General features: G+C 42.5%; 1 protein-coding gene across 1 annotated transcript; it reads right to left on the minus strand.

The window, feature by feature from the left end:
* Positions 1-3,634: 3,634 nt before the first annotated feature.
* On the minus strand, positions 3,635-58,745 carry ajap1 (adherens junctions associated protein 1; the record flags this gene model as incomplete). The annotated part of the gene is made up of 5 exons (XM_080764222.1): positions 3,635-3,707; positions 4,272-4,514; positions 4,956-5,043; positions 23,293-24,062; positions 58,717-58,745. The coding sequence occupies 5 exons, from the start codon at positions 58,743-58,745 to the stop codon at positions 3,635-3,637; spliced, it is 1,203 nt and encodes a 400-aa protein (XP_080620348.1).
* Between the last annotated feature and the right edge of the window lie 13,344 nt (positions 58,746-72,089).

Here is a 72,089-nt window from a genome sequence, read left to right on the forward strand (position 1 = left end):
TATAAACCTTTTGACTGTAGTGTCTGAACATAGGCCACAGATCTGATCTGAAAGTTTGTAAATGGTTGCAATATGGGCTATAATGCACACAGAATAACTCTTCCTACTTCCGGGCCGTTTCCCTACTTCCTTCACAGGTGTTACCGATGATACTAATTAAGGCTCTGTTCCGTGCAGTGGTTCTCAAACTTTTTTTTATTTCAAGGACCCCCATAACTACCCCAATAACAGCCTTCATTAGTATCATCGGTAACACCTGTGAAGGAAGTAGGGAAGTGGCCCAAGTTCTTTCCAAAATGGCGCGTGTGCATACAGCCTATTGCAGCCTGTATCATTCAGGTAATTCAGCTTTGGACCTGAGCGACACCTTTTAGACTCTTCCATCACAGGTTCATTACCATTTATTAATTGAGAGGGTGTCTAGTTCCTAGTCTGTGACTAATTGCCTCACATTCTTCCAGTCTGTTAAATATACTTTCTTTTATAACTATTAGAGTTAGAAGGATTCGAAAACTAATTTTCCGGGAGTACAGCGATGTATGAGCCAGGGTGGAGATAGACATTTTCAGTCTGCGAGTTGGGCGGAGAAATTAATTTCTTAAACCTCTTACCCATTTATGCAAAGCATGAATAATTTCAATCCAAACTTCTAATTTGAATCTATTATACCCTTAGCGATGCCGCTGCATCAGAATCATAACTAATCACTGGAACGTATAACAAAGTGTTGGTGAGACTTGGACCAAAAAATATTAAGTGAGAGTTCTAGATCGACCAGAACTATACTGGTGCCTTCCTTGCACAACAAAGAGAGGAAGTTACTGCCAACATGGCGAGCCTAATAGTGTACTGGCATCTTTGAGACTAACATTGTATTTTTCTCTACTGAGGCAAATCAATCACACACCTCAGATCTCCTTGGAATCGGTTCGATGCAAACTGTTTCCAAGTAGTTTTCATTAAGTCAAACACTGCAAAAATGTTGCCGTTTTGATTGGCTTAGACAGGATAAATTAATTGACAGTTCTGAAAGGCAGCTGCTCGGAATCCCCACTGTTTGAGCCGTGATCAACTTTGAAACATATCTTCTGTATAAAAAAATAGACATGTAATACTCTGCTCTTTTAAAACGGATGTGGGGGTAAGAGGAAAAACATTTCTTCAAATGAACGTGTTCCAATAAAGCATAATACCGTTCCTTAACTCCCTTCTCCCCTTTAATAGTGCTCCGTATAGAATAAATATATTTTGGGATTTTTTTCTTTCTTTTTTTTTCTCTTTCTTTTTTGCAACACAATTCTTAAAACTATGTTAAAACATTGTCAAATACTTTTGTAGCAGTTTTTTTTCTTTTTTTTCCTTATTTGTTCACTTTTCATTTTAAAAACACAATGGAGTTGATGCAGGGTTAATATAGCACTGTCCTTTGTCCATCGGCTGTTTCTCAAAAGTTCCTTCTGTACAGGTTGTGGCACATAGCGGCATTATTGGCACATTGTTCTGGAAATACAGTTCCTCCCCGACAGACAGTAGCTCCTCGGATCTCTTCCATCTTAATGTCAAATGTCCCACTCCCAATCGTGTTTCCTCTTGAGGACATCGGTGGCACCCACAGTCTTGTCCCAACGCACCCCGTAAATATAAGTATATAGTACACTCTATATCTAAATGACTGCATGTCCCTGGAAACATTGAGTGGCAACGCTGTGGCTGCTCTGCTTTGTGAACATTTCTACAAAAATAAATATCTTCGCCGATGTCCAAAGAGTGATCCCGCTATTTTACAAAATTGGCTGTTTTTTTTTTTTGTGGTTTCTTGCTATCTGACGGGATCCTGTGGAGAACAGAAATCACCATTACTCATTATTATGATGGGCTGATTGCAATAAACCAATTGATCACTGTTGCAAAGGATGCATGAGTCTGGCCCACATAATTTAACCAGCTCTAGTCCTAGTGAAACAGACCTGGGTTGTAACTTGTACTGTTCCGTCTACATCAAAACTCTTAAAGTATGATTTAACAGCGGGTGACAGCCTGGTGTATTTTCCGGAAGTGCCTTATTTTTCTATGGGCCCCGGCAACTATACTGGCGATAGCAGGTGAAGAGTCGCTAGTCGAAAAGTGTTGTCATTGTTTAAACTCCACACATACATTAATGACAGCAGGAATGCCCACTATACGTGATTTTTATCGCCCAGAGCGGTTCGCCCGCTGTCAAAACTTAGGGTCAGCCCATCTACACACTCCACAATGTATCACGTTGCAACTCATTGTGAGCTTTGAATTGAAATTGAATTGTGTGAGGCAATCGGATTAGAAAATTGTTCAAGATTTTAAAACTCCTGTAGTGTGAGTCCAGCTTTAGGGACATTTATTGGGGGGGGGGGGGGGGGGGGAGAAACATTTACATGTACATTTATTGAACAGAAATTGTGTTCTGATAAATTAAACCACACCGTGGGATATGTGGACAGGGGTTTTAAATTACACCTATAATAACATGCCCAATATAGGGATGCCATGGTTAACGTGGTTAAATGGAATTCTAGCTAACGAGAACAAAGTGTATTAGACAGCAAAATCCTGAGGGTTCACTCAACTCAGAGAGTAAGAATAGACCCACAAGGATACATTTTCACAATCAGAGTTAAGACTTACCCAGAGCCATCTAAAAGAAGAGTTGCGATATTGAGGGGGCAGAAAACAGCCCGGTCACGTGGTTCATGTACTTGCGCGAGCCCATAGACGCCAATGCATTCCGTAAACTTCCGGTTGTCCCCATTCGTTGTCCCCATTCAATAGAAGTCTATGTAGAAGAGCCGCCATTGGACTGGCCCCATGAAGTGAACAGAGTTTGCCTAACTCTGTCTTACTCTATGGCTCTGGAGTAACCGTCAGGGTTTTACAGTGCAGGTATGCCATTCATAATAATTGTGTGTCTTTGTCTTTTAAGAGCATGAACAGACTGTGGAGTGCTGGGCTGACTGAGACTAATATGTGTGAGTCCAGACGATGGTTTGGCACTGTCCTCTCAGTATGCTACCTCGCAGCCATTCTTCTCCTTTAAAAATCTGGGTCAATAGCAGACTTTGTGCTTCCCTCTGGGCTTCCAGCCACGCTGTGGGGCCGGAGCATGTGTTTAACTTTCACGCTTTGAATTTCAAATGGGGCCCGCTCTAGCATATATCAACCGTGCATAAAAATATAGTGAAAGTCAAGTGAAAGTGCCCCTTTACCTATCGAAATGCTCAAAGCGATATTCCATTGCTGCTGGAATGAGGGTGGCAATTTAAGTATCCATGATAGTATTTCCTATAAACTTGCACCAGTAGACATCTTACAAACACAGGAATGCAGAATTACCTTGCAAGGAATTGGGCCTAAATGCTCCTCTCAATCATATTGCAACAGCACGGAAGATGCAATAATGCATAATCATGGCAGAAACAACAAACATATGCCAAGCTCCCTTCTATTCCCAAACTGGGGCAGCGTCACTGCAGGGATTTAGGTGGCTGCATGTGGCTCACACGATGATTTGCGGAGGGAGAAAGTGGCACACTACCCACCAGAGCATGAATTCGGGAAGTATTTTTCCGCCCACAGCATGGTGAGCGAAGCCTTCAGCCGGTCAGCAGGAGATCTCGAACCATTTCTCTGACACAAAGGCCACAGGGATGAGTTGCCTTTCAGTGGGAGAAGGTCTGTGGAAGTCAAGAGCAGTGTGTAAGACATGCCAAAAAAGCCTAGATCATAATAGAGGATATCGACACTGTCAGGCTAAACATCTTGTATCGCCATACTATTTCTTCTTTTTAATCCATTTAGGAATGAGACCAGATTCTATTAAAGTTTTCTGAAAAACCTATGTTTCTATATCAGTAGTGCTCAAACTATTTCATGTCAAGGACGCCAAAATTCATATGAAATCGTCCGCCGGCACCTATCTGAAAATATCTTGTTCCAGGAACAAGTGCATCTACAAGCTCACCAATCGTTGCATTGCTCGTAGATATGCTATTTTCACTTTTATTTTAATTTTATGATGACCATTGTGTCTGTAATGACATGCTACCCCACCTGTCTGCGGTTATTCAACCAATGAAACGTATTACAATAAGAACACTTGCTTGCAACATTTTATCCTTGGAACAGAGGTTATTTTCTCTATTCGTGAATAGTGCAATTTGTAGATCTGACTTTTTGTCCCAAAATAGGGACGATCATAGGGTTCATGTGCATGAAGTCTTGGGCCTCGTACAGTTTACCTATTTCCGTTATAAGCTGTTTTGTAGACGGGTGTCTGCTGGATCATCTCATCCGTGTAGATGGGGACGGCGGTCCGCACGCACTCGTGCGAGCACTGGAGGCTGTCATTGTAGGCAGTGAAGATGTCCACCTTGCTGGGAACCCGGGCAGGCGTGAAGTCTGTCAGGTTCTGGCAGCTCTCCTCCTGCTGGTGAATCTTACGCTGATGGCTATTGTGACGGCCATTCGCCGACTGTGCACAGCTACAAAAACACGTACCAAAGACAAGAAACAAACATAAAATCGTACCGTGCACCTCAAGGCCTGTCGCCCTGGCACCGTGTAAGGCAGTACAAGGTTTAAAGGGGCTCTAAAACCCTTTGTGAGTTTACTGTCATTAAAACATTCAAATAATTGATTGGCCATATCAATTAATTTGATTTATATAGTGCCAAGTCATCACCATCTTCGTCAAACAAGTTACCTCAAGACACTTTGTAGAGCAGGTCGAGGTTGACGAAATGGCATGCTGGCATTTGACACAATCACGTCGGCACACACATCTTATCACACTGATACTTATTGTTATTTTGTTTTTGTAGTGTTTAGTTTTTTGCTTCCTGCAATATCGCACAAAACTTGCCTATAGGGTTTTGTTCCCTTTTAATTACAAAATTGATGGTAAGGTAAGGAATCTTTCCTACCAGTTTTTAAGGACTAGAGTTGTGATCAAGGCTGCGATAACCATGATGAGAGACACAGTGATTGTGATTATCTGGTGAATTGCCAAACCTGCAGAAAGAGAGAGAGAGAGAGACAGAGAGACAGAGAGACAGAGAGAGAGAGTAAATTAAGGAACATCATGCCATACATCCATGCAAGGATCACAGGGTTGAACAAACAGTGCCCACATTGTGGAAGACAAGCTGATTTTTCTTTCTTTCTTTTTTTCATGAACATTCATGGAGATCACACCCACGGCTATTCATAATTTAAACGCAACATGAATTATTCTATTAAAGCATAGCCAAGCGTCGGCATAATGGATTTCCATGGTCCAAGTTTCCCCTTAACTACTTTAGCTCCATCTAAAACTTGAGGTGAAATAAACGGATTTGAATTCATAGTTGCACAGATTATGACCATACTGTGCTGTGTACGAGGTCTATATCTTGCAGTAATTTGCGGAATTTGTTGATTTTATTAGTAGGAAACAAGGAAAGGATATTGTAGAAAGACCGGAGAGCTGAAGCACAGAGGAGCTATGGATCGTGATTATGTTATAAATGCTCTGGCTGGGTCATCCTGTGCACCTCAATGTACTGTAGGATCCCATTCTTTTAAGCTTTTATGCAGTTCGAATAGAGATCGACACCAGCAAAGCTATTCGACTGTGAAAGTGAAACGAGGTCATTCACAGGATTTGAAAGCCTGTTTTATCTGTCCTGGCATTCTGAAATGAAAGGTATCTGAATTAGATGAATCTTTCAACCGTGCCACATTTTTGTCACAAGGGGGTCTGTCATGTCTGTCTGTCTGTCTGTCTGTCTGTCTGTCTATCTTTCACCACCCTATTTTAGACATGGCATTGTGCATGCATGCGTGTGTGTGTGTGTGTGTGTGTGTGTATACTACGTATATACTAGGGGTGTAACGATACAATTTAACAGCGATACGATACATATCGCGATGCATGGTTGACGATACGATACATGGATGATATTGGTTAATATAATTATGGCGATACGATACGATTCAATGAAAAGAAATTAAATCTGTGTGAAACATGTGGATTGTTCTGTTTTTTAAGTTAAAATGGATATAAATAAGTAAACACAGTGATTCTCTGGAAAATACATAGGCATTATATTTGAACACAGCTCGACAAACCCGTACCTTAACATGAACACAGAGAATAAGAATACACACATTTATTGATAGACCAAGTGTAGCGATATTGAATGAAAAAGTAAATATTTTCTTCTTAAAATTGCTAAATAGTATAGCACAACCTATACTTAGTATTGATGCAATTGATGATTTGCATTGCAAAATGATACGTTACGATACAAAGTCAAACAATTCGATACGTTGTTTACATTTCGATATACATAAAATCTATTTGTCGATGCAGTTACTATATCGTTACACCAATAATATATACTGAATATACCTGGCTGGTTGAAAGCAAAGTAGTGGAGTAATGCTATACACACAAGCTCTGGAGTGACAGGATTGTGAGCAGCCAGTCGCCACTTAAAGATGGGGTGCCATGATGTTTGTATTTTTTCCAGTTTTTCATGTGTTTATGAGGTGACAGTACTTCATTAGACCCCTTGCAGTGGTTGCAATGATGTCTGCCCTTTATATTTAGAGTTTCTTCCTGGAGGTTGAAACCTTGACAGTCAAACATGCCAATGAAAAACAGTGATCATAATATCAACCCATCTCCCTTTATCAGCTGTGGGTGCGGCTTCAGTTAAGGTGGATCACCACCCATCACCACCCACCAGGCAAACCAGGCATAGGCTACTTGATGAACTGGTTGGCCACAAAAACAACATGTTAACAAAAACTGTACACTTTTTTTGACAAAATTCTTCCTCTTATCTAATAATAACAACTGACGATCATGTTTTAGGGTGGAAAATAATCACGGCACTCCATCTTTCAGTGCTGTCACTAGTCTCTACCTGGAGACTTTTCTACTGCCACGCACTACTTCCCCTTTGTTCTGTGGACACAGCCAGCGACAGCATGGCCTTATGCTATTAGCCAGTTCAAAAGCCTGCTCAATGGTACCTTGTGGGGGAGAAGAGTGTCACATAGTTCGTTTTTCCCAGCCAGGATATTCTCCATGTAATGTTTTGAATAGAAAGTCAACCCCCCGTCATTGGCCCTCTCTCTCTCTCTCTCTCTCGCTCACTCGCTCGCTGCCTTTCTCCTTCCCACGATGTTAAAGGTGTAGACCACATCCGTCCCATCGCCTGAAGGGATGCAACGCTCTGATTGGTTCAGAAACTTCAGAGCCAGCATTTCAAGCTGAAACTTCAAAATAAAATGCCCACCGTTAACGTTTCACTACACTTTTAAGTTACACATATTTTCTGGTAATAATCTGGGTAAAATGTGCTGCATTGCATGGGTAAAGGGGGAGACAATTACAATTTAGCAGACGCTCTTAATCCAGAGCGATTTACATTAAAGGTGTAGGGAAACGGAAATGGTGGATATTTTATTTCGCATCCCTCCAGGCTATGGGGTCTCAAAATCTGTGACTTACTGCTCGTGAATTTCGTTTGTAAACAAAGTGACACTGATTATTTCTAACATACACAACCTATATACATATTTTAGCGTGATGATTACATTTAAAACAAGTAATACACTGTCTGTATGTCATCTTGAATGATCAACACCAGCTGTGGAGGAGGATGACAACGTATGGGAATCAAACTGGTTAAAGGTGTAGTGAAATGAAAAATACGTTTTTCACACTTTTAGACCACATCGGCTGTTATCGATGTGTATCTCTACACGTCAACACGCAGCACGTTTTCAGGAAGTAATTAAAAAAATATTAGTATGGAATTTTGATATAAAAACACACAGAAATGAGAATTTGTCCATTTTTTGGGCATCCATTGTTAGGTAAGCCCATATGATGACCACGGGTATGGTCTAAAAGTGTGAAAAACGTATTTCACTACGCCTTTTAGCAAGAACAAAAAAGAACAAAAATGCACTTTATTGTGAAGGGACGACAGGATGAGGAGAGGTGGTGTTGCTGCGTAATTGTGGAGAGTAATGGCTGTGCGCGATATTGTCAAAACTATTTGTATCATCAATACACCTGTATCAACAGAATAATTATGTAATTGTATATACTGAATATGGGGGGGCCTCATATTTGGTCTCCAGATCTTCAGATTCCTAAAGGCTCAATCATAGTCTGGATTTTCGGTGGTGGGGTGACCACCGAAAAATAAATGAGTCTTTTACTTATACTGGATCTCTTGTCCACTAGTCCCTTCCTAACATTTAAGTCGTTTTTATTTGTTGACTAAATTGTCAACATATTTAGTCTTAGTTTTAGTCATCACGGCTTAGTTTTCATCTAGTTTTTATTCAGTTTTCCTCAGTGTAAAACGATAGTCGACGAACTTGTTTCGCCATAGTTTTAGTCGACAAAATGGACACTACTGGAATTCACGCTAATTGGTTGAAAACCACAGTCCTAGACGAAGGAAAAATATAATGTATATTCATAGCAACAGAACAAGCCAATACCCAAAGGTTATAGTGATTTTACAGTCAAAGCAAAGCCAAGTTTCTAGATTTTATGGGAGTAGTTGATGGTCCCAAATAGCAGTTACACTTAAGCCTTAATGAATGCTAATATAAATTCTTCAAGTGAGCTTCCACTTGAGGGATCTTGCTGTTGCAACAGCAGATGTTGGACTAGCAGATGTCTATGCACTTGCTTGCATTATTCCGCCGCACTAATCTGCAGTGCAAAACGCGGCATTGTTTTTTTGTTTAAACCCCCGTGAGAGCTGATCCCTCACTTTTTTGCCGGAGGGGTGTGTAATCCTCAAACAGCCGTTCGGTACAGCGCGCGTCTGTCGCGCAGGATTACTTGGGCATTGTAACGGTGTACGGTACGTGTGTGGGTGAGAGAAGTGATACATGCGCTTGGGGGGGATGACAGTACGCATTGCAGCAGCAGGTGACATGTGGCGGGAAGGAGAAAAAAAAAATGGCACGATGAAAGGGCTCTCGCGGGCCCCATACATCTCACTTCTCTATCAGCCCAGCTGCCACAGTCGCTGATACGGGCCAATTTATCTTTGGGATGACACAAAATGAGCTGTGAACTCCAGTCAGGCAGGGGTTTCAACACCAGAGGTGAGCCAGTTCAGCATTGGATTAATGATATCTATGGTGGGCTCGCCGAAGGCCGCGCCTCTTTCTCACAATTCTAGTCCCTTGTCGCCGCGAAAAAGCAAATTAACTTATCAGGAGAGTCAATTGACATCCCCACCCTTCCTCTCTAGCTCGCATAAAGGCTGCAAGTTGAAAGCGTGGGTTTATAAAATTAACTTCTCTCCCAGTTCAGGGATGATACAGCCCGCCCTTGACCTTGATCAATAGCTGACGTCTCCTCTGAGAATACGTTTCATTTCATGTCTATGTCAGTGTGAAAGGCGGGCAGTTCTCGGGGCAAGGATTTAACATTTTCTTTGGGGCTGGGGTGGGTTTGGGCTGTGGAATAAATGAAGCTCACAAAGAGAGGTGTAATCGTGCAAGACCTCCCAACTTTTAGTCCATTATAACCTCATTTCTTGGGGCAGTGCATTAGAGTGGTGGGAGTTAATGACCTGGGCTGACAAATCTGCGAGAGGAGGCAGCTAGGCCAGTTTCCCAGTTACGACTGCCAGGTGGATGGAGCAACATTTGGCCCGGTCGCCTCAGACTCATTGCGTTCTGGCAGCCGGGCTGAACGATCACCTCTGGAGTCACCTTGCTTTAGAGGATCTAGGGTAGGATTTGCATCATCATACCACAGGAGGGACAGCAAATATAGTAAAGCTTCACTTTGTTGTGAAACCTCGTCGCTTTGTTAAAATTACATAATAAAAATTGTTTCTTTTCGTCAAGTGTAAATTAGGCATAAGGATGACATGTGAGAGTGCGAGGTGGAAAAGAGACAAGAGAGGGGAGGAGAGGTATAGAGAGCTTTAGGCCGCTGTGCCAGCATGATTTTAGCCCTAGCAAAACTCCCAGAGAGAAATAAATGAGTTTTCCACCTCCATGGTTATGACACTGATGAATATGTGACAGGAAAGCATGCATGACGGAATAATGAAATCTCTTGCGCGGTCTACTTTTAATAAGACCTCCATATAGAGATGCGGCAGATGCCCTGCATTTTGGCACAACATGTCACAAGGTGTCAATAAACTAGTTTGCATGAAAATGGTCATTTGACCCGATCACACCATAGTGACCAAATGTTAATGCTGGTAGATTTCTGAACTAAGCCAGGTCAAATATGAAGCCAGGGCACATGCACTGAAGCTCGATGCTATACCAACCGAAGCCATAAATAATGTATCCTGGAGCTGTATGAAAATTAGCCTGCATGAGTAAATGTCCTTTCATATCACAGCTCTTGTTGCTTCGCTTCTCAATTGCCTTCCACCATTATTAATACCATTGGAGCTTGCACTGCATAAGTTGTTTTAGCTTTGTAACAGAAGCCAGTTCAAGGCAGTGGTGAACAAAATGAGTAATGTGTACAAAAGAGAATTAGGTGCAGCTGATCTGTGGGGAATATAGCCGATCTATAAGCACACAAGAGCTCACAGGGTCAAATGATTCAAACCTGTCCATTTAATTTGTAATGCATTACACTACACATCTGGGAAGTGTGCAGAGGACTGCCTGCCAAGCAGTGAGACCATCCCTGACACACTCAAACACACACACACACACACACACACACACACGCACAGTGACAGACAGACAGACAGACAGACAGACAGACAGACAGACAGACAGACAGACAGACAGACAGACAGACAGACAGACAGACAGACAGACAGACGGAGAGGAGCACTGCTGTCAAAGGTGGCCCGCTGATGGCTAGTGATTGCCAATTAACGGTAGTGTCAAAGTGTCAATCTAGGCTGATTTCCACTGAGTCTCTGGGCAATCTGAACACTTCCTGAAGAAGTGGGCGCTGAGAGTGTTTGTGAGAGAGAGAGAGAGAGAGAGAGAGAGAGAGAGAGAGAGAGAGAGAGAGAGAGAGAGAGAGCAAAAGAGAGCTGAGAGACCAAGGGAGTGAAAGGCAATGTAAGAGGGATAGATCACAGACAAATATTCAATATTACTTTTTAACTGAGCTCTATTGGTGCAGGCCAAGACTCCCAGGCAAAAAAAGGAAGAACATTTTGGAAATGAGCAAGTAAATTCAAATCATGTTGATGACGGTGGCTATTTTTATATACAATACGTACTGTCACAAATTTGCACTATTGAGGATTTGAGACAGGCCCACAATGTATTCTCCAAGTCATTGGAGAATTTGCTCTTTCATTCTCTACCGGCAAATTCTGTCACTCATCACTGCTAATTAAACATTAAAAAAGGCTCCCGAAAAAGCCTCAAATGTCACTTTAAAAAAAGTGATGAAAGCAAAACCGTGCGCTACAGTACGTATTCCTTTGATGGACAAATAATAGATATTCTTCTCAGCCAACAACTGCACATAGCTTTTCCCTCCAGGAGGATGTGTCAAGGCATGACGAAAGAGAGCTGAGAGCAGGGAATAAAGTGAGGCAGCATCTGCTCTCCTCTGCCAAGGCCCCTCTGTCTCTCCTTGGCTGAGTTTCCTGTAAATCAGGCAAACTGATTGACTTGACTCTGCATGGCTGTCACCAGGCATCAGCATTTAAGTCCAGATTTAACGGTGGAGGAAAGGAGATTCATTTATTTATTTATTTTACCCGCTTTATTGAGAGTCAATATAGAGCAGGAACGGCGAGATTATTAGATTGCCATGGTAACCGCTGGGGAAAAGTGGTTCTCTCTGTGTCTCTTTTATCTCTCTCTCTCTCTCTCTCTCTCTCTCTCTCTCTCTCTATCTCTCCCTCTCTCCACAGAGAAGTACATCTCCCACGTACAGCAGGGTCACAGTGTGAATGTATATGGCGTTTGGGTGTTCGCTGGAATTCTATTCACTTGCTTGTTTAAAAATAGATCCCATCATGCCTCACTTGAGCACTTAGCATACATTTTTACATGTGCTCATCATTTAGCTCTGGAGTGGTTGTGTCATGTGTGTGTCGGTCTTACTTATTTACTCAGCTGTTCGTTTATAACCCCTCGTGAAGCTTCCTTTGCCCCCCGATCGCATCTTGCCAATTATCACTGCCTCCATAAATCTATATGATGCGTGCTATTTGGGCAGAGATTATCACCTTTCACTCCTCCCCCCTTCCGGTTATCAATTAAATTATCACCTTTCACTCCTCCCCCCCTCCGGTTATCACTTTACCCCTCAACCCCTCCACTTGGAGGAGGACATATGATGCGTTTTTCAAGTCTGCATTATGTATTCACTGGTCGGCATGCGGCCTCTGGGGCTTTCTTTCTGCTTATTACTCCACGCCACGGCTGGTGTTTAACCCTGTGAATTCCAGGTCGTCTAACCCAGGGGTTCTCAACCCGTGGCTTTTTGCAACTGAATGGCTGGAAAATGGAAATGAAGAGTTTACACATAGTACATGCATGCACCTTCCCTAATGATTATATCTGGTTTCAGTATTTATTTATGGTGTATTGTCTATTATTAAGGTTATTGTTTGAAGCCAATTCATATTGGGGGTTGGGAGGGGCGGGGCGGGGGTCCCCGAGACATTGCCAAAGCATTTCTGTGGTTCCCCGGCCAAAAACGTTGAGAACCCCTGGTTCCCAACCACTGGTACTAACACTGGTGGTACTTGAGTCCCCCCTCTGGTGGTACAGAGGGGGGGTAAAAATATTGAAATATTACTACAGGTAGTTCTTCTGACCAAGCAATTGGTTGAAATAGATTTTCTCATTTCCGTGCTGAAATGAGCATGACAGCACACCTAGCCGTTAATTTGAATTAGAAATATCATCAGTTGTGCTGATTAGAGGTTAGACAGAGTTTTGTCAGAGCAGCAGCATTATATTGGCTTAGGAATGGAACAAAAGTGGCAAGTATGCACTCCTGTATTTTAACATCAGTCATTATAGATGATAGATAACTTTATTGTCATTCAGCAGATACATAAAATGCATAAGAGAAAATGTCGTTTCACTGGACTAAAATACTACTAAAATCTAAAATCCACTTTTAAAAACAAATAAATGAAAAAGCACCATTAGCTCATAGAGAGACGGATATTGCACAACAGGAGTCCTTATAGCAGCATATGGGGGGAAAGGTTAGGGGATATTGCACTTGCCAGAAGGCAGTGATCCGCTGTCCTCACTATGGTGGATTGTTTTTTTTGGTATTGGTATTTTCTGAGGTGGTTAGTGGTACTTCAGTATAAAAAGGTTGGGAACCAATGCCCACTGGTTCTCAACATGTGGGTTGGGACCCGCAGGGGGGCTCCCCACATGATTTTAGGGTGGGTCCCCAGATGACAGTGAAGTGGCCATTTAAATACATTTAACTCATAGACCCCTAGATGGCAGTAGTGATAGTTCACCGTTCTATTTGGTCGTAGAAGAAGACCGCCAGGTGGTCAGGCATTCATATTTTAGGCATTCATATTTTAGACGCACGGCCACTGGGAGTTGCTATTGAGCCACTAAACACGGTCGCTTTGTTCATCCAGTGCGATCTGAACTGTAATTCTCATGAAAAGGACTCCAACCCTCACCTTTCTGTTTATCCATGCATTGCGGCTGAAGGGAAAGCCAATTGAACACGGAGCTGCCGATCGACCGAGAGCTTTGATATGCGGTAGACCAACGTTATACAGTATGTTTATCATGCTATGTTCACAATATTTATCAAACTAAATGTAATACCTCAACTGCTACACTTCCAGGTGCTTCTCAGGGTGGGGGGTCGATACCATGCTCAAATGTGATTATTTTGGGGGCGTCCCGGCCTGCAAGGGTTGAGAACCACTGGTCTAATTAGTACTGAGTTATGATGAGCGGCAGCTCTCCTCATCATGGCTTTAGTCACATCATAATATCCATAATGGCGCTGACAGCCCCATCTGCCCTGGTGGTGAAGAGACAGGTGGAGCGCTGGCTATACTCGCACCACAATCACCAGGAACCAATGGAAGCATCTGGAGGACGTGCTTGCCCGCGCCACGCACGCACGCACGTACCCACGCACGCACGGATGGTGAAAGGAACACTTTCAACAGGCAATGCCTCAGCAGGAGCTATAATCACAAATGAGTCCCACTTAATGGTGAAAGGAGCAAGATACAGTTCAACAGCAGGAGCTATGATGTACCATCACAAACAACCAACACTGCCTTGTATGAACGTCAATACCTCATAAAGGTACTGTAATGGGCTGTGTGCACTCGCACGCACAATCGCACATACACGCACGCACATACTGTACACACACACACACACACACGCATGCACACACACACGCACGCATGCACGCACACACATTATAATGATGTACAATCATTCATGGCAGCTTGCTGCAGCGTGCATGGTGAAATGTGAATCACAGTGAGTTACAGCTATGAGGTGTGTTTGGTGCGGTCCTGAATGTACACACCTGAGCCCCGTGGACTCTTAACGAGACAACAAATAGAGCTGTACTGGAGATGCATGGTCACAACATCCATGGGAGGTATTATTATTATTTTTAAATTAATGTTTTTTTGCGGCTTTCGCCTTTATTTTATTTATAGAGGGACAGACAGTAGGCTGACAGGAAATGGGGAGAGAGATGGGAGAGTGACATGCAGTAAAGGGATCGGGAGTCGAACCCGTGGCACACTGCCAGACTGGAATACCAGCCAAGGTGCCTGGACCGCTGAGCCACCGCCCAGGCCATGGGAGGTATTATTAACCCAGTGGTGGAAATATATAATTATACCACAGGTCGTTTCGAGGAAGCAATCTGATTGGTTGAAACAGCCTTCTAGCCATGGATAAACCAGCACCATTCACCACCTAATCAAAACAAAGATTTCAGCTTCTCTGTTTTCCCAGAGCGCTAGCAAACTCGGTGGCTAGTCTAGCTAGTTTCTTGGGACATTTGTGGTCGTAGTGACCACATCTGTCATTAAAATAAAATAAAATCAGCGATTTTCTTAGTTTTAAGGGTAAAAACTGTAACTGTATAATTGCAATATTGCACTCTAGGGTTCAGTGATGCTTGCGGAACTGGACTACGTCTCGTTCCTGACCGCATCATTATTATTACAAAACATACACTAACCACTTCACAACTTGAAATGGGATATTCTGCATAATGAGTACTTTTACTTTTGGTACATTTTGATACCAATACGTTTGTACTTTCACTCAAGTAAATTTAGAATTCCTTACTTTTTTATTATTACTACAGTACATTTAGATTGCAGTATTGATACTTTTACTTAAGTAAAACATTTTAGTTCTTTGTCCACCACTGTATTCACATTCACAGCAGTATCTCAACGGGCCTGAAAATTAAGGCCCGGTCCTAACTGATCAGGCCCGGCCCGGTCTGCTCTATATCAATCAGACTACTAGAATATGGTGTGGGTGCAGGGTTGTTTTCTTTTGTCTCTGATTAATGTGCTGTCAAACTGATAACTATGCTGAGTATCTCAAATGCTGTGCTGTGAGAAGGATGGGCACTTATAAGCTTTTAGCTTCAGCCCATGCCTTTTGATCAAAACAGGACAGTTTTTTTTTCTTTGCTGAAAATTTGTACTTGATTCTGTGAAGATGTTCAAATAAACAAAACTAAACATAAACATGGTATTAACATAAAAATTAAAATATAACCAAACAAAAATCACCTACCCTACCTTTATTAAAAGACTGTGTAAGGGTTGAGGGAGGTGTTGAATTGGGTCATCAGCTGTCTGGGGTCAGGTCCTGTGTGGCTCACACAGCAGTACAACTTGACGTGATATAGACATGTCATTTCCATAATGGCTGCCTTTTAGATTACAGCTGGCTGCTGCATGTGTCTGGGGATGTTCAGGGTGGCTGGGCTCCTTCCTTCCCAGGGGGATATGTACACTGACCCCGCATGTGCCTCATGTTGCAGGGGGGGGTGATTACAGAAAGAGGGCGACACACACACACACACACACACACACACACACACACACACACACACACAGAGAGAGAGCAATGAGGCAGACTGAGAGAGAAAGTAAGACAAAGGGAAGGACGGAGCAGAGCGCACCACACAGCATCATCTCCCCCGGCAGAGATTTTATTTCATTAAGAATAGTCTTTCAGTATGGTAATTATAGTCTACCTAGGGGCTAATGTGAAAGGGACATGGGTTAATGTGTTGCGAAGGCAAAAGCAAAGTTCACCGCCTGAACGGAGGTCTACACACACTATCGCATAGCGCCAGCGTACGATAGTGTTGTGTTGCACAGGGAACATTGCAGATCTACAAGCTCACAATGGCTCGTTGATGGTGGCGGTATTAAATTCATCTCTGTCAGTATGCTCGTACAGTACGACAACACACACACAGTCTAAGAGTCATATTCCATTTCTTGACAGCATTAGACATGCCCATCTAAATCATACAAGGTCCTATAGAGCACCGAAGTCTGACGTCAATATCGGTAGATATTGTTGTAATATTATTATTGTTACTGCTGCTGAATTAGTCACATTTTCGCTAGAAACAGACTGTATCACTAGTGACTGACTGTCGCAAACGATACAGAGACACCTCCCTGACAATAACGCAGAGACAGCTTGTTTATTTTTGGACCACAATGCTTAAATGAAACGATTTTAAGATGAACCCACGTTATTCTCCATAGAGAAATGACTTCCGTGAACCAGGCAGAACCACGAGATGAGCGAGTGACCTCAGGACTTCGGCGCTCTATACCTATACTATGCAGCCATTCCACAACCAGCTACTATATACAGTCTGTTTGTATGTGGTGTCAGACCAGAGCTCACTCAGCTAGAGACAGAGAGAGAGAGCCTATTCCACCCACGCAAAACCCGGCCAAATGCTGGGTACCAAAACATGAACATGCATTGTCAGCGCAATTATGCTTGTAGTTTATATTTTCTTCTTGTCTCACAGAACATAAGACGGTTCACATGATTCTAGACACTGGCTTCAAGACAGATTGGTGAGACAATTCCCACCAGGTATATCTTATTTTGATTAATAATAGTATGTTATATTGAATCTGATATTATGATACATGAAATGTTACAGACCTGTAAGGGTCCATTTGGAACCCCCTCAAGGAACCCTGAGAGTCCCTGGACTGCACTATGAGAAGTTAACGCATTGAGCAATGTACCAGGAACAGGTTTGTTGTTGGAGAGAACTGAATAGTGGAAACACCAGAGCTGATGGTCTGTATTCCGATATTCTGATAAATCAGTGTCTTGAGATGTTGGGCACAGCACTGTAAAGTTTTGGTCCTCAAAGTAAGTAACCTCTGGGCCTCTGTGCTCGATGGCAAAAGTGTGAAATTGATGGAAATGCCCCCAGTGGGAGTGGGTCAATTAGCATAGTGCTGGCTCGTATGTCGTTAAACATGGCCATAGTTTTATGGCCACCTACATGGTCCATTAAGAAGCATTGACTCATTGACTTAATGAAATGCTAAATCACACGTGACTGTTTGGTAGCCATGTGTGCCTATCCATTTGTGTCCATAAAAATGACACATGCGGCATGCTGTAACAATGTATTTCACAGGACAGGCCACTCGAGGAGATAACACTAGGCATACGGTCAAGGTCACAAGTGCTGCTTAAATCAAAGTATTAAGTTCAAAACCGTCTGGCGGTGGCAATATGCACTCTGTTACCCAGTTGAGCTATACACGTTGTTAAAATGTGAAATGTAGCTGCACTCAACCTATTGACACAAACACGTACAATTACCAAACTGGACATAAATGCCTTTATTTTACTGCACAGGCAAGCCATTATGTTCATGGAAGTCTAACTATAAATGCACCAAGTCTATGTGTGTACGTCTGTCTGTACGTCTGTAATCCACGTTACCCGAGAACCGTTAGATCCACCGTCAAATTCAACACACACGTTCCACACCACCACAGGAAGTTTGTTTTGTGTTTTATACCTGCATGTCTTAAATTGTTTTATATAATGAATGTAATCTCGTCAGCATTGAAAATGAGGGAGAACCTCAATTGCTCTTTCGAGAATAAATAAAGGTTTCAATCAATCAAGTGCAGTGCCCGGTGTCGGTCGGACGCACGGTTGTCCAGAACCGCCCCAAAAGGCTCTGGACAGGGCCCATGCCCAGGGTCCATATATGGAGCTGGCCTGTTCTGACCTCACAACACTCCATATTTGGGCATGCGTGACACAGAACTCCGTAAGCTGGCCTGTTCTGACATCCCAACACTCCATATTTGTGCGGCTCTGCTCTAGTAATATGTAATACACACAAAAGACTTGTGACTGGAGCTGTAAATGAAAGTGCTGTTGAACTTTGGCAGAACCTTGGGGTGTGTGTGTGTGTGTGTGTGTGTGTGTGTGTGTGTGTGTGTGTGTGTGTGCGAGTGCGAGTGTGTGCGTGCGTATCAATAGCTGACAGGAAACACACTTGGACCCAAGCTGTTCCCTAGCAACGCAAATCCACTGAAGTGAAATCATGAGAAGGAATTCTATTGTGATTGTTGAATAATATGGATGTCAAAGTTGTTTTAAGTCTTCCTGTGACCCACTGTGCTGAAATGAATGTTCTAGATTCTAAAAATATCCCACCGGTGTGGATCATGTGCATAAAGTATGTCAACCTCCTGGGTGGATATTATTCGGTCCTTTACCACACAACCGCACACCCCACATTTCAATTTGTACGACATGGCCAGGAAGATTTGGTGCACTTTACATTGTGGGGACGACCGAATCATGTCCTTTATGCACAGGGTGACCTCTTATGCCTTATGACCTGCATATGGACAATAAACCGTAAATCAGCATATACCGCTGTAATTTACTATATTTCTCCGCTGACAAAATATTAAAGTGGCACAAGGGCAGATGGTTCATCATGAATGTGGTCACAGCTAGAGGTTGCTGCTAGCGTTGTGCCTAACATCCATCCATCTATCCATCTATCTATCTATCTATCTATCTATCTATCTATCTATCTATCTATCTATCTATCTATCTATCTAATAACATGCCAGTCACATAATGTTGTACATATTGTACAGTCGTAACTGTGTCAAACTGTACTGATTTAATTTTGTTTAATGCAGAGCATGAACATGTAATACAATTAATATGGGTAATGCACAGTTTTATGTTTTTGCAGACCTCGAGTGTCCTGGAACTTCTGTGAGAGATAATTAAGTAGCTACTGATCATTAACGCATCACTATGTAATTTACGGTTTAATCACACACACTCGCACGCACCCACCCCACACGCACCTACTGTACATGTGTTGTGCAGAGAGCTGCCAGGACATCTATTTTATCTATCAATATTTACCAATCCAATAATGGTGTTGGTGGGTGCTATCATTAACAGCATGTGCAGACAGAGATAAATATAGGAAAAATGAAATCCCTACATTCAATATTTATTTTGAATGTAGGGATTTAGTTTTTTCTATATTTATCTCTGCGTATAGCGTTTATCCCAAAGAGTTCAACAAAAGTGGTTATTGAACACAGTGACAGTGAAGACATGTTAGGCTGCCACTAGCCTCGGAAACGCAGACGTTTTTATTTCCAGGGAGAAAAAAAAAGTCTGGGTCTGAGTCCACTTCAATTCGGCATAGAGTAGCGCAAACATTGCTCACTCTCTGCTGATTTCTGATTGTCTGCACCTTTGTAAAATTGACATACACACGCACACATGTACACACACACGCTCCTCTCTCTCTCTGTCGCTCTAAGTAATTAGTCTCATGTCGCGCAGCTGCGCATATATTCTCCCGGCGGATCCTGCCGGGAGCTGCCTATGCCATAAAAAGCATAGGTGAGTTCCAGGCTAGGCTGCCACCAGCTTCAAAATGCTATTACATTTTGGTTGTAGGCCTACTGTTAGTTGGTCTACTCTACCAGCACTTGTGCGGTATACTTTCCTAGCTGTAAATAGTGAAAGTAAATTTGTGCCGGTCCACAGGAGAGGCTAAGAGCAGGGAGAGCTGTCAGTACTCACACTGTTTGACAAGATGTCAATCCTTTGACACTGACAACTATATACACATGCAAGATAAAGAAAATGGAACGATACGGTACAAAAGACAAGATGAAGACCAGACGGAGACGCTGTCAATATGTCAAAAGATTTAAAGACAGGTTCGATTCCTGAACCCGACCACCTTTGCTGCGTGTCACTCCCCGTCTCTCTCTCTCTCTCTCTCTCTCTCTCTCTCTCTCTCTCTCTCTCTCTCTCTCTCTCTCTCTCTCTCTCTTCCCGTTTCCTGTCATTCTAAAACTGTACTATCCTAAAAGGCAGAAAATATCCTATAAAACTCAAAGAGACAAGGTGGAACAATGAACTCAGCACAATAGTGTCGATAGGCTAAGTGAAGAAATGGAAACAGAAGACGTGTGTAATAGATTATTAGAAACAGAATACGTGTGTAATAGATATATTAGTTATATCAGACATATTCTGATGGGTGAGAGCTAAATCAGATTTGAATCTACCGACAAAACAGATTTTAGTGTCAAATTGTTATCAACGTGGACAAATTAATTATCTGAGCCTGTTTTTTGTTTTCATCGATTCAATTTCACTTGTATGTCCTGCATCCTGATTGTTATCACGACCTGAACCTTTTCTGCTTACTAAGGAGCTGGAGAGACAGGGAGACCCATGATGTTACTGAACAAACACTATACTAGCAATGATTACTATAAGAATATAGAGCTATTTATTAAAATAAATCTGCACCTTTTAATATCTATCTAATCTATGTGAACGGTATACCCTTGGCTTAAAGGGACGGCAGGTAACAGATAGATTCCTAGTTTAGCGCAGGGGTTCTCAACGTCTGGGAACCCCCCCAGAATGCGTTGGCCATGTCTCGCGACTGTCTCGCCCGCTGGTCTGGGCGGCTGGGCCTCTATTACCGTTTAAGCTACAGTCTCATTAATTCCAGTACCTTGGGGATGACCGCCAAAGTGACTAAGCCCTTGGCTTAGTCATAAAGGACACGGTTGTCTGCTGTTTTTTCCTACTCCTACTATTTATTAGAAAGTTTTAATTTTTAATTTTTATTGGACACTAAAGTCTGGTCAAAGTGCTTTACTGGGTATAGTACATAAACTGAGCAAACTGGGTGAGCATTCAATGTGAGCATTCAATGTCTTGGGATTTGTTTTTCTATTGTATCCATTGGTTATTATTTCCATTGCCGGTTTGCTTATTTATGTACGTATGTCCCTGACCTGAAGCTCTCAGAGTGTTTGTCTATCCCTGTGTCTATAGCCAACTGACTAGAACGGCTCTAATAATAGGAGATATTGTGCTTCAGCCTCATGTCCATCTATCTGTACATCCAGGAATCTCTGTGTGTCAGGGATCTTATAGCACTTCAAAATGGAGTGGCATACAGTACCTATTGCTCTCAGTGCTGCATGACAACGTATACTCAAGTAAATAGTAAAGTATTCAGTAGTACAAATTATGAAGTACATTTAGATCAGCCATTAGATCACTACATTTGAAATGGGGCTAAAGTGGTTAATTCATATATATTTTGTAATTTTGGGTCCCTGAGTCCCTTCGTAGAAATGCAGTGGAGCTAAAAGTATTTATATTTGAAATGAAAGTCACGAGCTTGCAATATAAACAAATACTCCAAAAATATATGGCGGCGGTGGGCCAGGGTAGAGTGGCTGGATGGTAACCGCAAGGTTGCCATAGTTCGAACCCGGGCTCCCCCAGAGTTTGTGTCGAAGTGTCCTTGAGCAAGACACTGAACCCCAAATTGCTCCTGATGTGCTGCGGTGCCTTGCATGGTTTCCGCCGCCATCGGTGTATGAATGGGTGAATGTAATGCACAAACTATGTATGGATAAAGGTGCTATATAAATGCACCATTTACCAAGTACTCAAGTAAATATACTGTCCACCACTGATTGCTCCTATCCATGCCACATGTCAGTCGGCAAGGTCTGTATGATACTTTTGAGGCTGCGTTACAAAATTTTAAAGCACCCTATAGTGGGAAAAACAGCGCAGTGGTGTGCACAAACATTTAGAGGGGCAGGTGCTCAAGTGAAAAAAGGGCACCTTGTGCAGCGCGTGGAACCGGCCGGTTGCCTTAATAATAGTGTGAGATTTATAGATTTTGGGGCATAAATAATATATTAGAAATTTAGAAGCTCAAGAATTGATCAATGTCACCATGGTCCTGTACATACTGTACACTGTACAAAAAAGGGGAGGGGGGGTTCAAAAGGGCACATTGCAGGTGGTTGAAACAGCGGGTACTGAATACTTTTCAACATGTGGCCTCTCCAGACTCCTGTGAAACGTCATTCACTGCCAGGCATATAGGCTTTTTCATTTTATCTATAGGCTACTAGTTATTTTGGACCCACATGGCAGAAATGTCTTCAGGTGAAATGACATGAGACATAAGAGAGTTTTTCTGTCAAAGATGGAGTGGGAAAAAATAATATATAGCCTATTGGACAGATTTGAAAGCAGAGTTGACAGCCTGAGGTGAATCCAGAACACAGTAACATGCCTCTCTAGTACCTTTCACATTGGAGTGGTGTACTCTTTTATACATAGCCTATGGCTCCTTCAAGCCAAAATAAAAATGTAATGTCCCGTAAAACGCATCATATAATGGAAAATGTCAATGTGACTGTAATACTAGATTTTTCTTTAGCGTATGATTGCTTAATGTTAATGGTGTCAGCTTTTGTATCAAAAGTTAAAACTGAAAGATTCCAATCCTGATCCTCACTCTCAAAAAACGGGGAACTTTGTGTTGTTCACTCAAGCCACCTGCAAACTCTGGAACTGTCTACCCCCTCATATTAAGTCTGCTCCTTCCTTAGAGGCCTTTAAGTCTTTACTAAAAACCCATTTCTTCTACCTGGCTTTTAATGTTTGACCTAATTAACCTGTGTACTTTTTGTGTTGCTTCGATTTTGTAATATAACCTGTGTATTTTTGTGTTGATTTTGTTATACTATGTTACTTGTGTACAGCACTTTGGTTGGCCTCCTGGTCTTTGAAAATGTGCTATATAAATAAAATTTGATTTGATTTGATTTGAAAGTTCACCTGCCAAATGAAACGAAGCTGCTGACTTTGGGACTGCAGATTGCTGGACTTTGGCCTTACCTGGTGTGTCCCCGTATGGCTTTGGTGGTTTGACAGTCTCTCCCAAACTGATAGTTGGCTTGGTGGTGCTTTGCCTCTTGGGCTGAGGCGTGGTCACCACGGCAAACGTCCTTTGGAGGACCTTGGTGGTGGTCGTGGTGGTCGTGGCCACTGTGGATGTCAAGGCCCTGGTGGACAGCGTGGCATTGGGGCCCGGTTTGCCGTCCTCGTCGACACTCTCCTCCGTCCCTGTGGGTCCCCAGTCGATAAATCCGGACACCGTGGTAGTCCGGTCCTCCTGAGACTTGTCAATGCTGTCCCACTTGAGCTGCCTCCTCGCCCGCAGCAGCAACCTCACCGCCTCCGCCTTGCTCCGGCTCAAGACGGGCGCTGGAGGCATCACTGCCACCGAGTCCCCCCCGGCCTCCGCGTGAGAATGTCTCAATTGGCACTCTTTACACACTGTCTGCCCTTTATGTGCTGCCGTCCTATGCTTTGGACCCCTGACATTCGCTCCCAGCCCCGTTCTGCTGTCTGGGGGCAGAGGGACGGGGTTGAGGAGCCTCCGTGCCAGTGGGCTCACAGTCCTCCAGTGGAGCATGTTGGGGGTGTCCCAGAGGGGCTGCCATCGCGGCCGGGAACGAGGTGGTGCTGACTTCGGCGTGAGCTTGATCCCCAGTCCCTGGCTGAGGGGGCTGCAGAGGGAGAAGTCCAGGGTCAGGTGCGTCATGGCGAGGAGAATCCACACCCGGGGACCCACTGGGCTCCCTGACCTCAGAGCAGACATCGGACTGGAGAAAAAGGGGGACGGGGGAGAGCAACATATTATTTTAGTTTCTGTTCTGCACATGTTAAATCATGCAAGCAATGTTCTCTCTTATTTTCTATCTACCGTGCAGACTCACATCTCATCATCGTTCTATTGCACGGCTTCACCAGTCAAGTGATCAGCAATAATAACTAGTTTGTTATGAGCCTCTTGAATAGGAAAGGTCAGATGCAAGGTAAACCGTGTAAAACATTGGAAAGGTAATGACTCTGCCCTCTCTTGCTCCCTGCCATTAAAAAGAATGAGAATGTATCCTTGATTTTACAGATTCAAATCAATCCAGGGATGATTAACAGAGGGTCAAGGTCATAGGCCTAGTTTAACTGTTCATCATGTTCAACGTTATCTGCCATAGATACAGTCACGATTCCTAAAGGTCTATTAAATTATGCAGTGCAGGTTTTGAGAGGGTATAATGCCGGCACTAGATGGAGCCTGACAAAAATTATGATGTTGCAAAGGTCTACATCCACACAGCTATTTGAAGAATGCATTCAAGAACCAAACACCTTCCAAAATGACTTGCTCGTCAAAGGGACGCCAAGGTGATATCCAGGCTGGGTCTCGACGGCAGATTGATTTTGTTTTATGGACAACCTTCTTTGGCCCCTGGCACAAAGCTGTGCTATTGATTCCTCAGGGAGCAACCTCATCATTGTGGTATCTCTCATCTTTATTGTCCTTGGCCAATTCAAGCCCACATACTGAGGACTAATTTGTAAGACATATTTGCTGGTAGGAAGAAAAGAAAGTGTTGTCTGATGTATATGGTTCACTAAGCTAATGGGCGGTCACAACAGTTTCACTTTGACTGCCACCATTGAACTCTGGCGCTGTCCCTTCACTGCCAACAGAATGCACGGGGCCTTTTATTTTGACAACCACAAAAATTGGGGTACAGTAGGCTACTTTCTGAAAGTTGTTATTATTGTTGTTGTTGTTGTTGTTGTTGTTGTCCTGTTTAAAACTATAGTCGCTAGTTAACCTACGATTTTTGGTAGTGTCATGGTAATGAATTTTGCGTATTGAAATGTGTCTCTCGATTTAATGACACATCAAGACAAGACAATTCCAACTTTCAATCTTTGTTTTGTTTAGAAAAACACACAAATATTAGTCTAGCCAAACTCTCAATCCTATGAATTACACACATACAGTGCCATGCAGTCAAGTAGTTCTTTACATCAGCATTTCATGCAACTCTGTTCAGTCAGCATTTTAGTTCAGCCAACGACCACTCCACTGCAGTTGGAATCTCATTTAACTCACATTTGATGATAGTCGGGAGGGACAGATAAACCAGTAAATAATGCTAATTTATAAAGGCACTTTAATTGCGCTATAAATGGTGATTGATGGAGTCATAATGGAGAACTGACAAGGTCAGAGACTTATTGATAGTTAAAGTGTAGGTAATAAGTTGTGCTATAAGTGTCTTTGGTAATGTTTCATACCGAGTTGTGGGAACTTTCACAGTGCAGTTGGCTAGACTTGAGGTGACTTGAGGTGAATTACAAATGAATGCACTTTTCGATAAGGTTAAATGGTTGTTAGAGCACAGTGTTAAGGGGGGTTGACAGACACCTTGGTCCTCATGGCAGAAAGGTGCAGTGGAATGTCTAATGATGTGCATGTTAGTATGCCTCAGCACTGCTGGGGTGACGTGTGGCGGCCCACAGCAATGACCAAATGGACAGCAATCAAAAACCAGCCATTTTTAAAAAGGAGGAGTTTTCTAATTGTAAGACAATCTTACAATAAACTCAGCGCATGCGTGAATTCTTTATTTGCAATGTTCCCGACTTGCAACGTTCCAGGGTAGGCCGGCTGTGCAACGGTCTAGTTAAATAGAAATACAAATGCAAAATAACCTGTTGCAGATCAGATCTAGTTAACACGATGCAGTGTTGAGTATGAATTGATTGACACTTCCCACACTGATTTTGCCCACACTGCCCATTATCCTCGTATCATGGGAGAGAGTACTCATGTTTACAAAGTCTGCTTGATAATGTCCATCCATACATCTTTTTTTTTTTTTTGCTTTTTGCTTTTACCTTCATTGTGTACAATGTACTTGCTAGAAGCATGTAGGAGATTACAAACGCAAAGCATCAAGAACAGTAAGATGTAACCCTGCTGAAGAACAGAAGGGGCTGGGGCACTTTGGTTGCAGTTACAGTATGCATTCCATAGCTACAGACAACATTGTGGGCTCAAATCTAAAGGAGAAAAAATAAATAAACTATATATTATATAAGCACTATTAGACCGTGGCACTGAACTGCAGAAGTGCAGACTGCATAGTTCAAACAGTAATTTAAATCTGCAATCCTGAACTCATTTTAATGAGCAGAATTATATTTTTTATGATATTTTCAAAAGGTAAATTTTATATGTGTGGTGGGGGACTCTGAGTGCGTCCACTAAATAACGTTGGTTTCCCAAGCAGAAGACCTGGGCTCAAATTGAAACATACTGTACGTACTGTACTGCAGCGCTGATACGTACTGATACTTTGGATTGTGCAGATAACACATTTCACTGTATATGCAAATATATAGTGGACGAATACCACCAGTAAGACACCCTGAGGGTGAGAAGTGACCACAGCCTAAAGGGCGAGGTCGTGTGTACGCATCCGCCTGGGTGGCAACTGGCAGGAGACTGCTGGGTGAGCGCTGGTGCTTTGGCATGGGGGAGGCAGATCAACATAATTATGGTATGTTTTCTCTACTGGCCATATATGGAGCGTGTCTTGAGTATATACTGACATATGGAATGTCAGTATGGTCAGCTCCATACAGTATATGGAGGTCTAAGTGGCAGCGGGGGGGGGAGTGTCTTGAGAGTACAGGTTTTATTGAGTTGAGAACTCTAGTTTTCGCCGGCTGTCGGGCGCAGCTGCAATAGACTTTTACGGGCCAGGCCCGGCTAGAGTTTGAATGGACAGGTATTAGTCAAAAGGGAGACATCGAAGAGGAAGGATTGGTGGGGAAGGATCAACGTGTGGAATGTCAGAACATCTAAGCTCCATATATGGAGATCTAAGGGTTTGAGGTTAGAAGTAGAGTTGCTGGCCAGCTCCATATGCAGATCTAGGTGATAATCCAGTATTCTCTATATGTATAGCTATCCAGGGTTTGATAAGGTCAGTGTCGTGATCTTCATATATGGAGACTGCCATATATGGTGGTGTGACGTGTCACGAGGCGTGACCATATATGCAGGCGTGATGTCACGAGGCGGGACCATATATGGAGGTGTGATGTCACGAGGAGGGACCATATATGGAGGAGTGATGTCACGAGGCGTGACCATATATGGAGGCGTGATGTCACGAGGCGTGACCATATATGGAGGAGTGATGTCACGAGGCGTGACCATATATGGAGGCGTGATGTCACGAGGCGTGACCATATATGGAGGCGTGATGACACGAGGCATGACCATATATGGAGGCGTGATGTCACGTGGCCTGATGTCACGAGGCATGACCATATATGGAGGTGTGATTGACCGAACGACTGACGGGAAATACAGGTCTTCATAGTAAACTGCGACCTACCGTCGTAACAAAGGAGTGTGGATTCATCAATGAATCATTGAACATAATCATATTATTATTGTTAAAAGTATTATTATCCTCTTAAATGCATTTTACAGGTTGCACAGATGAGACATAAACTTCTGCTTAAATTCTTAAATTCTCTCTTTTGAATGCATGCTGTTAACCTACAGACACCTATGTCTGTAGGTTAACAGTATAGGTGGCTAAAAATAACCCATGGAGGGGAAACCCCCTTGTCAGACGTGTCCTGACGCTGATCCAGCGCTGACCTTCAAGGCTGACGTTAAACCCCACCACACTCCTCCATCTCATTTGAAATTACCATAAAACATTGTGATGGTAGATTGAATAGGCCCGTGGGGAGACGATCTTATATTTTTGGGCGCAGTCGCATTGATCTTAATACAAGCAAGGATGAGAAGGGCGAAATGCAATTACCCAAAAGGGGAGCTGGAGCGAAGCGGCAGCCATATATGCACATCTTTACCGGAGCGCCGGAAAAAAGCATAAGTTAATTGTAAACTATATGCATTATTCAGGCAGTTTGCAAAGTTGAGGAAGGCGACTGTCTAGTCTACATCTTAATATGCCAGGCCCATTCCACAGCTGAAGTCACACAGGGAATGAAATTACTTTGTGAGGCTATCGAGTGACCCATTAATTAGTGTGTCCGTTGCCCTGGAGTACTTGGGGTTTGAAGGTCAGGTAAAGACCTCCATGAATGGTAAATTTAATAGGGGTCTGACGGATTCCAGATACCTGCTCTTTTGCCAGTCACGCACATATATATATAATGTACACACTACAATCCTCATCCAGACACCGTTTAATTCTCAACGCGCCCGCAAAAGGTGTAACGTAATGCAACTCAACTGTGTCGCCAAGCAAATAAGATCTCGGTGCTTCGACATGCTATTTGCGGCTATTTAAATTACGCAATGCATGCATGCGTAGTTGCGTAGTACATTTGGTACCAAATCTACCACTTTCTATGCAAAGGAGCCTTATTGAAACAAATCACACTTGTGTGTGAACTGATGCAAACACACATGCATGTTTGCGCACGCGCACATGTGCGCGCGCACACACACACACACACACACACACACACACACACACACACACACACACACACACACACACACACAGATTGGAGAGCTCTCCTTGATTAGATCTTGCCCTGCACCTGTACTCAATCTCTCTCTCAATTTCAATTTCAAAATGCTTTATATTGGCATGATAAAATAATATGTTTTACATTGCCAAAGCATACACAACAAAACAAATCGCAACATTGCGCACACAGAGACAACAAGTGAACAACAAACATCCCAACATAATGAACATGTACAATACAATACTGTATAATGTAAACAATACTATACACTACAGCAACAATGAAAAAAAGTGAACATGATGATCCCAGCGGTCAACTGATTGAGAGAAAACGCTAATGTTACTGCCACCGAATTATTAACCTTTTCGCTAGAAACAGACTGTATAAAATATGACTGACTGTTGTAACGATACAGAGACACCTCCCCGACAATATCGCTGAGACAGTTTATTTATTTTTGGACCACAGTGCTTATATGAGAGTATTTAAAATGAAACTTCTGCGACCCTGGACCAGGGGATTAGCGAGTGATGTCAGGACTTTGGTACAGATTTCACCGTCGGTCTGACGTCCGCTGTAATGCTGACATAATGAAGTTACATTATTCCTATAAAACAAACGTATGTTGCACTATTGTTTTATCTCTTTTCTGTCCTCTCTTGTTTTCTTTATTTTGCTCTCGTTTGGTTGTTTTTCTCTCTCTCTCTTGTTTGTTTACATAAATGAAAATACTCACGTTCTGTAATGACATCACGTTAGTAGCGCTCAGGTCGCGCTGCAAGTGATGTTTTGGACAGTTTGACTCAGGTCACTTAATCTGGTCGTTGCATTCAGACTGAGCCAGATCTCCTCAGATCGGATTTAAATCAGATTTGAAACCACCTATCATGTGACTCAAGTCACATTTGAAAAAAATCGGATTCCATGTGACCTGTCTGCATTTAGACTTACAAATCAGATTTCTATTTTGAAGTGACACAGATCTGATTCAGGCTACATTCAGGCTAGATTTGGTGTAAATCAGGCCTTAGTGACCCCGTTCAGCCGATATACCTGGCCCTTCCACTGGTTGCATTTACATGTAGACTGTTCTCCCAGAACATATTGAAGTGACGAGTTATTCATGGTGGATTCAAATTCTTTATATGTTTCTTTCAATTTAGGGAAGAATGATGCTCTGATGTCTTTAGATTTGTCACATTGTAATAGAAAATGTAGCTCTCTCTCCACCTCCCCTTGAGAGCAGAGTGAACAGTCTGTCTTCTCTAGGCAGCCAGTTCTGTTTGTGTCTGCCTATTTCTATTGCCAGGCGGTGGTCACTGAGTCTGTACATATTCAACATCTTTAAAAAAAAAGTTAGGTGTTAGTCACAATTAAGCTCCTTCTTAGACTTTTAATTGGTTAAATATTATGAAACACACAAACAGACTTAACCACTTTCACTTGAAAAATGTTTCAAAAATACTGAAATAGTAGGGGGAGATGAAATGTGGAGATCCAAGGTGTCGGTGACCCGACAGTGAAGCTATGTATTATTTGCTTTTCATACTTTAATTTTCGTCATGTGGGTACAGGGCAGGCACTTTCTGCCTACAATGTCCTAGTCCCGTTTTGAACCTCACGCCTCCCCTGTAATTGTCTCCACCAGGCCGAAATGGCACCCTTTTCACATTGACCTATTATAGCACCACCAGGAGGCCACAACCTGACCTGCCCTGGTGGAGACCTGTGCCCCGTGGGGCACTCTATCTAGTTTGAACTGAAGTCAATTCCGGCTGCAACTTGATACTAGGTGACTCCATATAAGCTATTCAAGCAGTTGTTTCCCTATCTAAAAATGTTACTTTCCTGTCCTACGTTTATCATCTGTAGCTTGGTAGAAATACCTTTAATTTTTGGAAACGATACTGCGAAAAGGTTGTTTATCCAAATGCCTTTCAGCATGCCTATGGTACGGTAGGCCTACTCCAAATTTCAGATATAATTCAACTGAAAGAAACGTTTGAGCACAGCCTGCTTCAGTATGACAGGGAAGGCCATGTAAAATGTTATTTTCAGACAAAAGAGCATCAATATGCTTGTGGTCGAGTCTATTGTCTCCGTTTTTATTGCCACATACTGGCAATATTGTCTATTTTCAGGCTTTTGTTAGGCTGAGATAACGACTTAGCTGCAAAACTTTATGGGCATTTTTCCGCTGGCAAGGCGGTGTATGAATTGGACCTTGGGATGGAGCCAATGTTGGGTACAAGTGAGACACAATTCATGGTGCTATCATCAGCGGCCGCAATTCATTCTTTGTGAGTCTGCCCCAGAGTGTCTACTCTAAGAAATGAACACTCGCAATTTGCATACCATTCTTTGCATACCTTGTTTACTGTTCTCCCATTGTGCCCCTTGTACTGTACATATTGATCCAGCCACTATGATTCCTGCCAAGTGCAGTGATACTGGATACCAAGACTTAGAGACATATACAATAGAGCAGTGGTTCCCAAACTTTGTCATGTCAAGGACCACCTTAAGACTCATTAGCCTGCGGACCCCCATTTGAAAAGATATGCCATAAGAGAAGAGTTTTACAGCTCTAGCAGAGATTCTCAACCAGTTTAATTTCAAGGACCCCCACTTTGACATGCATTAGTCTACGGACCCCATTTAATGGCATTTCTATCTCTGGGACCGCAAATGAATAGTGTAAAATCAACATTAATTTAACTCTGAGAGTGTACAAATGGAACCAAATTGACCCGTCGGGGTCCATTTGGTTCCATTTGTGCACTCTCAGAGTTACAGTACCATAAGGGTCCATTTAGCTAGGTCCATTATTTTGGTTCCAAACTATCATTTAGCCCCTGTAACTCCCTCAAGGGCCCCTGGGGGTCCCCGGACCCCACTTTGGGAACCAATGCAATAGAGAGTATGCACCTGCATCACTTTTCCACCGGGACACTCCCCCACATCTAGACTGAGTGGCCGAACATTTAACTACTGTCGCAAAATTGCTCTGTCGGGTCTCTGCTCTATACATGAGACCATTTTTTGTAATTTGGCAAATTTTCATTGAATTGAGCAGCATTTAACGCTGGGTTTTGTCCTGCTGCCGCAATCCATTCTTTGTGAGTCTGCCCCAGAGTTTCAACTCTAAGAAATGAACACTCGCAATGGGTTTCTAAATGGCACATAATGCAGGAGGCAGCCGGACGGTGTGTTCCAAAATCTGGCACTTAGATAAGTAATCACCTGCATGGAATGTTTTGACAGAATGTAGCTCACAACATGTCTATGGTGGATTTTTATTAAACAAAAACTTTGCAGACAGTATAATTCAAGCTTTCAAGGCCAGGAAGTCGTTTTTTGCCACTTACTAGGCATTTGCGCGTAACTCCCATGTATGATGATGTCACACGTATAGCCTCTATAGACGCCCTGAGGGGGACGTGCAGTCGTGCACGCATCCGCCTGGATGACTGGACACTGCTGGGCGAGCACTGGCGCTTTGGCATGAGGGGGTCAGATCAACATATGGAATTAATTATACTGGGCATAATCAATTGTAGCTGATTATTTCTTTCTTTTCATTACAAATCATTGCAATTTTAATGATTTTACATAGGTCTACTATAATATTCTCATATAAATAAACTACTCTCTGCCAGAAGTAGGCTACAAAGTATACATAAGAAGATGAGATTCATAGTTTGCAGATCTTAAAGCTCACAACGAGGGGCGACACGACGCATTGTGAACGTATGAGTTTGACTTTGGAGATTGAATATATTCGGTGTGCAACACCGCTGAATGTCAGAGAATTGCTCGTTAATAACCTGCTGCCTTGTGCAGAAAAGACAGAGCGCTAAACATTTTGCCTACTCTGCAGCTAGTTAACAAGAGAAATTGCACATACTATACAAAAGTATAGAGGAATTGGAAACAGTGAAAACAGGCCGTTTATAGAGGAATATGGACAGTAAACGATGTGTTTATCCTACATGGGGTCTCGTCAATGCAAAGCCATTTTGAAGTTACACACAGGCTTTGCCGTGACATTTTGGCTGCTTGCTTGCAAAGAATATAATTTAGACAGCAAGTTGAAGTATCATGTGTCATGTGTTGTCACGAGATGTCATGAGGCATGACCATATATGGAGGTGTGATGTCACAAGGCGTGACCATATGGAGACGTGATGTCACAAGTGACCGTATGTGGAGGTTTTCATAGTAAATGCGACCTACAGTCGCAACTAAAGCAGTGTTACCTTTGAGTATGCCTAGCAATTTTAACCTGGCATCTCTATACTATGTCAAGTCATAAAAGGTGAAATCTAAAATATACAACTTCACAATGCATTGCAATAGTCTGTTGTGATAGTCTATTTTTGCAATTCGCCATAGGATAAAGTACATGGTTAAGTGGTTAAATCTGTTGGAGTTTTGATACATTTGGATTAAATTTAGGGATAAAGGCCACCATCCACAAAAACATCGAGGAATGTTCATCAAGCTTGATTTTCATCCCTCTGGGGCCAGTCGACCAGCGCTATATTCAGCAAATCTACTTCCAATTTATGTTGCCGCTTGCTGCGAATGCCAGTGTCAGGAGGGGTTAGGATTAGGACTCGACAGGCTTTCTAAATTAAGAACATGATCTTCAGGCTTCACAGCGACAGCCTGCACCAGTCTAAAAGGGATTCCTGTTTCATACAAATATCACAGGCTTTGATTTATACAACTTGTAAGCCATAAATCAAACATGTTCTGCATAACACAGCCTTATAGTCGCAAAAAGGGCTGTCCAAGGAAAGCATGCGTTCACAGCAGCACGTCTTCCCAACCAGTGTTGCAGCTTAAAGTGGCCATATTTATTTTGTTGTTATTTCTTCACCAAACCCGTCGGCTGTCGATGCAGGATGCTTCTGAAGCAAGTCTGGTGGTATCACAAGCACTGGCTGGCTAGACTCTAGAGTGGCCACCTTCAGGTGCAGCTGGAATGCGAAGTTGTAATCGATATTGTACAGTGGGAAGTGAGGAAAGCTATAGCAGACAATCTGGGTGGGACATACAGATTCAATCTGGCTAGACTGAGTAGATAATCCGCCCTCTGATAGCCGCCGTGTCAGATTGCTGACATGTGAAGAGCTATGCTGCGCATGGCTTTGCTGTATGTTTGCTGGCCTTTGAAGCCTGTGATGTTTCTCCTTCACTTATGATGTATGCAAATTCAACCAGAGAACAAAGGGGTTGGAGGGCCGGTACTTATGCCCCGCCGACATGATGACTCAGACCCTTGACAAAGTGAGGACATTTCACTCTCTCCCCGTCCCTCAGATGTGTGGCAGAGGACAGCTTCTATTCATGTCACCTAAAGGACCGTCAGTGTGCTCTGCTGTTGACTGCCGGCGCGCATCTGTTTGACCTTACTGGCTGTCTCTGTGCACAAGGGTGACTGGGTCTGTGTTTACGCTGTCATGGTTTTGTGCTGAGGATCATGCTCTGATCTGTCAGCAATGTTTTGCATGTGAATAGAGATGGGACACAAAACAGGAGGTTCAGAGGTCAATGTTGCCTGAAACATACCTCCAGTTTAACCACTTACGTATAAGCCCCATTTCATCATGATGCATGCAACCAAGCCCCCCAGAGGAATTCTTTAGGCAAATGTTGACCAATTAATGGACACATTTTCTGTCCAAATATAATATAGCTCTTTGGATGCAACACAATGTGAGCTTTTAGATTGGATATTTTTTTAATATTATTGAAAATGTTAGTAAATGTAAAGAAAAAAAAGTTAAATAATTATAGTTTTGTTATTTTTTCCCCTCTGCAATTCTGTTGCTAGACAGTGATGTTGGTGAAAACCAGCTACATTCAACTGTCAATAACTAGCTAACAGTTGTTTCAGGGGAGTTGCACACAGCTTTGAGACCCAGCTGGTGTCCATCAGGGTATAAGCCTGGCAATTACCTTGTCAGGCTGTACCAAGGGGCCAGGGAAGAGAGAGATGTGTGGTTGGAGGGTTTTTGTTGTTTTGGGCTGTTGTTTCTTTAGTTGATTAGACATATATTTTGACATGTATTGACATTGCATAAGTAATGGGTATGGAGTGTCTAGTGATATTCTTGTTGAAGGGTGTGTTCGAGTTAGAAGGGGAATAAGGTGACAGGTGCACACTGCTCTAATGCAGGGCAATGTGTCTCTATGTATGTACGTCTGTATGTATGTCTGTTTAGAGTACAGACTCTGTCTGTAGTACAGCCCATTGACCCCTGCAGATGATTGGGGTCGCATTCGGGTCACACACTGTTGAGCAGTCAGCTAATTATGGTCGTATTCGGGTCACACATGCACGCACACACACACACACACACACACACACACACACACACACACACACAGCTTGCACCGCTCAGTTCACACACGGGTGTGATTTTTATCGGGTATGCTGTGTAGCCTGCACTGTCATGACCAAAATGGTGCTGGTAAATATAATGGCTGTAACTCTGCAACTATCTCTGCATAGCTCATCATTCTGCGCCTCGCTGTACACCTCAGTCCAGCTTACCATCGATCCTGCATGTTTACAATCTGTCATAACAGATCATAACAGATGCTTGAGACAGCAGCCAACGTCTAGTTCTTGCACCTTCGGCACGCACGCGGCACGCACGGACACGCAAACGCACACGCACACACACACACACACACACACACACACACACACACACACACAAATGCACGAAAAGAAAACAATGTGTGGAAAATATGCTCAAACCAGGGAAGTCAGGTTAAAAGAAGATAAATAGTTTATATAATTGTGTAATCATCGTATGAATTGGAATTGAATACAAGCTTAATTCATGTTCATGTTCTTCTCCTTTCCAATTGGCCCCTCTGGTGCCCCGTGTGGGACACATCCCCTGCTTACCAGTGATAATCTGTTTTCAACTTAGAATCATTAACATGCTGCACAACTAACCATACCAAACGTCTAATCATTGTGCTTTCCAGTGGATCAAAGAGGCTATGTTGCAGCATGTCTGTGAACCGTATACGTGCTAACAGGGCATATAGAATAGAATGAGGTCTCTGTGGATGAGCAGAACTATAAAGCCTTATCTGAAGGCTTGTTGAAAGCCTTCACATGGCTTCGATGTTGTAGTAATCATAAGGGAAGTCAAGCAGGGGGTCAAGACAACATGAAATAATTGCTTCATATGTGGGCACAGCCAAATAAGTCTAAACATAATATGAAATGCCTTTCTCGCATTATGCAGATCATTGTTGATTAAAAGGGACTAAAGTGACTCTTTAAACCCTATCGTTCACCTTGTGTTAAGCCCAAACCACACCAAAGGGTCGCCTTGCAACTCCTTGGGTCCATGCGGTTGCGATGAGTTGCATGGTGGCCCTTTGGTGTGGTTTGGGCCATTGAATTTAACCAGTTGAATCACTTGGGACGACGTGCGTCAACATGCAGCAGGACATATCATATCACACCATGGGACAACGCTAAAACCATCTCGACCCTATGGTGTGATTAGGGCTTTAAACCATCACAGTAGAACTATTAGCTGCACGGTTAATCAGATATTTCCACCTAATGTCTTCTGCCTACCTGGCCCAGTTGCTATCATGCTATGTCGACACACTATGATCACTTGTTCCTTCTAGGTCTTAATTAGAACTTCCTGAGTGCTTGCTGAAACAGGGCCTTGGCAAAAAACTAATATTTTATAGTTTTTTATCAGCACGACCTCCCTGTACAATCCCACCACTCAGTAAACATGACTTTCTGCCAGACAGAGCCGTTTAAAGATGGTTTGCTGAAGGTGACTCCATCAGCATGGTGCGCTGATGGCGCGATACAGACCGTGAGTTACAGCAACACATTTGGAACACAGTAGTAGCACCCCGGTTATCTGAACCTCGGCCATATTGGTCAACGGGCTAAGTCTGTCTGTCTGTCCGTCTGTCCGCCCGCCCGCCCGTCCGCCTGTCTCTCGTGTGACTGAACTTCTCACCCTATCTCTAAGGGAGATGCCAGCCACCTGTCGAAGGAAACTCATTTCGGCCGCTTGTATTCGCGACCTCGGATGGCCGACCCCTGACCAGTGTTGGAGAGAACTTTGGAGCTACAGCGTGCTTTGCAAGTCCTAAGGTTCATGTCGTTAAAGACATACACAACCGTTAGTTTGGACTCTGACAATAGAGCATGTGAGCTAGAGCAGGGATACTCAAATAGATTTACCTGTGGGCCACATTACAAAAATGGCAAGGGGCCAGGGGCCAGTAGATCAAATTACGACATTAATGATACTTGATAACTTCTCTCTTTCAATTGCTTTATTTTCGCAAAATGTATCAAAGTACAATGTGCATGCACACAATATGTAAATAAATAAATGTGTTACATTTTCTTGCATAAACACAAAGAGCTGTTTCCATAACTGCACAAATGATTGCACATAACATGAGTAGCTGTTATAATAACATAATAACATAACATGAGTAGCTCTTTGCCTGCCTGCCTGCCTGCCTGCCTGCCTGTCTGTCTGTCTGTCCATGAGTAGTTATTTGTCTGTCTGTCAATGAGTAGCTGTCTTACTGTCTGCCTGTCTATGAGTAGCTGTCTGCCTGCCTGTCTATGAGTAGCTGTCTGTCTGCCTGCCTGTCCAATTGTCCATGAGTAGCTGTCTGTCTGCCTGTCTGAGTAGCTGTCTGCCTGCCTGCCTAATTGTCCATGAGTAGCTGTCTGTCTGCCTGTCTATGAGTAGCTGTCTGCCTTCCTGCCTGTCCAATTGTCCACGAGTAGCTGTCTGTCTGTCTATGAGTAGCTGTCTGCCTGCCTGCCCAATTGTCTATGAGTAGCTGTCTGTCTGTCTATGAGTAGCTGTCTGCCTTCCTGCCTGTCCAATTGTCCATGAGTAGCTGTCTGTCTGTCTATGAGTAGCTGTCTGCCTTCCTGCCTGTCCAATTGTCCATGAGTAGCTGTCTGCCTGCCTGTCCAATTCTCCATGAGTAGCTGTCTGTCTGCCTGTCTATGAGTAGCTGTCTGACTGCCTGCCTGTCCAATTCTCCATGAGTAGCTGTCTGTCTGTCTGTCTGCCTGTCTATGAGTAGCTGTCTGCCTGCCTGCCAGCCAGCAAGTTGGTTAACAGAAAATAAATTGTTATGGCTGAGTAAAATAAAATACAATAAACACAATTTGCCTGAAAATAGATTACCCAGCTATGACCTTTTTCATGAAAAAAAAAATGAGTAGTGATATGCAGGCTGACTGAGTAAAATAAAACAATCTACCTGAAAATAGATAGCTATAAGTGAAGAGCAATTTCCGCAATTTCCATTTCCGCATTTCCGCAATTTCCGCAATTTCCATTTCCGCAATTTCCATTTCCGCAATTTCCGCAATTTCCATTTCCAACTATTAATGGCAGCTGGGTTTCATCATTCAAATAAATTAGAATTCTGTCCGTTTAGCTATAAAATTATGTCAGGGAATAGGGATACACAGTATGTCTTTCATTTGCATTGCATCTCCCCCCCCCCCCCCCCCCAAGCTTTTATTTTCGTTCGAGTAATAGTACAACTCTAATAGTATTACGTATAATAATGTAATTAAAGATAACTTCATTCAGATTTATTTATTTTTATTTCATTTTCCAGATTATTTTTTCTTCTTTTTTTTAGATTTTCATTGGTGGGCCAGTCATAATGGTCCTGATGTGGCCCGCGGGCCTGAGGTTGAGTATCACTGAGCTAGTGTACAGTAAGTGTGACAATAGAGCATGTGAGAGTACAGTATGTGTGTTAAGTGTTTGCATAATATGACTAGTGGGAAGGTGATGAACCTTTAGGGCAAGTGTATCATGGCGGGGTCTGGGTTACTCTCTTTGGATACAGACCAGTCAGGGACAATTATTCCAGAACCATCTGGTTTTTAACGTTATAGACCAGATGTCAAATGTATATAAATTATTCCGAAGCCGTACAGTCTTTGATGAAACCGCTTTTAATGTTCGCATCTTCACCTTGGTGTGAGCTGCAGAGTCACCTCAAACTCTCCTTTCAGCATGGAGGACTTAGAAAATCGAATAAATTTGTATTTGACCACAGTCTGCACGTTACTGACCGCCACTAATCTGTGCTTTATGCTTTTTAAATGGCTTGTTTTATGTGAAACTGTATGTGTTGTCGTTGTAGAGATTTTGAATATCAATGACACTACTCCTGGTAAAATGAAAGAGAAAGAAAAGAAAAGATAATGCAAAACAATTACCGTAGCTAAAGAAAGGAATCTGTTCTACAAGAAACTGTTGTCATCCTGGGCCTGCATGGATTATGGAAGAACCTTGTTATTTATAGCCAAGTTGTTTGAAAGCTTCTCCCTTTTTATCCTGCAAAGACCTTGCCTTCTTTCCCCCAAAAGGCTTGAGGCAATGTGTGCATCACTTACTAAAATCATACACTTTGAGAAATGCACTTAACCACTTTCATGATAGAATCCCCGTTTGGCTCCATATTTTAGAATAAGAAGTTTATATACAGTATATATATATATATATATATATATATATATATATATATATATATATATATATATATAATACTTTTTTAAATAGAAGATCTATGGCTCATTTCACCAGACATCTTTTGTACAGTAGATTGGCTAATACAGGGTTTAGAGTGCCAGCTCCACTGCTAGATCGACAGAGAGCACTAACAAATGACAAAGTGCATACGTGTGTGTGTGTGTGTGTGTGTGTGTGTGTGTGTGTGTGTGTGTGTGTGTGTGCGTGCACATGTGTGTGTGACTGTGCGTGCGTGTTTGTGCATGGACAATGTGCGGCTCCGCTCCTCCATTCATTCCACCTCTCTCCTCTCCTTTCCCGTTCCTGATTCTGCCAGCCCCGAAGCACACATTACAGCCCACACGTGGGGGGGGGGGGGGGGGGGTACTTAAAATAGATGTGTGTGTGTCTGTGGGGGGGGGGGGTGTTAATGGGAAGCGTGCATTTGCATTACCTTGAGAGAACGACGATGGAGAAAGGAGAGCGATGAACAAGGCTGCTCCCTCTGGGTGGGGGGGGGGGGGGGAGAGGAGGGGGGCTATGATCCCATCCAGGCCACGGAACAAGGACACACACCCCTTTCATCTAACTCCTCATGCGGGTCCGGCGCCGCACCGCCAGGAGTAGCAGATCATCGGGCCCACTGGCAAAGCCGGGGCCCGTTTTGACTGCTTCATCAACTTACAACAATGGTCCCATGAGTGTAGTTAAGAGGAGAGCAGAGAGAGAGAGAGAGATAGTGAAGGACCGAGGATTCTATTCATAGCTCCATTCGGGGGCAGCAGTGGAAGAAGTACTCACATTTTCTAGTAAAAGTATCAATACTGCAATGTAGAAATACTCCGTTACAAGTAAAAGTCCGGAATTCTAAATTTACAAAATATAGGCCTACTTAAAGTCAAAGTTCTTAGTAGGCCTATGCCAAATGTCCCATTTCAAGTTTTCAAATGTATACAAATCTTTTGAAAATAGCAGATCTACAATTCTATTTACCTTTAAATTGGCAATTTTCAAATGGCCGAAATGTATACAGAGCTGAAGTGGTTAATGTACGTTTTGTAATCATAATCACAATAGGAATTAGTAACTATAATAATACATTTAAAATTTTCAAATAAATGTAGTAAAAGTACAATATTTGCTTCTGAGTAGAAGTAAAAAGTGTTGGGAATTGAAGTAAAGTACAAATACCTCAGTACAGTACATGAATAGGCCTACATGGGGGTTTTTTAGGGGGGGGAGTGAAAAGGTTACTGCTATAATTTAGCTGCAGCAGCAGTTCAATCAGGTATCGGGTATTACACGTTGACACTGTGTTACTGCTAAATATATAAATTAACTACATAACCTATAAATAAATAAAAACACCATTATGTCAGAGCACCTCCACGGCGAGGCCTAAATCATCTACCCCTGTGACTCTGACTTCATCATAGAAGGCTCGCTCAACTGTGACTGATGAGCATATACAGTACGAGGATTATATCATATGCCGCTGTACAGTAGCAGTGGGACAACACGGTATACGATATCTGTGACGATATTGGGCACTTGATAATGATAATATCATGATATTCGATATGTTGCGATATTGTGATATGCAATATATTGCAAGAGATGTCATCAACAGATCTACATATATCACAATATCTGTAACTGAAAATAAAATAACCATAAAGGGCTGTGGCTCAGGAGGTATACGAGCAGGTCGTCCAATGATCCCTGGGTCGGTGGTTCGAATCCCGGCTCCTCCTGTCCACATATGTTGAAGTGTCCTTGGGCAAGACACTGAACCCTACATTGCCTCCAATGAGTCGGTCGGTGTGAGCTCGCCACCATTAGTGTGGGAATGTGGGAAGCTGGCGTCGACTGTTTGCCGCTTAATATGACTGAAAAGTTATGTTAGGATAAATCCTGATTTGTGAAATAGCATGAAAGGACGTCGCTCACCACTCTAGCGCTGTGTTTCATAATCAAGCAAACGTAAAATGATAATGTTTTAGTAGCCATACAGCCAGCCAGTTGAAGAAATTGCAGATTGAGGCTTTTAAACCTTAATTTGCTTTCATGAAATATGCAAGATCGGTTTTATGGGAGATTTAACATGTATTCTTATTATATCGCTAGTCTGACCACTTCAAATACTCTTTCATCTTAAAATATAACTAATAACCGAAAACAGGCTATATCCAGAAGCTTACAGAGCGTTGTAAGGTTCTGGATAGACTATTTCCAGTCAGTGACACGCTTCCATAGAAGTGCATGACTGAAATCAAACTTTAATCCCTGTGCCACTGCTGTTGTACCCTACTGGTTCATCTGCCAGTGAGGAACACCTACTGGGAGGAGCTTTCGTCCCGCTCAACATTCCCCACTGACAGGCACCGGCCCCGGGCTGTAGGATTACGTGCAGTGTCACCCTCGCTGCTGGCCTCTGATCCCTTCCCCGGACACGGGCCAACTGTGCTCATAGATCCGGTGAATTTGAACCCTTAAGGCCATGCATACTTTTAGGTCATAAGGTGACCTAGTAAAAACAGAGATGTGTTGGGGTGAGTGGTGAGTCGCTTATCACCGCGGCGTGAGTGACGCCATGTTGGTTTAGTTTTCCCAACCACCGCGGTGGTCACCTTATCACCTTAAACTGGGGTATGTATGCCTGGGCCTTTATACCACTGTGCCACCCAATCAATCTGAACACATTTCCTACCGCTCAAGCAAGAGGCAATTTCCCCCTTAGTCATGGGATGTATTGCACTTACAAGCTTCAGCTAGTCAACTAGTATCCTAGTAACACCAGGGACTACATTTCGCAATGAAAGCGTAGGGAGACCTCCAACCCCTGCAGATATGCTTATTAACATACATACATGTATGTTACATTTATATACTCTCTGAGTAATAGGTCAATTTAAGCCCAATGATCTGCCATGCAACTCTGTGCAACATGCAACTACTTAAGTTGCAACAGAATGGTGCTTTAACTGGGCATATCACACAAGGGTGCACCAAGCTGCTACGAATATCTGTTTTCACAGCAATTATTTTTGCCACGTAACATAAACCACTGGGTTTCCGCGACAACAAGTGTTTTTGCATCTTGCGACATGCCCTCGCACTCCAGAGCCGGCTAGTGTGACACACAAACACACACAGACGGACGGACAGACAACTTGGATGGAAACCAGCGTTTTCTCATGCCAATAAAGCTCCTTTGAAATGAATCACTTGCAACGCAATGCAACGACATGCACCGGCATGCGGCGACGTGCAACGGGACATATCAGACCGCTGCGACGAACGCTAACGTGGTTTCGTTGTGTCTCGAATCATTGGTGTGGTTTGGGCTTAACATTGGATTTGACTGTGTGGCGTCACCTGTGTGCGTCACCATAGGCCATAGGGAGTACACACACACACACACACACACACACACACACACATACACGAGCAACACCTCCCTGCAATTGATTACACTTGAAGAGTAAATTAGCTAAACAGAGAAACAAGTGGCTGGCATCATTTCCAGCATCGCAATGGAAATGGAATAAGAAGAAGAAGAGCTGGTCTTGTGGACTTGTTTGCTCCCTCTACAAGGGGTATTGAGAAAATGAGGGCATGAGAACAGTCCTTCGCTGCTCTTCCCAGCTCCCTTAATGTGAGCATATGGCTTTAAGGGAGTTTGACCCAGAATAATGACTGTTTTCATGAGAGGTCAGCGGAGAGGTACTGTAGAAGCAACGATCCCCTTAAGTGCAAAAGATTGAACTTAACGACTGTCTTAACCACTTGAACCCCAGCCTCCGTTATTCTGGGGGGAACAAATATAGCAAATCTACAAGCACACAACGCAATGTTGCTCAGGTTCGATTTACTAAGTCTTGGGGTTTAAGTGATAAAACACACACATGCACGTATGCCCGGTTGCACTGCATGGATTGTGCTGGGTGCTTTGCAGACATAAAGCTGACATGTTTGGCAGTGTATTAAAGTGAAGCTGCATTAAAAAAGTTGCTTTCTGCAGCATCAACTCCTCTCCCCTCCCTTCCATTTAGAGTCTTGAAACAGCGAGCGATGGATTTACATAACAGCACTTGGGGCTGCTGTAGCTATCGATCATTCTATTAGTGATTGTTCTTCTATTGATTAGGTTTTTTTTATTAATCAAAGAACATTGCCTCAAGTTGTGTTTGGTGAAGGGCTACATCATCATCTGGTTGACCAGAGGCTTGCTGGAGGGATGGAGGGTGATCTGACATGACATTTGGCTTTTTTTTTCCTGCTGAGGAGCAATTACATTATTTCACAGTGTTACGCCTAATGCGCATGCTGACCCATACAAAGTAGTGTGACCTTTGAACTGTTTGATACCTATCCACATCCCACGGGGGAACTCGGCCTAACCTTACTTCACAACTCTCACCTCAAGCCGACACTGATTTCTGCCTATGCCGATGTTCAATCTATAATGCAATTAGCACTACAGTATATCTCGATGGAATGCTATTATTTACCTCCAGTGTTGAATGGTGTTAAAGGAGAAGACATAATATAACATATGAAAATAGCTGAACATAGCTGAACAAAATAGCTGAACAGCAATTTTTTTATCAAAATAGCTGAACTACCCCCGGGCAACCCTTGTGCCACGTTGTGTGCTTGTAGATCAGATATTTTCAAGTGGTTCACGTGGCTGTCTTTGTGAAGCTTTCCTGCGAAAACGCTTTCTATGAAGGTTAGCATACAGTACAAATTAATGCCAAATTTAAAACTGTAAACCACAGTATTAATTTACCCATTTGTACATGTATGTATCCACATAGTTATGGGTCCATTTGGTTAAATTGAGGATTTTACTGTAGAGCGATAGATAGCGCATAGAAATTGATTTCTGATAAAAGAATACCTCTTGGTATAGGTCAACAAAATGATCAAGTAACTGCTAGTACAGTATGGAATCCACAATGCAGACAGATTGAGGCGCACAGCTTAAGTGCCGTGTGCAAATCTACTGTTGTTCTCTGTAGGAGTAAGGACAAATAATGGATGATAACGTTCTGTTTTATGGGATGCTGTGTTGATTCAGCAAAACAGTCTCCACATGCAGCCTTCACTGCCCTGCTGGATCGATCCTTCACTTACTGATAGTCTGACACAGTCAAATCCTCAGAGTGTGTAGTGTACATACATAATAAATAATGGAACCAAATGGACTCGTAAGGGTTCCGTTTCTACACTCAGAGTTGTTCTATACATCGTTTGTCACATCACAACGGTATTTAACCCCAGTAAAACTATGCCTAACCCTAAACTTTATAACCTTATTCTCAGTAAAACAAAATAAAGAATACAAGAACCGCCGCACCGAGGGGTCGGCGTGAGGTTGGTGGGGAGAAAACAAGGGCGAGATGGATTATAGGCGACGGTAACTGAGGTTAAGGTTAGGAATAAGGCTGTACGCCCGGAGCAAGTTGGTAAAAGGGCGACTTCGTTGGTATTCATCACAACACCTCTGTGGCATATAAGGTTCCTTGTTTCCCTGAAACTCGTCCTTGGCTCAAAACACGTCCAAACTCACGTCCTATAGGCAGCCAAAATTCCCCACCCTTTTAAAAGTATTTTTTTGTTTATATTAATAGCTACTGAACTGTAATCTCCCCTTTCATTAATCATGTGTGCTGTTTCCAAGAAACAGCAAACCATAATTTAGTGAAATATACATCCATTTACAAATGCAGGACTATACTTCTCAGGGAAAAAAAGCTTTTTATTCATTTGAAAAATATGACAGCGTTGCCTTTCCAGTCCACTAAGCTCAGTAACTGGCTAATGATAAAGTAAATTGAAAATGTCACAATGTATACAAAAGTTTGGCACACGTACGGCTGATGAATGCTGCTGTGTTGGGTGTTTATGAATGATGAGGTACAGGGACGTGCAGTCGTGCACACATAGACATCAAAGGGGGCTTCAGCCCTGCCCTGTGATCAATAAATGCAAATGCCACTCCTTTCCTTTCCATGCCATGCCGGAAGGCAGCATTCAGGAGACTTTTTCCGATGTCTCCTGAACTTGGAACACAGCAGTTTGTGTTGAACAAATTTGTTCATAAATCCGCAAGTCGTACACCGCATCTCCACTAGCTAAAGAGTGCTGGGTTGCGCCCCAAAAATAGCTGATCTACAAGCTCACAACGCGTCGCAGTGTAAAATAGCAGATTTACAGTATAGATCAGCTATTTTCACTGTTTTTGTCCAAAAGTGCCCTCTTACGGAATTTCAGCCCCTGCCTCTCTAACACTCTCTGCACGTCTCTGATGAGGTAGGTGGCCGTTTCCACTACTCCTTTTAAGACCTGAGGACCTGAGTCTACAAATGTCTTCTAAATCATGATAAACCTTTTCTGATAAACCTGTTTTTATGTCAGTGGTTCTAAAAGTTTTACATGCCAAGGACTCCCAAAATGATATGTATTTGGCCCCATCACAGAATACTTTGTCCAAGGACCACCAGAGACCAAAGATTTGAGTTAAAAGCGTTCGCTGTGAAAGAATATATATTCAAAGATTTGCGCCACGATTTTTCAACCGGGTGCCGTGCTACGAGCTTGTAGATCTGCTATTTTTCAACAGCTAAAGTTAAAAATGATGGTTAAAATAAGTGGTTAAAAACTAAAGTGACACAGATCCGTTCCCGTCCTAAATGTTTTAAATTCAGCAGCATATCTGGCACCTGGCCTCCATATCACGAGGGTTTGTTACAGCACAACATGTCCCCTGTCTGAACACGCACTGCATACAGCACAGCCCCCCTCCTCTCAAGACCATTAACAGGGCCCATGAAACGGCTAGCTAGAATGCCATAAGCCAGAAAAGAAAAAAAAAGAAAGCTAGGCAGGGACTCACATACAGTATATTAATTTGCATTTATGGTAGCCAATGAGACTACTCCCTTAAAAACAGTTTTTAGTTGCCAGAGGAATGCAAAAAATCCAGCCGCCACCGTCCCTCTATACCAGAAATCACGTTGGCTGGGCCAGGCCACAGTGGTGTAGACTAGGATAGTGATGTTGGCTGGGCCAGGCCAGACTGGCTTGGTGTAGACTAGGATAGTGATGTTGGCTGGGCCAGGCCAGACTGGCTTGGTGTAGACTAGGATAGTGGCGTCATTGAGGGGGCATAAAACAGGGCTGCTATTCATGCAGCCCTGGAGTGTGACAAGCTGGAGTTTTAAATGCATTGTTTTCATTTGCAACTCTCTCATCTAAACGGCGCTGGGCCAGGCTATACCTACAAAGCAGCTTTTTGTCATTGTTGGGGCAGATACTTTAATGGTGACGTTCAGTAGCCTGCAATACGCAATAAATTAACTTAAACATTGATTTTGATTTCATGGGGCCTTTAACCACATGAACCATACAGTAATACTATCACTATTCTGGGGTCAAACATTTTGTGAAAATAGCAGATTTACAAGCTCACGGAGGTGCATTCATTGTTGCTTTTAGCTATGCTATTTTTTGGCTAAGATATTTAGTTTATAGAGAAAAAAGCAGGGACCCCAGGGGTGATTCCGGTCAACTTAAGTGCATGTGTTTAACTGGTTACGAGCAACTGATTATAAGAGGGAATCCACCATTATTCCATCACTTGATAACCTCTGGACTGAATGAATTCACATGCTTCCTGTAGTTTTAGGAGACATAATGAGAGCAGAGACGAATGAATAGGTCGGCTAGGATCATTCATAACACACTATCAGACGCTAACAATGACAGTGGTCTGATTAATAAAGCCAGAAAATAATATAACATTAGGACATCTCCAGGGACATCAGCGCCTTATCTCTCATAATCCCCAGTGAGTGTCACATTGTGGCACTGATTCCAAATAGGCCATTAGTGAAACAGTCTATTGGTATTTCAGTCCTCTTGTTCTGGTTCTGTTTCTCTATACGGCACACTCTTTGACTCATTATATTTTTCCTTGTGTGTGCTATTTAAAATGATCGACATTAGCAGCGGGCTCCGACAGACTCCATCATCTCTGCAGGAATAACAAGATGATGGGACACTGCGTGGGTTTCGATCTCACAGCTGTCTGCCATTCTAGACTCGGAAGGGCTCTGGTACTTTCTCTTGCCTGACTTGAATCGCATTAACCAGAAATAATAATAACAATAAAATAAATAATCATAATATGCAAAATATGCATGAAATAATTTGAGAACGGCCTGCGCTTGCTCAAAGGAAGTCAGAACATGCCGTATGCGACATATATGTGTGCTGTTGAAATTGCTGTTGAAATAAGTATTAGCTTTTCCTTTTCATGGGGTAAAGCAGGGTTCCTGAAGGACTGTGAGCCCTTTGAGTCTCCATTTGGAGACTGTTGAATCTGCCTTTGTTGGAACAGAGGAGGGCTCTATGTGTGCTCGAGCTCTTAGAATAAGGGAGAAGGCAAATATAACCCAACGCATGTCCTCACACACAGCTTGAAGCTGCCACGATCAGCCATTTGGAAACGTCATATCCAGTGGACTATATTATATTCCCATAGCATAATTTCAAATTATGTCAAACTAATCACTAATGAAACTGAGCTGTTATTGAGTATGCCAGACACACACTTAAGACGTCTTAGGCCATTTAATCCATACAAGGATGTAGGACACTTCAACGTTTGAGGGGGGCACAGGGTGCATATTAACATCCCCCAAAACCGGTCCTGTGGTAAATGTTCACAATGTAAGTCACACTGCAGACTGGAGAGAGCTCTATAACCACAAACGAAAGGGTCATAGAGGTTTTTAACCCTGACTACGTCTCATCATACCATCATATGATGATGACGTATAAATGGTGTCCTGTGCAGATCTACGAGCTTTTTCAGCAACAGCACGCAACAGTGAAGTATACATGAGGCTAAAAATATCAATGCCAGGGTTCTGACTCAGTTATTTACTGAAGTAATAAAAGGCGATGAACCGTGCAGCTCAGCTATGCACACCTCTAGGCATAGTTTATAATGACTAAATAATTCAGTGCTTCCAAGTTACAATTTCTCCCCCTGACAGACAGAACAAGAAAATAAGTCAGTGTTTACATTTGTTTCCTGAGCTGGCTTATCTAATCTAATCTTATCATATCCTCTTATAATTAATACAGACAAAAACAGTGGAACAGCAGATTTAAATTGGTTAAGTCAGTCTGTCTATATATACCAATGAAAAGCCAATTATATGATATGAATGAAGTGGATGCATTGGAACATACTGTAGGTTGTTTTTTTTCTTCTTTTTTAAATTGACTGAAAATGTGCATTATAAATTATTAACAAAAAATAAAAAATAAATGTTCAGGTCCAGATACAGAAAAATTGTAGTCCAGATATGGTTTCTTTCTGACCTTCTCTCGTGAAGGAGAAAAGCTGACATACTGGGCGTACCTGTGTTCCAACTTCCACTGCATTTCTACGACAAACTGTATCGCCCCCAAAACATCTTTTCATCATAAATCAAACCATGCTATTTCGATTTATCGCCATTCTAGACTCTATAGACAGTGTTTTCAAATCCTGCAGCAACACCTTGTTGTGTAGGATTGTTGCTGTGGAGAGGACAGTATGGCGCTCCTCCCCAGATATCGTTTTTATATGGATTGCCTCGGCGGAGTCCTCTGGGGAGGTAAATATTGTATGAGATCTTCCAAGTGCTTTGCTTGTGTACAAAAGGTTCCAAAAGTAAGCCCTGCCACATGGCCACATGCGCACACAAACAATCCATGCCTGTAAGGCGGCGGAGGAGGTGACAGCAGCTGCTACTACGGAGCACTGTTGTGTGTTTCTGTGGACGGGAGCAGAATTTGTTGCAAAATACAAAGAGAGCGAGAGACAGAGAGTCTGTGTGTGCGTGCGTGGCTGTGTGAGTGTGTGTCGGGGTGGGGGGATATTCACGATGCAATAGCCGAGGGTGTTGCATCATCCTATTAATTACTCCCGTTGCACAATGTCCTCCATTACGTGACCCACATGCACACAAAGATAAGCTGGGCTCTGAGGGGCTGCATGGGAACAGCACAAGGAACGAGCCCCACTGATGGCACTCCGACTCAACTCTGATTCAGACCTTTTACTTAGGTCTCGACCTAAAAAAAAAAGAAGAGTGACGCAAATACTGTTTTTCAATTATGAAGTGGGCTTTTTGCAAAAGGAGGAAAAACAACGTGGCCCATTGAGAGGTGGCCTCCATGCCTGAAGCCGGCCTGTTAGTGGAAAGGGCCGTGGCTGATAAATCTGATCCTTTGTAGAGGCTGTATTGATCCAACAAAAGCTCACTGCATGAATCAAGTATGAGCTCTACGCCACTCGCTGCTTCTCCCGGGCTATAGGTTCCATGGATGGATGTGCCCAGGTGAAATGCTGGCACACACTCTGTTCTCATGTTGGCCATTAGCAGAGCTCATTATACCACACACCCGCTGGGTCTGCAGTTCCCTTTTTATTCTGGAAGGTGGCATATTAAACATTTCCTGTTCCTGTTTGAACAGGAAACACATTATGAAGGTGTTATGTGTTTCCAGTTTAAAGCTGCTGCTGAGTCAATTAAATGAAGCGATGAGAAGCTGCCGCGGAACAGGAAAGGTTCATGCTGCTACCTTCTGAAAAAGGGTGAGTGTGTGCTGGACCTGTCTGTTAGAACTCCATAGACTACGGCCGCCCGCTGAACCTGTCTGTTAGAACTCCATAGACTAGGGCCGCCCGCTGGCCCATGGTGGTCCAGTGCTGGACCTGTCTGTTAGAACTCCATAGACTAGGGCCGCCCGCTGGCCCATGGTGGTCCAGTGCTGGACCTGTCTGTTAGAACTCCATAGACTAGGGGGTCCGCTGGCCCATGGTGGTCCAGGCGCATGCCACATATGGGCTCTGGCCTGGCAGCATGTTGTGTGTCCGGCTTCCGTTCGTGATGACCTTTGCTGCACGTCTCTCCCCTTCTCTCTCCCCCTCTTTCCTGTCAATCTTCACTTGTAACTATCAATAAAGGCAAAAGCCAAAAACAAATCTAAAAACAGACAACATAGAACAGTACATACAAGACGGAACAAATCAATCAACTAGGAGTGTCACTGTATGTGTGTATTCATGTTGTACTGTATAGATCCCTAAGCATCTTCCACTACGCGTCAAAAGATGTGTGTCTTCACTGTCTTGTGGTCTATTAACACAATTAAAATCACACTTGTGTGAAGTGAGGCGTGATCTTTTTCTGTCCTAAGTGCTAGCCCCTCCTATATTCAGCTTTTAGTATAGTAAACTTTGTCCTACACAAACATACAATTCCCATTGACAATTAATTGAGAATTGTACGTCATAGTGTCTAAGCAAATAGGCATAGGCCCTAATTTATCAATTAAGTGTAAAATCTGCCCCAAATGAAAGTGTAGGTTTTGTAGTACACCCACGTCGCCGCCCAGATGGTCTAACAATGTCATGATTTGACCAATTTCATTACCAATCTCGTACACCATTGCTCACGAAAGCAAGATCCTTGACCCAATTACAGCCACATGCATCTAGCTTTGAATTAAAGTAAAAGTAGTCTGAGGGGAAGAAACTGTTCTGTTCCCCGGACATTGTTTTGGGATATTTTGGCTGAGATGGCTCTGTTTGTCAAGTCTCAAGTCAGTGTGGAGATTACCCGGCATCTAACTTGCAACATTGTTTTTAATTGCTTGCACACTTGGAAATATCCTACCAATTTCATATGACATGCCATTACAAAATATTATATATTTTTCACATGTAGGCCTATTATTAGTTTTATACATTTTAGGAGTGAATACATATGTTTAGATGCCTGTGACAGCATGTCAGCAGTTCAGACATTGCTGCTCCGCTTGTGTACGACAGAAACGTAGGACAAAACGTACGACAGCTCCCGACCAGACGTGATTTTTGTCCTGGCACACTTTCAAGTTCAAGGTTTTGCGGAAATGCGGTAATTTCGGCGTGCACCCATATTTTGGCGTACGCCAAGTTGATAAATGAGGGCCATAGTGTCTATTTTACGTCATGTTGATGCACGATGATAAGAGCACCCCTCACTTCACACGAGTGTGATTTTTGTCCTCACATTCCGTGCTCAGCCAATCAAATCATCGCTATGGCCCGGGGTACACACAAACACCCAAAGCTGGGCATCAAAAATCAGTTTAGTGTTTTTAAACATATCAGGGTGTACTAGACCTCGTGTACTAGACCTCGTGCTGTGGACTTCATAATCATAATCCCAATCTCATCTTTTTATTTGTACTATATTGTTACTAACAACATAAAAAAAACAGCCGTTTTCAAATGGAAGGTATTTGAATGACACTGTCTGCCTGTTCTGGAGTGGTGGCTAACCGAGTTGGACAATTCATTGGTGCAGATGAAATGGGTCTTTGCACTGTGCTAAGGGAATGACACACCTGCAACAGTGCTGTCTGTCTCAGCGAACAATCTCCCCTGTTCCTTCCGGATTCAACAGACTGAATAGTGAGCGACTGACTACCGTTTTAGTCGGTAAGCGTTGTAAATCGGCTATTTTCAGCAAGTGTAAAAGCAGTAATTAAGATGGCATCAAGGCCAGCCAAAATACATTTTAGTCGACTAAATAAACTGTAGATTTAGTCGACTAAAATGTTATATTTAGTCGACTAAAACTAGACTAACACTAAAACATTCCAGGTGACTGAAATGAGACTAAAGCTAAATGAAAACTATTTAAGAGACTATGGTCCTGATTCTTCAACGCGTTTACGCTGATATAATGACGTGACGCTAGCGGAAAGGCATTTACGTGGATTTCCCACATTAATTTGGAATTCATGGAAATGGCCGTGAACTTGACGCTCACGTAGGTTGGTCGGAAAATCCTACGGGACGTCTTTAGGTGGCGGAGAAATTTGCGGAAGCATACACTTGCGTATAGATTTATTCAGAAGGCTTTAGTCTTCATGCTGAATCAATACATTATTCCCAAATCTCAGATAAAATATGTAGGCATGTGTCCCCAACATATTGGTCGATCAGCACATAAAGAAATTAGCCTATAGCCTATATAATAAAAGCTGAGTGCACTTGTATGCCTAAATGCATGTATTCTAGGCAAGTTAGCCTAGAGTCCCATACAGAAACTGTCCCTGCAAGCCCGACACCTTTTCATTTATTTATTAGGATATTACTATAGCATGTGCGATTGCGCTTCTCACTTGACAGCTTTCTACTCGCAGTGCAACGCGTTGTGAGCTTGTAGATCGGCTCTCGCGCATGTTAAAAAACAAACTCACAATTATAATAAGAACATAGGCTTATCTGCATTCTGCACTGTACGAATCCAACATTGTTTAGTGTAGTAATGCCTGCAGTAGGCGGCAGGCCTATTGAAATTGTTTTGTTACGGAGCTCCTTGAGTCAGTTGACCACATTAGCCTAATGAATGGCATCAGCGTGTTTGAAAGTCGGCCAGTCATATCATAGTTTTAAGCCAGCTCACCTCCACTCGTGCTTGTTCACAAACATGACGGACAGACTTTATAATAATGTATATTGATATTGATCACATGCATGGATGCCAGTGCCACACACAGAATAGTTTAACTCACTGGATAAACTCACTGGATTATAATTTCTTCAGACAAGAGGATCCCAGGCCTACGAGGTAGGCCTATAATTATTCACTTATGAATGTATAGGCTACTGTTCTTTATCGCGCAAACAGTGTCGAGGGCCCATGCCCCCCTCCCTCTCTCTCTCTCTCTCTCTCTCTCTCTCTCTCTCTCTATCTCTCTCTCAAAAGACGACCTTTGCATTGACATATATCCGATATTTTAAATATCGGATATGTTTTACCTCTGCAAAGGTGTGAGTGAGCACCCGCCTTGGTCCCGAACTTAATTAAATAAATTATAATTATATTGCTTCAGCGGAGCACGCACCGTTGTAAGCTTGGAAATCTTTTAATTTCCTTTGGTGTCCTTTGATGGATTGATGTCAGTTTGTACATATATAGTAGCCTACAGTGGTAATATACAATGGTGCAAAAACGACATAACATAAAAGCCCTAACTGTCCTGCTCCTACATGTGTAGAATTATTAAATTAATAGAGTGCGGGCTATATTCATAGCAGTGACCGCGGCTGTGATTTCTTTCCAGCAATCATTTTTATTGTAATTATTTTGTGAAGACGCTATATAGTCTGCGGCTGCAAAGCCTTTTTTCTTTTTTTGACAGACGGATCTCAAACTGCTGTCTGCTGAGTCATGCTTGAAGCCTTTTAGGGTGCGATATGGGCGTGGATCTATGCAGATGAGGTTGTCGGGTGCTTTTCCGATCACTTTGCACCCACTGCATTCAGTATGACATACACCTGCGATACGCCTGCGTACCTGTGGTACACACCACTCTCTGAATAACACGTCATCTCAACGTAGCTTGATCGGACGGATAAATACGATCTGTTTCCGCCATGGTGTAACGGTGGCGTATTTATTTTTAATGAATTAGGACCTATATGACTAAAACAAAGAATTGCTGTCAAAATCAACACTGGTTCAGTGTGCGCGCACAGTGCACACACACACACACACACACACACACACACACACACACACACACACACACACACACACACACACACACACAGACACAGACACTCACACACACATGCTTGTGCATGTGCATGTGCACATGCACGTGTGCACATGCACATGTACACATACTAAAGTCACACAGCTGCAGAGGATCGGCACTTTCAAAGATGCAACACAGCCTATTTACACTGCAAATTAGGTTAATGATGCTCCAGAGAGGCCTAGTTAATAACCCTTGCAGAAGATTATTAAGATGGCACCTAAATCACATGAATATTGGAGTATCTGGATGGACCCTCTCGTCGCCACCCCTGCACTTAAGATCATAGTAAAGCCCTAGTAATACAAAACACTAGCAGTTCTGGACATGAATAAATTGTAGCCATACGGTTCACACAGAGGCCATTTTGAAATTATGTCATAATATGTTCATGTTCACAACTTTACATGTACTAACTGTTGTACACCAAGAACATAGAATTCTATGACACATATACTGTATGTGACATACACAAAATGAAACTGCACATACGTATAGAGCCAAATATCCAGTTAAGCTACCCTATCTTCACGAATCAATGAATCAAATCACCTGCCATTTTATAACCAGCATTCCGGTCATTTGTATGATTTGTTAAATACCCCTAAGTGCTTCTAGATGTGCACACAAAAAAGAGCTGAAAAGTCAAAGGAATCATGTATTTTCAGCAGGAGGCTGTGTGGACATCTATCTACACATACAGTATGCCCCTTCTCTCAAAGGCAGCTACAGCGTCTCAGACTTTTATTTCTTCTTCCTTTTCTTCGGTCGCAGTCTCAGCCAAAGTGTGATAAGATCACCAGTGTCCCTCAGCAGCATATTGGGCAAGCTCCCCGCAGGGCGAACTGAAAACCGTATGACATCCATGAAAGATGGAGCTCAGAGATGCCAGTCCCAGGAGAAGTGAATCCCCATAGGTTAAGACATCAACCAGCCATCTCGCTTGCTCTCTCTATAAAGCTCGCTGCCTCTTCCTAATAATGTGCTGTACTCTCTGCTCCACCCAGATGTAGAACCAGAGTCAGGGCAGTGGTACAGTAGATTACAGCACGGCGTACCACTTTAGGAAATATCAATATCCCTGGGCACTCCTCCTGCACATCCTATGCATTAGTCTCAACTGAGCCCTTGGGTCTACTTAGAACTATATATATAGATCTAGTACACAGTCTGAGTATCCCAAATAGTATAAGAATTAATCACCACTATTTGATTGTCACAATTTTCTGGCAGCATAGTATTGACAATTCTATACTGTACTGTACAGTATATGAATGAATGAATGAATGAATGAATGAATGCATGAAATATTTATTTTCGTGTCATGCTACTTTGGCCCATCCCATATGGGATTATATGACACATTTCACAGAGTACACTGAATACAACTGACACATACATATTTGTACATTATTCGAACAAAAGATAAAACAAAACGAAAATAAACATAACGAGGTCATTTTACATGTAAATGGCCCTCCTCCTCATTGACCAGAAGGAATGAGGCAAATGAAAAGGTGTACTTTTGAAACAGGCGCTTCAGTCTCTCGAAATCCTCCAACCATACAAATTCATGGTTTGGGTCTATCTTATTAAAAAGTCTCTCCCTAATGGAGTTGTAGAATGGACAATAAAAAACAAAATGCATTTCATTTTCGATTTGCTTTAGATCACACAGACTACATAGTCTATCCTCCTCCACCGTGCCTACATATCTACCTGTCTCAATATGCAGACCAAGTATGCCAGCTCTAATTTGGGCACACAAGGATCGTTTCTTCTTTGACATATTATACCGTACATAGTTTTCTGTCTCGTAGACATGTTTTATCTCACAGTATGTGCGGAGCTTTGGTTTACACCATATGGCCAGCGCCCATATATCCTTCACACCCTGAAAAATAATTTATTTTATTACTTTAACCTCTACTTGTTGTTTACTATAATAATGGTCCTCATAACCAGCTCTCGTAAGAATGTCGTACATGTCCGTAACCCATACGTCCCTGATCAAAATATCCCACTCAAGAATCTTTCTTACTATTCTGTTAGAGTTCAACCCCAGTATTCTGTTCCACAGACGTACCATGTGCACACTCCACCGTACCTCATTGGGTTCCCACCCCGTATTCCCCAAGATAGCCACGGTTGGCGTGAATTTGTGTACCCACAGGAAGTATCGCAGTGCTCTATTATGCACAGTCTCACTTTTTTTTAGGGTATTGTTTAAATTCCCACACTCCTGCTACATAATCCAACACTGGACATACACAAGCCTGGTATAGTTTGGAGTAGATATATAGTATATATATATATATATATATATATGTATGTGTATGTATATATATAATTATATATATATATATATATATATATATATATATATATATATATATATATATATATATATATATATATAGTATATCTAGATTTCCAGGCTACCTACCGGCATATTAAAACCACCTACTTCAGTTTACTTACTTACTTAATATGAATTGTTGGTCTTATGGAATGTGTTGCTCTATCTCCCTATAGGCATATTTTACCATTTGCATAATGAACGTTGTTTTTGTGCTTGAGTAGTCAGCACTGTGTATGAACCAATTATCCCAGACGCCTTCTAGCGAATGACCAAGCTTCTCATGCATGAAGTGTTTCTATAGCAAGTCTTTTATTTATAACCAATGCCCTTTCCAGTGTTACCGACAGTGGTAATGTAAAACATCGTAAAATATCACTACAGTATTCACACTTATTTTTGGCTATGATCCAAAAAGCTCCATTAGTGTTTCACACGCAGGCAGTGTTCCACACGTACACTGAACATGCACAGTGCATAAGTCACTGGCTTTCTGTATATACTGTATAATAGTGTATATGATGAACAAACAATGCTTTGTCTTTACATATTTTCTTCATAAAAAGCCATTTCTTTCGACATGAGCAGTACATATTGTTGAGATCAAATTATGGATTGTGTCAATGTTATCGCAATGAACAACAATACAAATTTATTCGATAGCAGATCAAGTGAAGAAGGCTAACTATAAAGAGTACGGCTCCAAATCCTTGACAGCGGTTGCCTTTCAGGCCAATGACATTCCGCATCATGTCAAACAATGACAGTAGACGTGTGCATGCAGAAATTGTTTCTCCTCTTTTGCCCTGACCAATCCATCTGGAGTTACGGAGACTAAATGCTTTTGAGCGTCTGCACAGCTGTTCTGTCACACCATCACTATTACCCTGCGAGGTCAGTCTTGGATATACAGTGTGAGTGTGTGTGTATACATGTATGTCATGCTTTATAAATGTTCCAGTAATGACCTCATGTGTGGAGTTTTGTTATAAAGAATAAAATACAACCATTAATTCATCATAGTAAAAAATAATCAAATAGGCTACTCATAATGACACATTGTGCCATATAATCCATATCAATTAGGCTACTGTGGGTCTATGTGTGTGTGTGTGTGTGTGTGTGTGTGTGTGTGTGTGTGTGTGTGTGTGTGTGTGTGTGTGTGTGTGTGTGTGTGTGTGTGTGTGTGTGTGTGTGTGTGTATATGCGTGCATGCGTGCGGGGAGGGGTACTGTAGGTGCGTGCGTGCATGAGTGTTTGCGTGCGTGCGTATGTGTGTGTGTGTGTGTGTGTGTGTGTGTGTGTGTGTGTGCCATTAGAGATTTTTTTTCCTACCATAATACAAATAACTCATGAATATCAAGTCAGTCAACATCACAAGCAGTCATCACAGGTGTTATGGTAGACACAAATAGAGTAGTCTAAAATGCGTAGTGAGTTTTAGGCCTATTGCAAAAGTAAAAAAAGGAAGAAAATAAAAAATATATATCCATATATTTTTAACAGTAGGCCTATATTCATTTATTATATTGTCATTAAACATTTCGATCCATTTTGGCACTGCACAGTTGCATAAGAGCAAATTGGCGAAGGTGGGGTATCCCTCAATTCAATGAATTACATTTCCCTTTATCTCCTTGTTATAACCAGTGGCAGGCTGTTAAGACTGCTTGGTGTGGCCTGACAGGGTCACTTTACACGACCTAATCCCCCTGTTTACGTCGAGTTATGATGAACAAACAACTTAAAATGCAGTAATGCATGTGATCCAATTTTCCACCTGTAGAGACAAGGTGCACCAACTAATTACATAACAAATCATGCGTATGCGCGTGAGAGAGAAGTGAGGGAGAGAGAAGAGAACAAGGGGAAAGGAGATCTCCCTCGTGTGTGTGAGTGGTTGTGTGAGTGTGTGGCTGCGTGCGTGCGTGTTGTTTGTGCCGTACATTTGGCGACCCCCAGCGTGCAGAACGCGAAAGTTTTGCTATAGGCATTTTCTTTATTAAAATTAATCTTGTATTTAATACCTCGGTCTCCTTATTCCCCGAACATTAACGAAGCAAATGAAGATAATGTAATACATCCTATATCCTAATAGGACAACACAGTTTTGACTGTAAATGCAATCGAATCCACATTTGCATTTAATTCCCACGGTCCCCAAAAATAAGCATGTTTCAACAGACGCTTAATTAACTCGCCATGCGGCGTATAGCCTATGTAATTTTTATTTTATTTAAACATAATTTCTTTCGAGATCGGAGTTCTATTTCAAATGGATCAAAAGAAGAACACTGTCCATATAAACTATATACAGTGTATTCTTACCTGCGTGCTATACACCGTTTTATCCACATATCCTCGACACCAGCTCCGAGTCAGTCCTCCAGCAGGTATCCTCCCATTTAGACGGGTTTCCACACAAGTCGATATAATAATATAGCGTCTGAAACACTCGAGTGATCGGATCCTACTCCAGATGTCAACGCAAACATTCTAAAGCCATAACATCCCTCGGCATTGCGCACGTCAAATGTACTCCAAAGAACGCAGCAGGCAGCGGCGCCCGATCCCTACTATGTTATAGTGGGAGCTGAGAGCGGCTGCGAAATGTTCAGATCTCTGTGAAGTTGTCAGTCAACTGTACTTGACAACAATATCTCTCCCCCTCCTCCTCTCTAATCACGGGAAATGATGTGCGCGTGCAGACAGCCGAGCCGTAGACAGGTGGTGGTCCTGCACCACCGAGGAATGATGACCACCAAACGGTGCCCTCTTCTTGGACACTTGCGTCGGTCAAACTTTGCCACATAAATCATTGAATTTTCACTCCCCGTGGAAGAAAAAAAAAAGTGTCAGAGAGAGATGTGGAGAAACGGCGTTGCGGAGGCAAGGTGATGATGATCCGTCGTCGGCATCCTTCAGTGGAATTCGGTGCTGTTGTGAAATGACATTCTTGTTGCGAGAGAGAGAGAGAGAGAGAGAGAGAGAGAGAGAGAGAGAGAGAGAGAGAGAGTCAGAAAAGCACCGTAGGGGTGCACGAGCACTGTCCGAAAAGACAGGCTGTGACACAAGTAACCGCTGGCCAGTACGCCCTGGCTATTACGCACATCTCTAAGGCCAACAAAAGGTATAGTTTGAACTAGAAAAGGGGTGGAGAGAGAGACTGAGAGAGAGAGAGAGAGAGACTACGAGGTGAGAACCGTGAGATGAAGAAGACTCCTAAAAAGAGGAGTTGTGGAGAGAGCGCGTGAGACGCGGCGGCGGTGGTATAGTAGGGGAAAATGAGCACTTGTCATTTGAGACTAGACTGAGAGAGCGCAGCGGTATCACCACCTCCTCCTCCCCCCTCCGGCTCTGCCCTCCTCCTGATGCCTCTTTCTCCTCCTCTCCTCCTCCTCTCGCAGACTGACTAACGACCTGCCAGTCCCGCTTCGACTGACACCAGTGGCTGACACCACCATGACGTAATTTTCAAGTTTCGAAAATAATAAATAAATAAATAACAAAGGGAAAAGATGAAAAGTAATTGTGTATTTTATTTATTGTATTGTTGACTTTCGGTCTTTCATTTCATTCTCTCGCTTAATTTGTTCTCGATTTGTTGCGTCTTCCTGATGCACTTTATGTTAAATGCAATTTTATAATATGTGTTGACCGCCTGCACAATCCACAATGGTGCCACAACTGAGCGCACATATACACACACAGTCACACACACGCACACACAACACCAGCCCTGCGGCTATTTGCACACACCTGTATGACAAGATGTATAGGGGTCAGCTCAAAAAGATATCCCATGGCATTAGGCTCAAAGACTCACAAATGGGGAGGGAGGGTCACGCTTCCCCTTTGCGCCCCAGGGTTAGTGTCAAACTATAGTGTCACCCCTCCAGGGGAGATAATAATAAATAATAATAATAGCTCAGATTTATGCATGTGCTTTTCTACGTATACCCATGCAGTGCTGCTTTACATTATTTTAGTGCTATGGAGAGACATCTTAACTCGACCAGGCTCAGCTGGGAAAGGCTGCTATACTGAAGAGGTGGCCAAGTTTTGAGTGTGGTCTTAGTTTGACAGGAAGCCAGTGTAGGTCATGGAGGACGGGTGTAATATGGTCTCTGGAGTGCAGGGTACTGACTGAGCAGGCCGCAGGCGGGCAGCTGAGTTTGGAATGTATTGGAGTTTATTGAGGACTTTGGAGGTGCATGGTGCCCTTTAGAATAATGTTGCAGTAATCATTCAAGCCATGCATGCATGCGTAAATGAGCATTTTGGCAAGCTGAAAATGCCATTATTATAGCGCTTATGAAATGAATGAGAGTGCAAGAGTGTACAAATGAGAGTGTAACCCCAACCCTGACCCCTATGGGTCCATTTGGTTATACACAACACACAGTTTAATGAACAGTATAGGCCTATACATGCTTCCCCTTGCACCCTGGGTGTAGACTATAGGCTATAGAAGCTTGGTGCCTGCAGCACACTCTCGTCTAACGCCTCGCGTCAGTATTGTTGTTGTTTCTCTGTGAATATCGCGGGTCCGAGTGAGAGACACACACACACACACACACACACACACACACACACACACACACACACACACACACACACTTTAGTTCTTTATTTGATTCCACAAATTACAATACATTTTTACAAGGAAATAAATATAACAGGGTTGACATGCAGTTCATGTTCACTTAAAGACACATGGCACCTCCTCCACACAGACAAACTGCCTATAACAGCCGAAGTTTGGCCAGTATTTGGCAAGTTGTTTGGCTTTGCTCTTTGTCATGCCAGCTATTCTTAGGCCACTCATGGTCAGTTTATGCACATGGCCCAGGCTTCGGAATATCAGTATGGAAAATCTACAGCGATACCCCAGGTTTGTTATACTTCCAAGTAATGGTTGGTACTTAGAATGTTTATCTTGGAATGCCTGGTCCATGTACAAGTCAAAGACACAGCCCACCTCCAGAATCAGGACCTCCATACACACACACACACACACACACACACACACAAAGGCTGTTCCCTAGCCCTGTTTTTAGGATTCTAACTTCGTCAGGAATTTTCAAGCGAACATCCGAACCATTCGTTTCTAATTAATTTAAAAAATAACCTTCGAGGTCCGAACCTGTGCTTTTAACCAGGCTGCAATTCATAAATAGATCCTATGGGGGCGACATTGCATAGACTATCAGTGAAATAAGGGTTAAGTTCACAATGGGTCCCCGGATTATGGTTATTATTAATAACATCTAAACATGTAAAATGTAACACAACATGAACATAGTACTCTTATTATGCATATCGCATTCTCGCCGAGATATATTTGAGTTAAAAAAAGAAAGAAAAAAATGAATTAAATTAAATTAAATAAAAAAAAAGATAAAAAAATTGAATGGTTCAAGCCCATTAATTAAGATTCGAGTGCCAACCATAACGAGCGAACATTCGAACCCCCGAATGTTCGGGGACAGCCTTAACACACACACACACACACACACACATGTGCGTGCATGTGTGCGAGAGAGAGAGAGAGTGTCCCCCTGGGCAGACCTTAGCGCACAGCAGGGGGGGACGCAGGGGTGCAGGACGCGCAACTGAAACCGTTTTTGAGGTGAGGTAGAAAGTCTGTTGACGCAAGATCACAATGTAGGCTATCTTTTGTTGTTTTTTTGCCCGAGTTTTTCAGAAGCTAGACTGTGCAAGATCTCAATTGACTGCATGGGCCTGTGCCCGAGTGGCCCAATGGACGCTACGCCGGTGAGAGAGAGAGGGGGGGGGGGGGTACAGCAAGGATAGAGAGAGGTAGGTAAACTACAGGGAGAGCGGGCGTTCCGTGCTCACCACAGTTCTCTGAAAGCCCTGCAGTGATTGGCCAGTAGTCGAGCACTTTATACGCAGCATACCCTGGATACGTCACGGTGTATGACGTTGGCCATCTGAACGTGTGACGCCCGGGATTAGAACTGGATACGTCACGGTGTATGACGTTGGCCATCTGAACGTGTGACGCCCGGGATTAGAACTGGATACGTCACGGTGTATGACGTTGGCCATCTGAACGTGTGACGCCCGGGATTAGAACTCCCGCGTGAAAGTCCAACATCTTAACCACTAGACCAAAGGGATATCCTCTGGACTGGGGGAGATATTAGACTTTTGAGGCCATCAGGCAGAGGCTCTGATCCACTATGCTACACTCACCTCCCTTTTGACCTCCTCCCACAGGAAACCCCATCCGGGTCAAGGAAGGCACCAATGTAATGACTGGGATTCAAACTTGGGCCTCCCGCGTGAAAGTCCAACATCTTAACCACTAGACTAAAGGGATATCCCTCTGGACTGGGTGAGATATTAGACTTTTGAGGCCATGCAAGCAGATGCTCTGAGCCACTCTGCTACAAACACGCACACACAAAGTTATGTGCTCCATGCATGCATGGGCACAAATGCATTTGCATTGTAACAATAGACTCGCAGTCAAACAGGTGAGCTCAGCTGTTGAAACTGTGCCGTTGCAACTGCTCCCTCCTGGCCTCCTATACAGTCTAAGAAAAACACTCACGAATGCAGAATTTGAATTCCCAATTGTGAATGTATACGCACGCATGCACGTACAGTCGCACACACACACAGATACACACACACAGACACACAATGGGAAGAGTAATACATCGAAGCTGCTGAAGACTGCTTACCTACCTACTATCTGCCTCAAATGTAGTTATGTACAGTAGCAGCTCTGTTGGGCTTTGTTTTGCTGACTCCCCCAATGGACCGCCTCGTTCAGCATTTGGTAATGAGTGCACTCTCTGTCCCCAATCAACAGTGAGTCAGATTAATTGCAGCTGTAAACATTATGACAGTATACTCGCCTCCCACCACCGATCACTTCATTCTGTACTGTAAATCCTCCGTTTTTACAGATGCTATATGATCCAAGTGGATACCTCCTGTCTCAGTGAACTGTTGGTGTCTCCCTGGCTCCCCCTCCCACGTACTAACCCTCTCTGCCCACTATATATAATATATATAGTCTCTATATAATCTGCTTCCGAGCCAATGAGTATAGCATATATTATATGCTATACTCATTGGCTCGGAAGCAGATTTGAACAGGAAAGACATATAAAGGTGTTATCTGTGTTTCCTGTTCAAATGTGCTGCTACTGTAGGTCAGTGAGCCGATCATGTGACGCTCTGAGGCCTCAGAGCATCTACTGTCTATAAATCAAGACAGTCTTTGCCTGGCTTCCAACGAGACGACATCGCTTATTTAACTCTAGCTGTTCGCTATTATTCTGTTGGTTAACTTTTGCTTATCCTTTTTGTTTATGTTTAGCTCCCTTCGGGAAGGAGTGTTATAGTTTTCAGCTGTAGTTCCTCCTCTGTTACCGGTTAGGATTTGGTTAGGCGAAGTTATTGTTTTGTTGTCTCCTCTTTTCTTTCTGGGAACCCACTGTAAGTTATACCGCTTTGCTTTAATATCCTACCCTATTCATAAGTCTACTGTTATCGCTATTATGAATGATTGCCAATATACAAAGTAGAGTAACTTCCATCATTTATCTATTGAGCCATTTGTATTAAGAACAACACTTTTGTAACTTTTATATCTGAAGTACAAGTAAAAGCATTTTCAACTTTTGAGTGAGGTTTGGTTGCGTAACAAAGGCTTTAGTTTATATCTTTTGTAACGTAGGTTGTACATAGAACACTTTGTACGCTCGCTACTTGCTGAAACGAGCATGAGCGAGGAGCCCCCTGGGGCGATGTAGCCTAGTGCCTCCATCCGGCTCCTCCCATTCAACACCCACACTGACAGCTGTAGGATTCCCTTCGCACTGACAATAACGGCCCTGCCGGTCCGGTTTCCCTCCCCTGAACACGGCCAATTATGTTCGCATAGATGCTCAGCCAAACTGGCTGCACTGCAGTGGAATCGCAGCCATAGGCCTCTGGATGTTGTGGCCAGGTACTTTATGCCCATGCACCACTTGAGCGCCCTACATACTGTAGAAACATTTTTTTTTTTAGAAACCTTTATTTCCTACTGTATGTGAATGCTAAGATTTAGTAGTTCATTCTTTCTTTTTTCCAAGAAACCTGGCCTTGGATGGAAGAGTTGATTGGTTATAAATCTCAAGCAGGTCCCTCCTATGACAGATTTGCTTTGCAGCCAACTCTAACTCCATAAGTTACTATTAGTTGAACAAAGTAAAGTATCAGTTATTTTCTAGTCAAATTGGATAAACACACAATGTCAAAGAAAGAGATATTCCATAGCTCTCCGGTGTACCTTGTCGGTCGCCAAAGTAATTCTAATCTAAAGCATTAAAATGACCCAAGAGCAATTTGGCAACAACGGCAAGTATTTTCAGCCAGTAATAGCCAAGGCTCTGAATAGGCGATTCGACCCTATCAGAAACATCATCACTTTAGTGAGGTCTCCAGTGGCCCATTCATTCTGTTAATGGCACAATCTGTACGTTTTATGTCCTCTCCCAATGGAGAGAGTTAATTGCAACTATAACACCCGGGATTCAAACGAGTGTCTCAAAATTCTATTTATTTTTATTTTATTTTGTATTGTACGTAAGTATTTGTAACAAAAAATATACTTAAAGTACACAATGTGCAGAATGTATCAGTGATAATGGTCAGTTGGTAGTGTTTGTGAGGTATTATGATGAGGGTATGAGTCAAAGGGGGAGTTTATCGAGTATTCATTTAGTGTTTGAGTGGTGCAACCACTCCTATAGACAGCTATGTGTGTGTCCCTCCCTGTGTCCGAGCACGGAAATTGCGGGGTTTTTTTCAGTTCCAAGTGTTTTGTAGCTGCAGATATCGTGATATATCGTTGATGAAATTTCATACAATATATCGATATATCGCAATATATCAAATATCGTAATAGTATCGTTATCGAGGGCCTAATATCGCGATATATATCGTATCGTGAGGTACCCATATCGTCCCACCCCTAATAGCTATAGGATGATAACATGAAGATCGGCTGAGGAAGTCCATATATGTATTTTACAGTATCTGGACGTGAAAACATCCATTAACACACTGTACCATATACCAGTAGATTAGTTAAAATAATGTTTTATTCAATAAAACAAGTCCCGGATTTCAGCTTTAAAGCACATCTAGTTGCGACGCATAATTTAATGAATATAAAGCACTTGCAATAAAGAAACATTGGGCAAAGTGCCCATTTTGTATTAGTCATTCTTGATTGCTCCATTGAAAGTATAGGTACCGGTACTCTACTATACAAGACCAACTCAGCGTCAACTAGTGGACTACCTAATTGTGTTTTAATATTTGACAGCAGCCATATGTCTATATGTGAAGGATTGATGGATTGTGAGAGGGCAACAATCTGTAATAAATGAAAGTAGGAAATGGGGAAAATAAGTTAACCACTTGAGTCCTATACTTTGTCATACAAAGAATAGCGAAAATAGCTAATCCACAAGATCAGCCTGTGGTCAACCAGTGGTCCTTGAGGCGGTTCCAGGTGGTCCCCAGGACCCCAGCTAAATGATGGAGAGTTGGATACCAAATGGACCCTTATTGATCTTTAACTCTTACACTGTCAAGAGTTAAATTATTGTGAAACATCTGCATTACCTCATTTACAAGAAGTCTCCACAATTAGAAAATGTAGAAGAATTGTGATCAATGTTTGGCAAAAGCATGGAATTGTAGACCAACTTATCAAAGACAACAACATATTCTATGTTTTGGGTCTGAGAGGCTGCATCTCATCAAATGGAAGGATGGTTGGGAAGGATCAACATATAATTATGGAATGTCATAACAGGTCAACTCCACAAATGGAGATATATGGTTTGAGGTCAGATGTAGACTTGCTGGCCGGCTCAAGATCTAGGTGATGATCCAGTGTTCTCCATGTATGGTTATCCAGGGTTAGATGAGGTCAGTGTCGTGATCTGCATTAGAGATATCCATATATGGTGGTGTGACCATATATGGAGGCATGGGTGACTAACTGACGGACGGGAGGTGCAGGTTTTCATAGTAAATGCAACCTACCGTCGCAATGTATACTGTCACAGTTAAAGGGAGACGACGTTGATATTTAAAGGTTTGAGAAATTCTGATTTAGGAGTTTTAATACTTTCTATCCCATATTCCCTTTTAACCCATTTTGGGCGGGAACCCCTTTTGGTGTTTTAAGCATTATGTTATACTTTAGCTATTTGCACTACATTTTCACGATTTTTCAAAAATAGCAGACTGAGCTTGTAGATCTACTATTTTTTTTTTAATCGTGAAAATGTAGTGCAAATCTTTGAATATATATTCTTTCAGAGCCAATGTTTTTAACTAAAATCTTTGCTTCTGGAACTACATATTTTTCAGATGGGGGTCGGCGGCCAATTTCATATATTTTTGGGGGTCCTTGACATGAAATAGTTTGAGAACCACTGACATAGAAATATAGGTTTTTTCAGAAAACTGTCATGATTTAGAAGACATTTGTAGAATCATTCCCAGGTTCAAATGGCAGGGTTAAATCATTCAATTCCTGCTTGCCCAGAGCAGCCTTTATGCATGAAACATGCTATATCGGCTGCAACAGTATTGCCTTGTGCATTTCATCTGTTACTGTATGTTCACAGCTGTTTTCAAGATACTGTGTGCCTTCCACAGTCCAGTGGTTTTGTTGATACGCCGCTCCTCGTGGTGAAACAACAAGATCACTGTCTTGGCTATAAATCATCATAATAAAACTCCACACCCTATCTACAACAACAGAGCCAAAATGCCATTTCTCATTTAAGTTTGCTGCCCTTATGTGCTTGTTAAAAGATACAGAGAGGACCAGACTGCTTCTTTCACTTAAAGGTATATTCAGGGATTGAACTTAATTCAAATATCACTTCTTTTTTTGTTTTGTGGTGATAATCCTCCCTACTATAGAGTGTGCTGACCATATAAGGAGTTCCTCCCTGTACCCAGTTAACCTTAGGTTTCGTTTTTGGCTGAGTGGCCCAGCCTTCATCCAATCAGGATAGAGAGTGGCCTTCTGCCAATCATGATCGAGCGGGGGCGGGTCTTGGTGTGTGTGCTGTTGGCCTGTCGCGTGTCCAATGCCAATCCTTATATAGTATTACTCAAGTAAAATGTTGAATTCAGGCCTTTGTAGTGTGTAGACAGGTATACCTGCATCAGATGGGTTCCTCCGAGGCTCTAAATGCCTAATTCATGCTTATTTGTATGGCGGTGTCCACGATAATGTGCCGTGAGCTTAACAATACTGTATAAATCAGACTTTAGACAATGATGGACATTGGACAATATTTAACACTAAAAATCACCATACTTAAAATAATTATGCAACATGTTTTGACAAAAATGATGAAATGAGTAAAGCAAATAAACTTAAAAATACATTTCCCCTAGCTCTCCTTCCTAATTTAGTCCTGCCAATTCCTCTTGAACACTCAACTAATTTATACAGCAAATCCCTGTCACTGCTAATCCTTGCAGTTGGCACAAGTAGCGTATACTATAAACAACCATATGTCACCTCCGATACACATGGAATCGCCAGCTCTTTCACTCGACAGTGAGGAGTTTTGTCACTGAACACGTGCCCAGACAACCAGTCGCACAAATTGCAATGCGTCCAGAGAATGGCCTCCTCAGACCACATCCTGTGAACGCCATGTTCTTTGGAATGCCCGTCCATTCGCCCAAGGTGGAGTAGCCTACTTTCGCCAGTATCCGGAGAACTCGCCAGTTTACCAACTCGCCGCAGTGTATGTATTCTTTATCAATGTCTTCATCGTTATACCCGCACATGTTATAGTTCATTTCCAAAGTGATCAAATTATTTTGTGCAATTAAATTGTCAGCTAGATAATGATAAAAAGTTGAGTATGTGAATACCAATGATATTGCCTACCAATTCAGGATATTGTTTACTAATGCATTACATTGTTTTGGTTCTTTGGTGTTTAAACTTTAGCATTCCTATTTCATCTAGTGTAAACTAGTAAAGCAAAACTAAAATGCACTAAACCACGGTGAGTCGGTAAACTGGCGAGGTCGCCGGTATCCCTTTAGCTACACGCCACTCATACTGACCTCCACTCTTGTCCTCCCTGGCTACCGAGCTGTAGAATGACCTCTCCACCTCCATCAGGACTGCAGAGTGCAGACTGACTCCCGCCATGATCCACTGCAGAATGAAAAGTCACCTGTTCAGAATTTACCTCATGGTGAGGTCCTCTGAGGTGCTCTCTCTGCAATTGCCATCAAAGGCGTAAGAAGAAATGGCACCCTTTTCACATTGGCCTATTATAGCGCCACCAGGAGGCCACGATAACCTATGCTCAGAGGTGCACTTTTTGTAGTCTGCACTCTATTATTACCTTGTTGTTTGTTGACTGTTTACGTTTGTATTCTTTTACTTTTCATTATTTTATTGCTAAGTACGAACATATTTGTAAATTGTTGTTCTCTCTGAAATTACTGAATTATAAGTGACTGTCAACAAACTGTGAAGCTGACATCCTGGAGTGCACTCTCTGTCCTTTTGTCTAGAACATCCCTGTGGCTCTTTGTCACATGGAGACAGAACATCCACTGTCTTCCCTGTCCCTCGTGGGCCACACCTTTAGACAAAGAGTACCAAGTCATTGTTAATCTAATCAGAATGTTTGGAGGGGTCTCGCCTCGAGAGCCCACTGACGGCGCCTCTGATCTCCACCATTCATGCATGTACTGTACTTAGACTACAGTACAATAGGTCAACTTGAACATTACTTGTTATTGTGTGTCACTCCTTGGGCGAAAGGCTGCTGAAGTGGTAGTGGGGCCCCACTGTACTCTCTGTGCAATATAATGGAATCAAGGACATCTCTGACCGCCTGGACCTTCAAAATGCCTTTGGCTTATTATGAATCTCTCAGTATTTTTGTACCAGAACTCTTTTGAAATATACCGTACTTCAAGATCTTTCCTTATGGGTCCCTTTTACTGTGATTATTTTGTTTATATTTCAATTTCTGTTTCACAGTGCATGTCTATTGTTTATGTTTACACAGAAACATGGACACACGCTGAGATGTTTTTGGAGGAAACAAACTGCATTTGATTCTGTACAATTATGCTCCAAGCTGAATGCATTTGTGAAATGTTATTTGCATTTTATGCTTACCCCTCCATTTCCTCAAAGCAAAGTGCTGATACAAATAAATACATACAAAAATAAGTCGGTGCAACTTGGATGACCTTTCTGTGTTTCCCCTCAATTTGATTTACTATTGTGAGACGTCAGGCTGAATAATGACCACTTATTGATTGCTGCTAAGTCCCACACCTTGTCCATTTAAAGGGGAGGACAGTCAGCGGCACAAGTTTGGACCATTGATGATGTATGGGTATCTTAACTTGCTTATGCAGTATGAAGAATAACCATTCTTAGAAACAGTGGCAATACAGTCTTTACTGATAAATGCAGGTGTGCAATGCTAATGCATAAATGATTATTTACAGTGTTTGGCACAGAGCTAATGACAACGCCTGTCTATAGTGCTGTGGGTGTGTTGATTTATTTGATTTCTGTTCAAGTTCAAGTGTATTAGAAAACATCATTGCATAACAGACTAACATTATGAATTATTATGTTTCTTACAATTCAGTTCAAGAGGACATCTCTATTAAAAGCGGTTCTCTGGAACGGAATTGTAAGAAACAAAATAATTCATACTGTTGACTGATAGTGATACTTGACTTACTTGACTTAATTATCTTTACACCGCTGGGGGTGCATACTAGGACGTTCACCAGAGCTTCAGTTTTCATATTCTGCAAATGCTGCTTACGGCTGGGTGGGTGATTGGCCCAAGCAGCAGCTGTTGACTGATAGCTTATGATTACAATCTACAAAGATATATTGCTTTTTGAACAGGTTCAAAGTTATTAACATGTATGTTTTGTTTAGTTATTTTCCTGTAATTGAGAAAAGCAATATCAGCACTGAGACTAGTATAGTGCAATTGTCTTGGGATTTGATTTACTATACTAATTAAACGAATGTATTATTTAAACAGGAGGGGACTTCAGATCTGGCTAATTTACATTTTGTAGTTGCTTTTTAATAGCTATAGTCAAACATTAATATAGGTTGTGAATTTGTGATATGGATTATCAAGCTGCAGGCATGCTTTGAAAGCGGATGTCAGTCTATAGTAGAGGCTTTTGTGTTTTGTATGCATGTCACGCATGTAGGTTCGCTGTTACAATTCAGTCCTATCTAATTATGTGCTCTAGCAATGGGACAAATTCACTGAACTGAAATGTGAAGTGAACTAGAAAAGGTGCTCCGTGGAGCACAAGTCTCCGCCAGGTCAGGCAGGTGGGCAAGTAATGCTCGGATTTCACCAATCTTTGGACAAAATGTGTTGATTGATTGATTGATTGATTAAAGATTTTTTAACAGTTTTCAGAATTACAGTACATGCACAAATCAATACAAAAACTGTTAACTGTGGACGACACCATACATAAAGCATTACACTTGTTTACAATATGGTCCACCATTTTCAATTGATCAGAACATTTTGAGACGTACAAAAATACACTTCTATATAAATTATAACCAAAAACAGGAAATCATCATTGTCCACGACTTCGGCCTGGCGGAGACTAAGGGTGCGTTCGGATATAGCACCCTGAGTACACAGTACAATACTGTGTACTGTGTACAAGTGAGTGTGCTCCATAGAGTTATATATATAAACCTTTTGTCAGAAAGTTTATATATACTCTTCCCTTCAGTCTTGAGTTGAATTTATGTTTAATATGGCATACATGTATACATTCTGCCTTGGGTTGATCAGTCACAACTTGGCGTCAACCCAGATTAGTATCAACCCACCAACCTTTCTGTTGACTCGACACGCCCATTTGTCTTGACATCCTCATACAGTACGCCATGTTTGACTGAAGCTACAATAGCTTTTTGCTGCTCTCCGAAAACAGAAGCCTAGCTCTGTTCCAAATGCCCTATACTGTACTTGTGGTTCTGCCTCATTAACACCCAGTCAAGGACTGTGATCGAAATGATCTGTCATTATGACGTTTATGATGTTCTGTCTAGTCAAACGAGACTAGACAGCTGTCACCGCCAGGAGACAGGACAGACAAGTGTTCCCAGACTTTTTAGTGCCAAGAATCCCCAAATAGCCATAGCCTCTACGAAATGGCTTTAAAGAAAATGTGAAAATATGGCTTTAAAGAAAATAGTCAAAATTGCCACTAGCATGTTTTTGTTTGTTTGCTGTTTGTTTGCAAAAAGAGGCACAGTGGCACAGATTTATTCAAAATTATGCTAAACGGATAAACCACATAAGCTCTGTTTTCGGTGATAAGCTTAGATGTTTTTGCTTGTTACAGGATTCAGTTACAATTTGCAGCCACGTGTAGCTGCTCACATCCGCCACCTGCTCTCTCCCCTTCCCCCTCCCCCTACCCCCATTAAGAAATCAAGGCAGCTTGGGCTGACCTGGATGTCTTACGGTACATTGTATCATGCTGTCAACAAGCTTTGTCTATCTTCACAGTTCACAGAGGCCAGAGTACTGTACACTATGTCACCCCTTCATTCGTGAGGACTGTCACAAACGTGAGATCCA

Source organism: Protomyctophum bolini (genome assembly GCF_963924005.1).
Source record: "Protomyctophum bolini genome assembly, chromosome: 5".
Lineage (NCBI taxonomy): Eukaryota > Metazoa > Chordata > Actinopteri > Myctophiformes > Myctophidae > Protomyctophum > Protomyctophum bolini.